Here is a 72089-nt window from a genome sequence, read left to right on the forward strand (position 1 = left end):
ATAATGTAGGGGAGACCTCTAGTAATTAGTAATTGAGGTAGGGATCTTACATTTTGTGTCAAAGCATTGACTTGATTTTTATCAAGGAAATGGATTTTCTCATATATATGGCCTAGAACATAAATGTAGCCACCCTATCTATTAAAGGAACCCTAGATTATCCTTGGATGATAATATGATAGCATTTTCCTTCAATTACCTCACCTCCAAGAAACTCGTGGATTGTGCAAAATTAGCAAGACATTTGGGTGTCATCCGAGTGGTGCCTCACATGGGTGCATTTCTCAAGGTCGTGACCTTCCTCAGAAGGACGTAGGGTGAAGCTCCTAGTATGCCTAGGTGAGGAGCATCAAAGTGGCCCTTGAGTGAACAAGCTTGGTGATAATCTAGCCATTCTAGTCATTCACGATTTGATGCGGTTCAAAGGTGGACATGCTCCCATGTAATTATGTAAACCCAAACACATTTATAAAGGAGATATTTTGATGAGATTCATCGACGATCTCCTTGTTATAAATTCAAAACTGGATAAGACCATCCTCAAGAGGTCTAAAGTAACTGACCATGTGATTTTGGAGCCTAAAGGAACTGGCCATGTGCATACTGTTCTCCATATATAAATATGATAATGATTTTTTATCTTGTGTTCTTTTGGTCATGTGATAAGACTTGTAACCTTTAGGGTTTCACACTTTTTTTTTTGCCCACCCCATATTGCTTTTGTCCATTAACACTTGGTCCATTCACACTCACACCTACCCATTTTTCACTCACACTCTTGATTGTTATGGGCTGTTCACATGTAGCTTAGTTGTTATATGGTATGGGGGATTATTCACACTCTTGATTGTTAGGGGTTGTTCACATGTAGCTTAGTTGTTATATGGTATGGGGGATTATTCACACACATTGGTGAGTTGTGAGCTGTGTTCACACGCTTTGTGTCTTGTGGGGGACTCACATTATTTTGGTCATTCACATGCTATGTTTGAGGTGTTCACATACATTATGATATTGGCGTATGTTGGTTGATTGCTTTGGGATTGTTCACATGCAATGTGAGATCTTAGTACATTATAGGCACATTTGGGGATTTTGTGAGTTCGTGTACACACCTTAGGCCTTATTGTAGTGGTTGTTCACACGAGGCTCACACTTTGAGCATTTGGATGTTTGTATCGCACTGAGGTGCAACATTGTGTATATATGCCATGCAGGTGAGCATATCATGATTATCATATGTTTAGTTCGGATGAGCAAGCAACATTGTCATGCTATTTTGATGAGCACGAGGCTATGTATATGTATGCATCCTCACATCTCTTTGTTTGGGATCAAAAGAGAAGCTATGGTGCCTACTTGGATTTCGTTGATCGATTTGGGACCCTTTGCACATAGCAGCACTTTGAGGAGGAGTGGTGTGCGTGCAAGTATGGTTTTGATCCATATCATTTCACCGAGGATGATGATGATGTTCGTGATGCGGTTATGGATGATTATATGGGTATTGGATCATGATGGTCATTCATGGGGGGAGCATTCATAGAGTCTTGTCGTGTGATAGGTTTTGGATCCTTGGAGGACACATATCGAGCATACTTACACTTTTGCTGCTATTATGATGGTGTTCGTATGGGTCTCGATAGCTTCTACAACTCGCCCATGTCATCGATTAGCCATCGTCTCATTGGTTCTCATTTACCTAGACCGATTCATTCATTGTATTATGATGGGGATGATGATGTTGTATTACACACACATGCACATGATTATATTGATACACATGCACATGATGCTGCCGACACATGCATATGATGATGATGTATGTGATAGTGATGTGTGTGAGTTAGATCATGTGGGCATGATCTCGAGGGTGGAGATGGTAGCGAGCACATCGAGCATCAATACTTCTATGCCTCTTCTTTCCTACGGATCATGGGACACTCTAGTTGATAGTGGTGACATTCTAGAGGATAGCGTGCATTTGATTAGTGATGCATCCATTAGCACACTTGGGATTAGGGATTAGTGCATCCATTAGCACACTTGAGGTTAGTGATACTCCGCATACGAGTGACAAAGACACCTATGAGCATAGACATGAGTCCCTAGTGTTAGATGCATCAGGCTGTTCTTCTAGGATTTCTATTTCTAGAGATATCATTGATACGATCACTACTCCTAGTATTCATAGCAATCTTGGTAGCATTCATATGGATAGAGTTTATATATTTGAGCAATCAGGAAAGCATGAGAGTAGTGATGATTTTATTGAGGTGAGACATTGTAGTAGGATTATGCATATTGATCATATCCATAGTATATTATATGGCATAGATCTTGAGAGATTCCCAATTGATCTAGACATCTCCTTAGATCCTATATCATCGAAGATAGATTTATCATGGGACGTAGGTCACATAGGGGAATCATTGATGGAGATAGGCCATGTTTATGAGGACGACCTTGAAGAATAAACTTGACCTTCAGCTATTCACACGGTGATCTTTGATTATGCTCCTTAAAACAAGGTTACTACACTTAATCGTGCCAACCAACCTTGGGGATGCCATAGATGATGATTTAGGATACCATTTATCTTTCATGTGGGGATACCTCTTCATTTTTCAGTGATGGCTATGATGATGCTGATGATCATATTATTATTTTGGATCATCATACACACATAGAGGGTTTTGCACATGAGGATGATGCATGGTTTGGCTCATGTCTAGATACCTATTGATGTAGTGGATGCCACAGGGGATGAGGGCATTGGTTTGCTCTTACCCTCGCACGATGACAACATTGAGAAATGTTCTTTTGGCTCCCATGGGTGCATTTCTCAAGGTCATGACCTTCCTCTGAAGGACGTAGGGTGAAGCTCTTAGTATGCCTAGGTGAGGAGCATCAAAGTGGCCCTTGAGTGGACAAGCTTGGTTCCCATGGGTGTCGACACGATCCTATCTTCTTTAAAGCTAGGACATTTACTTTTGAATGCAGTATATGTTATTTGGGATGCATGGTATTTGATTATGTGGCGCATTATGTGGATTTACATGCATCACATCTAGATTTTCACATGAGTAGTTATTTGGACCATGGATTTGATGGTATTTCTGGTGGTCATTTCACCTTGGACGAGGATCTTGGATACTTCCTTCTTGATCCAGGTGGTCACACATTTGTTCCATGGCTGGATAGTCTACACTTTAGTTATCTATTTAACCCTAGTGATAGATAGCGAGTTATGGCATCAACATGGGTGAATATCCATTTGAGCCAGGAGGATTGGCTAGCCGGTGTCACCGACACTGGCTCTCTACATTCTAGACGGTTCGAGAGCCATTGCTTTGGAGTCTATATGGCTTGGATTTACATTTCATCTATGTGGTCGTGGTTGTATAGATTACCTCATCTTCGGGACAGCACTCATATCTTTTCCATTTGATCCTAGAGGATACCCAACTAGCCTCATCATCGACATGAGTCCTTCACTTTTCTATTTGACCCTGGGGGTCATGAGATTCATGTATTGGTATTGGTTCTCTACGATGGTGACACTTGGTCATGTATTGGGCTTTTTGTATATAGCCTTTGTATTTGTTTTGTGCATGACCACCCTTTGATTTCGAGGAGACGAAATCATTGTAGGAGGGAATGGTTTATAATGAAGTAGATTTGGCATGCACATGCACATGGGGGATGGGGCTTAAGCACTTGGGCTTAGGGTTATTCACATGTGTACTTTTGGGGGGCTTGGGCTATATTAGGCATAGGGCTCATGGACATTGTACCCTTTTTAATGATATTTTACTCTATAGACATCTTGTGTTCTTGGAGCTTATGCTCGAGCTTTCATGGTGACCTTCACCCATGTCTAGACTTCCATGTAAATGACATCTCGTGTCTTTAGACTCCACAAATGAGTCTCCCTGTTTCTCCCTTCTTTCAGATATAGTTGCTAATTGAGTTTACTTGATAGCTCCTCATGGAGCATTACAAAATCATACGAAAATAGAATTGAGTAGCATCACCAAAAAAATGTATGATGAGAACTTTATCTCGTCTTGAAATAATCAAACAAAAAATACCTAATGACTCCTTTAATACTTATTCTAATTAGACCAAAGCATGGGATCTCATGAGATAGATTGATTCCAAAGAGAAACCTTAGGTCCAATCATTCACTTAATCCACATTCATTCTATTAGAAGTTAGACCAAAGCATGGAATTTCATGGTAGATTAATTCCAAAGAGAAACCTTAGGTCCAATCATTCATCACCTATTAGTAAAACCTACACTCTTGGCATAAATTTGACAGCATGGGGATTTGAACCTTAGTGAAGGCATTATAACTCACAAGCTCTACCACATACACTACACAAACTTGGTATCATAAAGTGTGAAAGTAACACTTATATTTTAAAACTAGTAGATGTCCTATTTTTAGAAGCAACTGTGCACCTATTTGCACGTGCTCTTTTAGAAGCACATGCTATTTTTAGAAGCAAGTGTGCACCTATTTGCATGTGCTTTTTTAGAAGCACCTTATTTTTAGCATTTACACTACCCAACTGAAGCTTTTTACATCGTTTAAGAATATTCTCTCCTTATTAATGGATTAAACCATTAAATTCACTGTTCCATGCATAATCACTTTTTACATCGTTTAAGAATATTTTCTCCTTATTAATGGATTAAACCATTAAATTCACTGTTCCATGCATAATCACTTTTTTTTTTTTGGAGAAACTAAAGTTAAGTTATGATGATGGTTATATTTCTTTAAACTTAAGGTCGCTCCTTTACATAATACAATACATAAGGTCGCTCCTTTACATATTTCTTTAAACTTAAGGTCACTCCTTTACATAATACAATAAATTTTTTAATTTCATACATGGTGGTGAACACCGTCCCCCTCGCAAAGAATTTTGAGCACCATATTTGGAGATAATAAGGCCTCAAACCATTTTTTCAAGCCTTTCCAATTAATTACTAAGATCCTTCTTATAGCAATTTAAAGTACCCAAATACTGTAATTCAACCTCTCTGCATGTTTTGAATGTGTCTTTCTATCCCTTTCTCTCTTTCTCCGTCTCATTTGTGTTCTCTCTCGTGCACAATTTCTTTTGATATATGCAAAGAGCCAAGTTGCAAATTATCCGTATTATGAAACATTTTCTTGGGAAGTCATCCCCACGAGAGAACACATCCAAACTTCTAGTGTAAAAAGTAGCTTCATTAGCACAAATCATATAAGCATAGTGCCATGTTTACTAGGAGTAAACATACTAACAAGTTGGAAAAATAAGAATGAATGTAAAAAATGAAGATGTATTGTGTGTTGTATGCATACTTGTAACGAAGCTGATGCTCTCTCCCTCTCTATCTCTCTATCTCTCTTTTTCTCTTTCTATCATAGTACTAATTTAATACTAATTAAAGTGTCATAAATAATTGATGATATAAATTTAATAACATCTTATTAATTTAGTACTGAACAACAATATCTACTATTAACTGTTTGGTAATAATTGAAAACTAATTTATTACTTCTATACTAAATATAAAAAAAACTGAAGTCTCTTTGACACATGCCATTAAAGAATGCAAAGTGCATCGGGGGAGAGAGAGAGAGAGAGAGAGAGAGAGAGAGAGAGAGAGAGAGAGAGAGAGAGAGAGAGAGAGAGAGAGAGAGGTCAATCCCGTCAGAGATGGATGAGAGCTGACTTCTATACTATATGTAAAGGAGACTGAAGTCTCTTTTGACACGTGTCATCAAAGAATGCAAAGTGCGAAAGGGGTGGGCAGAGAGCGGGGGCAAAAAGAGAGAGAGAGATGCCAACCCGTCAGAGACGGGTGAGAACCGACTTGTATCTATAATACTAACTAATATTAGTCACACAAACACACACACTCTATCTATAATACTAACTAATATTAGTCACACAAACACACACACTCTCTCTATATATAATGCTAGCTACAATAATATTTTATATCTATCTAAATTCATTGATTGTAGATAGTAACTATATGAGAAATAATACTTACTGTCGCCCGGGTTTGATGGATGGGCGGGCTGTGGATGCTGTCGTGTCCATCAATGGCCCGCTCAGCGTGCGTCGGCTCAAAAAAATAGCACCACTTATGTAAGAACGAGGGGAACGTTTCAAAAGCCCCTTGAAAAGTCAAGCGGATTTGAAAAGTAAATACAAAACGGGGAGTTTTAATGCTTGACTGGTTTTACTCTGTTTCTGTCTTACCATCATCGTCTTGTTTTTCCAGCTTCCCTCTCGTTGCAAGCAACCTCCCTGAGAGAGAGAGAGAGAGAGAGAACGGCATTTCACACGGGGGAGACTGATCGGTCCTCGTCGCCATGTTTAGCAGGCTCTTCGGCAAGCCCAAAGATGAACCTTCCGCGCTCTCCTCACTGGACAAACTCCACGAGGTTTGAGTTTCCACCATCATGCCTACTACTTAAATTTGGAATGGTTTTCTGTGTCTGTGCCCTCGTTGCAAACAGAAGATTAGGGTTTTTTAGAGCCCCATTCAGAGCATGGGTCTCGTCTTTGATCCGTTTCTATTGCTCATCTATAATGGTTGATGCGAAACCCCTAGTCTTGAATTTATCTATAATGCTTGATGTGGCAGGGGTTTTACTCTTATGACATCGATGCCATGCTGCAGTGCTCAATTTGACAGGGGTTTTACTCTTTTGACATCGATGCCATGCTGCAGTGCTCAACTTTGAAGGCTGCAGTGGGGCTTCAAAGCCCATTTTAACCTTCAAACGAAACACACCTTTGAAATTTGGGTTTAAGAAGAAGGCCACCCCGAGTAAATTTTGTTGAGTAATGGGTTTCGCTTGAATTCTTTCAAGGTACCTTTTAGGCCTTCAATTTTGAAGTCTAAGTTAGGGTTGCAAATATCAGCCATGCCATGCTGTACATGCCACATAGCACAGCGGCTAGTAGGGGGGGAAGGGTTGTATTGACAAGTAGAGGGAACCTCATGGCATATTTGACAAGAGGTTCACTTTTGGCAGATCTTAGTAACAGGAAATTGCAAAGCCTTGTGGAACGTGTGAGTAGCATGGCTGCCGAACTACTTTTGTCCTCTAAAAGTAGTTATTGACATGCTCTTGTTGCGTTTATTTAACAAATTGTAAGAATTATACTTAGTCTTACTTTTCAAACATACAAAACAAATTTATGGGCGATTGTATGTGAGGCTCATAACTTATATTATACCTCTTGTTTCTAGTTTTGCTTAGCATAGCTGAAGGTACTTTTTTCATCAACGTTTTTCTCTACTAGGAGTGTGGAACTGGTCGGCCTGTATTTTCAGGTCTGCAGTCCCTTGGTTGGCTGCGTTTTCCTCTCCAGTGGACATTACCTATTGCAGAGGGGGTCTTGTGGTGATTCTGGCTTTGGTGGCAACCTTGGTACCTGTGGTGGACATTCCTTCTGAGATTGTGCATTTTTTTGAGATTGAGCCCAAGCTCTTGTGATGGTTGCCCCGACTACACTTCATATGTTCTATGAGTTTGCAAAGTTGGATGGTTCCAACTACACTTTGTGGAAGGTGAAGGTGAAATCAGTCTTGCGTGGCGTGGATCTCTGGAATTGGCTTGTTACACCTGTCAATGCCACTCCTCCCACTCTTGCTTTCGGTGGTGTGACTCAGGCACAGATTGATATTTGGCAAGCAAATGATCGTCGTGTTTTCTCTTTTTTGATGTTGAATTGTTAGGATTCTGTTCTCTCTCATGTGCGTACAGCAGACGGTGTACATGAAGTTTGGAAGGCATTCGCAAATCTTTTACGAGATTAAGTCTTTGGGTCGGATTTTGGCCTTGGAAAAGCAGCTTATGAACTTGTTAGTTTGTGCCTTTTTATCTTTATCTGCTTTCATCTCGAAGATGAAAGATCTTCGGGACGAGCTTGTTGTTTGTGGCAAGGATATCTCTACAGAGGATATGGCTATTCGGCTTCTCTTCAAGCTTCCAGAGAGGTTTTCAGTCTCTTTTGTTTCTTCTCCTCGTCCTGTTTCAGTTACTTGAGAGGAAGTTCTCTCCTCCATTACGCAGATTGAGTCTCGCTTTGAGGAGCGGATTGGCACCTCTAGTGGTTCTGATGGAGCTTTGGCTGCACGAGATAAAGGGAACAATCAACAGAAGAAAGAGAAAGGGGGTTCTGACAAGATCTCCAAGGATAACAACAAGGATAAAGACAAACACAAAAGCAGATCTTCTAAAAACAAGGACCTTGAGTGTCATTATTGTGGCAACAAGGGTCATAAATCGCCTCAACGTCACAAGAAGAAGCGGGATGAAGAAGCAAAGAACTCTTTCGCTACAGCGGTGTCTTAGGTCAAGAAGGATGATGGTATTCTTCTATTAGCAGGTACTTGTCGTGTACTTGCTCTTGTGACTTCTCGATCGTGGATTGTGGATAGCGGTGCTACTGCTCACATGACACTCCATCGAGATTGGTTCAAGGCATTCACTGCTAGGACAGGCGAGATCACTTTGGGTGATTCTTCTTCCGTGCGAGTACATGGACATGGCACCATCCCCATCTTTCGTTCCTCCGAGGACAAGAAGTACTTCTTTGATGTTTTGTACATTCCAGATTTGACATTTAACCTTTTGTCAGTGAGTGCTATTACAGCTTAGGGTGTGGAGGTGATCTTCTCTCGTTATGAGATTACCATTCGTGATAAGGAGACTTGTAGCATCTTGGCTCATGAAGTCCAAGCTAGTGGTTTGTACAAGTTGACCGCTTTGCTTTCTTCTGGTTCTTCTTCTGCTCTTTGGCACGCTCGGTTTGGCCATTTGAGCTATCAGCTTCTACAGCGCGCTTCGAAGGATGGGTTGGTTGAGGGTTTACCGACCATCAAGGCTCTATCTTCTGTTTGTTTTTCTTGTAAACACAAGGGAAGCAACACTGAGCCGCCTTTTCGAAGGAGGCGACACATAGATCCTCGACATCACTTGCTTTTGTTCATGCAGACTTTGTGGTCCTATGAGTATTGTGTCTTTGAGTAAGGCGTTGTACATGCTTGTGATGGTGGATGACTTCTCTAAATATACTTGGGTCTTCTTATTGAAGTCCAAGGATGAGGCTTTTCAGCACTTTTGTGATTGGAGAGTTGAGGTGGAAAAAGAGACCGGTTTCTCGGTCAAGGCTCTCAGGACCGACAGAGGGGGTGAGTTACATCCCAGGAGTTTCAGCAATATTGCAAGGCTCATGACATTCAGAGACAGCATACTACAGCCTATACTTCATCACAGAATGGAGTTGCAGAGAGGAAGAATAGGACCATTATATGCTTGAGCATTCTTCATTACCTTGACGTTTCCGGGTTGAGGTGGCTTCTACTGCTGTCTACATTCAGAACAGGTCTCCTATTGCTGCTCTTCCAAATAAAACTCCATATGAGGCTTTCCATGGTGAGAAGTCCTCTGTTGTTCATTTTCGGGTATTTGGTTGTTTGGCATATGTATGTGCCTAAGGAGCATCGCTCCAAGTTGGACTTGAAGTCTCAGTGCATGTGTCACCATTTGGCCACCCAATTAGGCCACCCGTGCTTTCTTATCATGTATGTACATTGGATTGGACTGGTGTCCATGGCAGTTGTTTATGCCGGGGATTGATGCCGCCCATGTGATACTGTAGACTTGGCTTTCCGTTGGGACTCGTGCCTCCGTGTACATGCCCGGAAATGCTTGGTGGATTGGTGTTCCATTGGGTTTGGTACCTCGTGTACTTGCCTGGAGCACGTCTATTTTGGTATAGTCTCATGAACGGGGCTTGTCCATACCAATGCTGCATTGCATAGCATCTTTATGTGCTTGCCTGCAAATGAAATTGCATGTTGTTTTCATGCTTGCGTGACCTATGTGTAGTTTCGGGCTAGGGGACGCTCGCCCGTGAACCGTGCGTGTGAAACTGTCTGCTGACATGGTTGTGTGGCATGTGAACAGGTGGTAAGTATTACCCAATCTAGGCTCAAATAGCCCTTAGGACTTGGCCAATATTTATAAGTGAGTGCGTTCCCACTAAAGTTTGGGCGTCCAAAAGTCACTTATAAATTATGACCGCTTCCAAGTTCACACTCACTGAAGTCCCGAGGCGGCCAAGACTCAATGTCCAGGACCTGATCCTCCCCTTTTACTCACATAAATGGGCATCTCCCCATGTCCCTTCACCTGATTGGACCCCAATTCGCTTACTTATTAAGAGAAAATTCGTGTTTTCTCTTCATGAAGAGTTTTAGAGGCTGAAAACTCTGTTTTTCCACCATTTCTCTCCATTTCCAAGCTCTCCATAGCCATACCCAACTTGCTAGGGTGTTTTCCAAGCTTCCAAGAGTGTTTCCAAATGCTAATCACTCTCCTACACTCTCCCAATGACTGAAATTCAGCAAAACAGCTCTCTTTATTGTTGTAATTTCTGGTCTTTTTGCTGAAAACCCTAATTTCAGCTCTTCTTTCTCAAGTTGAACCATAGGGGAAGCTTTCCCAAGGTTCCCTTCATCCTCTTGAAGACTTTTGTCGCGAAGAAAGGCGACAAATCAAAGATCTCAACACTCCAAGGACTTCCATCGCGAAGACTTCCGCTGTCATCGACTCTACTTGCTATTGGTAAGCTTTTATGCTTAAATATGGGAGCAAGTAGCAGGAGGGAGGAATCGGATTACAAGATCACATACCCTGTGTAGTGTTCTCTTGTCCTACGTGCTCTCTTGCAGATTGTTGCTACCATGTGTTGGTGGAACAATAGAGAGCAGATGGTAGGGAACATGGGCACTTGAGAGGGTAGTGTGGGTTGCAAGTCTACATCGACAACCACTTGTTTGCAATACTGTATTCATATGCATTGGTATGGAAATTTGGTCAGAAATGCCCATGACACTATGTACTTGATTCTCCCAAGATCAATATACTTTATTTGAGGGAGGGGTCGGCCGTTCCGGCTCATTGTGTGTCTCTTGTCAATTCAGCAATTTACTTCTTGTATTTGAGCAAGTGTCCATAAAATCTTAGTGTATTTAAGTGTATTGATTAGCATTGTGTTCAACCAAGTTACAGCATGACTTTTCTCGGATCCATCACTGTGTCGTCCAAGCCATATCGTCTATATGATCAGCAGGCCAGCAAAGTTGTTGTGAGCCGTGAGGTGTTTGACGAGATTCCTACATCTTCAGAGGGGGGTGGTGAGCTTTTTCTTCTTCCTCCTCCTCCCTTTGCTTCTATTACACCTCTAGATGTGGATTCTCAGTTAGATGATGATGATTCTGCTCTTCCTCTAGCGAGCTCGAGCAGATTTATGCCTGGATGGTATTTTCAGACAGTTCTCGATTTTGAGTTATGTGAGCTTCCTTCTGCTCCTCGCCTGGTTCTCTCAGGCGATCTTCCATAGTTTCAAGGAAACAAATTCATGAGGGCAACATGTTTGTTAACTATGCTCTTATGTTCTCTATCATTCATGGTCCTTCTGATCCCACTTCAGTGGACGAGGCTCTTTCACATGAGCCTTGGCGTCATGCTATGCAGGCAGAGCTGGATGCTATTGAATGGAATGGCACTTGGATTTTGCTGCCTAGGCCACTGCAGCGTAAGGTGATTGGTGTGCGTTGGATCTTCAAATCGAAGTTTCGAGCTAATGGCAGCTTGGACAAGCACAAGGCGAGGTTGGTTGCCAAGGGTTATGCTCAGCGCGCTGGAGTCGACTTCGAGGAGACCTTCGCTCCGACAGCCCGGATGACTACCATTCGCACCGTTCTTGCTCTTGGAGGACATCATAGATGGCCCGTATTCTAGATGGATGTCAAGTCGGCTTTTTTGAATGGAGAGCTTACACAGGAGGTTTATGTTGATCAACCGTCGGGATTTGTTGTTCTAGGCAAACAGGATCAGGTGTACTAGTTGAAGAAAGCTTTATATGGTCTGAAGCAGGCTCCGCGGGCTTGGTATCAGCAGATTGATGAGATCTTTCAGAAGCTTGGCTTGTGCCGTTCTCATGCAGATTCAAACCTTTATATCCTCCTTGAGAGGGGGTTGATTGTTATCATTGTGGTCGATGTTGATGGCCTCATCTTTACAGGTTCTTATTCTGTGCCAATCCGTTCAGTCATGGATGCTTTGGAGACAGAGTTTGAGATGACAGATCTTGGCCTTCTGCATTATTTTCTTGGCTTTGAGATTTGGCAGACCCCGAAGGGTATTTTCTTCTCTCGGCAAAAGTACACACGGGAGATACTTGACAGATTTCAGATGATTGGATGCAAACCAATATCTTCTTTTATGGATACTAGTGAGAAGCTTTCTCTTCTTGATGCTTCTCTAGGGATTGATCAGGGACAGTATCGGATTCTTGTCGGTTGTTTGGTTTGGTTGACCTACTCCCGATTGGACGTGTGTTTTGCAGTCAGCTTATTGAATTCTTTCTCATCCAAACCCCTTTAGTAGCATTGGCGGTGTGCTCTCAGAGTTCTTCGGTAGTTGCGTGGCAGTGTGGACTTTGTCATCTTCTATGGCCAAGGATGCACTCTTCTTGGATGGTTTGATTCAGATTGGGCTGGAGATCCAGATACTCGATGTTCGACCATCGGTTGTGTTTTTTCACTTGGGTCTGAAGCCAGTTCATGGAGTAGTGAAAAGCAGCCTACTGTGGTGCTTTCCTCTACAAAGGCGGAGTATCGTGCGGTTTGTTATGCTGCATGTGAGGTGATTTGGTTGCAGAGATTATTGGAGGAGCTTGGCTGTCCTCCTACCGGATCTACTCTTCTTTGGTGTGACAATCAGAGTTGCATCGCCATCGCCATCGCCATCGCCATCGCCATCGCCATCGCCATCGCCATCGCCATCGCCAAGAACCCTGTGTTTCATGCTCGTACGAAACACATTGAGATACAGTATCACTATGTTCGTGAACGGGTTCTTGCTGGAGATTTGCGTTTGGAGTATTGTCCTTCAGTGGAGAATGCAGCAGATTTGTTTACCAAGCCGGTTTCTCAGGCTTCCTTGGCTCCTCCTCTTCGGCTTCTCGGAGTATGTTCAGCATTTGGTACTGAGAGGGGGTGTTAGCACATTCATCCCCAGTTTCAGCTCATATTTGGTGTCCCTTTTGGTCCCTTTTCATGGCCCTTGATTGTGGGCTGGCCACCCTATTTTTGTACATTTTTCTGGGATTTTTCCCATGTTGAGTGCCTTTTTTCCTAGTCGGCCAGCATCACCATGTCCAGTCGGCCAGCCCCTCTTACCTATAAATAGGTGGGCTGGCCTCTCACTTTTCTCATAGTCTAGTCTTTCCTTTTGCTCCCTCACTTGTGAGACTCTTCTTGTCTCTTGCTTGGGATTGTTCATTTCAGTATATTCAGCATAGTTGCTCCATATCTCTCTCTCTTGCACTCTCTGCTCAGCACACTCTAGTGCTTGTTTGCTTCCGCTCTGGGCACTCATTCAATGAAAGCAAGTGGCTGTGCAATGATGAAGCAATTGGAGCACTTTCACATGTGTACACAGGTTGGTTCAGGTCGCAGCTAGTTCGCAGGCATATTACATGCTTTCATTCAGGGTGGGCAGATTAAGTGGGTTGTGAACAGGCTGGGGGAGGGTGTGGGTAGCATGACAGGCATTCAAATGTGGACAAGATCTAGATTCTTAAATGATGGCTGTTATGCTACTACTGCTTGATTCTGACAGTACTTGCTGCCTTAAAGCTGTACAGGGTTGAAACATGTTGGACTGGGCTGCTAACTACTAATTGAAGGCTGAGGCTTGCATATCCAACCATGAATGAGACCCAAGCCCTCCTTTTACAGGCACATAACTGCTCCAATTGGGAAGTCTTTTGCAAACCCAAAAATTATGTCATAGTCACTTAACGTGTTCATACAGGGCTAAGAATGGCGAGGCTGGTTTACACATGCTCAGATTGCCCAAAACTGGTCCAAACATGTCCCTAAGCTGTAGGATCATGTCTGTGTCACCAATTTAATTGGTGCACATGACATATGGGCACCCATTTGAACGTTGGGCTGGTTGTGAGCAGGTGGATGTCTAACTATGCAAATTTGGGGCTTGTTCCCGACTTGACTCCATGATCTTTCACTTCAACCTCTTATCTTGCAAGCTGTCTAGCCCTTCCGACCTCACTGCATCATCTTTCACGTCCAGCCCTCTCCTCAGCTTGTATTGACGTTTTATCAGCAGCATACCAGTCCCCAACCACTTGTCAAGCAGGTGTAAAAATCTTTCCTATTTCACAATGTTCACCTTTTTTGGAGAGCATCTGGGAAAAAATGCTATATTGGAGCTTCGGTCAGACTTGATTTGGCATCCAAGATGGTGGTAGGAGTGCTCCTTGCTATAGCTTAGTTTATTGCGTCTTGCTGGTGCTTCTCACAAGCATATGTATGGCATCTTTAGACAGTGATCCGAAACTACCTACGACTAGGGCTTGGTGGCTCGTGATCCCAAAGCTCGTGCTACTAGGAGACCACCATGCTACCAATCTGAAGAGAGTATTTGCTTTGATTGCTGCAAGAGAATGAATATGATGAAATGATGACTTGCTGTCCCAACAGAGACTGACCTGAATTTGGGGTTTCCCACATGGAATTCCCCTTCTTCTTGACACTCAGGGTTGCCTGGGCTGGGGAGTACCATTCCTACTGATTGGGCTTGTTTACTGATGACGACCAGCGTTCTCCTCTCCACACAGTGGGGTGAAAATCGCCCATGCGTGTAGGTCCTCCAAGTGCTTGCATTTTGCTTCAAGTGCTTGCCCGGGTGCTAAAGTTGCTGCATATGCTTGTGAGGATACAGTTGGGAATGATGGGTAGCAAGGTGCCTCTTTGTAGGGCTTGTGTGTGCTGGTCGGCCAGTTTCTACAGGCTGACTCTGGGAGAATTGGACAAAAATATTCAATATTTTGCCATTTTCCCCTTATACATGGGCGTCCCTTTCCAGATTGGGCATTGCCCGTTGGAATTGGTACTTGGGCACCCAATGGGCTGCCCATAGCCCATAGCAGCAAAGACACGGGTTTCATTTTCGAAAAGAAACGTATGGGACGTTTCTTACAATAAGAAACGTTTCTTTCATAAAAAACGTGAGGTAAGGGTTTTTTTGAAATTGACTTTAGCCTTAGCAAAGGTTTTAACGTTTTGATGTTTTCAATCCCCTGCTCGCTCTCTCCATAGTGTACCTTCCAGTTCCAGTTTCATTTTCTAGGTGCCAGTAGTATCATCTTTATTTTTCATTTTCTGGGTTTTTTTATCCAGACATTGTATCAGATCCACCATGATGTAACTTTTGGTCTCATAGGTCATTATGGCCTTTTGAAGACGTTAATATAACATTTCATTTCATTTCATTTCTCCCTCTCTACTCTCTGTGGCGTTCTCTCTCCCTCCCTCCCTCCCTCCCTCTCTCTCTCTCTCTCTCTCTCTCTCGCTTCTTCTTCTTCTTCTTCTTCATCTTCTTCTTCCTTCTTCTTCTTCTTCTTCCCTCCCTCTTCTTCCTTCCTTCTTCTTCTTCTTCTTCCCTTGTCTTCTTCCTCTTCTTCTTCTTTCCTCTTCTTCTTCTTCTTCTTCTTCTTCTTCTCCTTTCTTTCTTCATCTTCTTCTCCTTCTCTTCTATTCTTCCTCTTCATCCCCATATCATTCTCAGCTGAAAATTGAAATCTCCAATTTCTCCCAATTTGCAAACCCTAATTTCCCCCAATATGGAATTAGTCCCAATTTTTAGCCGTTTCTCAAAATTGCCCCAATTTTGAGCAACTCAATCTGCCAAGTGACAATGACAAATTTTAGCTTCTTACTACTTTAGTGTTGCTATAATGTTTAGGTTTGAAGCTAAAATTCTATATGAAAATATTAAAAACTAAAAAAAAAACGACGTTTCTTATTTTGACCCGAATTTTAGAAACGTTTCTCACGTGTTTCATACATTTCCTTTTCTAACATATGAATTCCTTTTCTAACGTTTCATATGTTTCTGGCTGTTATGCCATAGCCTCACCCATGATCCCATAAATGCATGATAAGCCATCTTGTTACCTTGCTAGTGACCTTGGATGGAAAAGTCACATAGGGAGACTTCCCAAATAACCTGACCAATGTTTCAGTCACTCCATCATGGGTCTAATAAATGCCTAGGACACCTGCACATCATTACAACTTGCAAGTGGGTTACATATGACTTGTTGGGTGTTACATGATGAAGGTTGATTGTAGTAATCACAACCTTAATTAACTTAATTAATGTAGAGATGAATTTAGATGAATGCAAATGCAACTATATTAATGATGCAAATGATTACGATTGATGTATCTATGATGCTGATGCTAATGTTGACTTCGTGTTGATGCAACTTCGACTGTTGAACTTGATTCCCTTTTGGAAAATGATTCCTATCACTTATATATGTGTGGAGGAAGCTGGTAAGCTAGCACAAGTGCTGTCGACCAGGTTTGGACAAGTAATATTGCAATAATATCCCTTAAATGCTACGCTTTGTCTTGATGCTGCCCAAACAAATGATGACCATTGACTTTGACTTGGCCGCTTGTTGTTAGCGTTCTTGAGGTGGCTACCGACTGCCATCCAAGGGCCTGTATGACTGCTGGGCTGGTCCCCTACACTCTCCAATGATGATGGTAATGCTGTTGATGATGATGATGATGCCAGCTTGTCACCGTGCAACCCGAAGGGTGTGCACGTGACATTCCCTTCTTCTAAACTTGTTGCAACACTTTGATCTGGCGATTGATTCCAACTCCACTGACGCCACTGGCTCCATACTTCTTCTCCGAGGATTGAGGCTTATGCAGGAGCAATTGAGGAATACCTAAACCAAGAGCCTTGAATTGTGGGAACTTGTCTAGCGATGCACCCTAAAATTACTTGGAAAACTATTGATTGGCCATTGAAAGCTTTCACACACCATCTCTGGAAAGCATGAAACTCTGTACCTCATGAGGCGAATGTTGAAGCCCCTTCCCGCTGCCATACGCAGTCGGGACATGCGTTAATTGATGGCGATGTCGAAGAGAACTTCGTGCTGCCAACAAGCGATGCACAAAACTCCACTTTCCCCTTTGATGATGGATGTTAGACTTCTTCAAGACAACCAAGGATGGTCTTGTTTGCCTTGCGAATGCAAAGGATGAATGCATGACTGAATGAGACGTGGGTCTAAAATGACCTATATGCTGAGACAACCCTATATGCTATGCAAATGCAAATGAAGGGTTACTAATGCAAATATGGGCTAAAGCCTATAATGATGACTTGTAAAATCTTTAATACTGGATTTATTGAGTGGAAGCAACTATTGAATGAATGGAATACATCTGGCCAAAGCGAAAGCTAAGGTGGAAAGTAGCATGGGTGAAGACGGGAGTTGATCCGATGCGTGATGAAGGTTGGGTGGGAGTGGCTTACTAGAATGACCAAGCGTTCTACCTAGTCTGGGCTACGAAAACACAATATTCTCCTGATCTAAAGATACTATATGCTTTGGACTCCATTGAGGCTGGTTACCCTAGATGCTCTGATACCAATGTTACATGATGAGGGTTGATCGTAGTCCGGGTGGGGAAACACAATATTCTCATGATCTGAAGATACTATATGCTCTGGACTGCATTGAGGTTGGTTACCCTAGATGCTCTGATACCAATGTTACATGATGAGGGTTGATCGTAGTAATCACAGCCTTAATTAACTTAATTACTGTAGAGATGAATTTAGATGAATGCAAATGCAACTATATTAATGATGCAAATGATTGCAATTGAGATGAGATCTGTTAACAGATCTATGATGTTGATGCCGGAAAGCCGGTAATACTGTGGCATGTAGTTCTATTGCTGTTACGAGGGCTAGAAACCCAAAGGTTCGCACAAGTATCAATCCCATTTTGCGTGGTGGCAGACACATCCGCTAGGGGATCCGTGGAGATTGGCTCCGCGCGCAAATGGCGTGGAGTAAGATCTGTGAGGGTCATGCAGATACATAGGCCCCTTCCCTTCCGTCGAATCGTTCGGCGCTTTCCGTTCGCACGGTCCTTTAGTGGGAGTTGGGCAGGTACTATGGGCTTCTGACTTCTAGCTACGCGCCGCGCGCCCCTCGCAAAGCGAATGGAGGCTGATAGTATTTTGAACGCGTTCAAAATACTGAAAATCTTTCCTCCTGGCAAGGGGAAAGTATATACATATACATCGAAATAAAAATAGACATTTATGTGTGGATTCTATCCATATCTTCGCGTTCCTCCAAAACCTCTCTCAGCATGTTGACTTCATGCTGATGTAATGACTACTTTAACTTTTGAACTCGATTCCTATCACTTATATATGTGTGGAGGAAGCTGGTTGGCCAGCACAAGTGTTGTCGGCCAAGTTTGGACAAGTACTATTTGCAATAATATCCCTTAAATGCCGTTCTTTGTTGTGATGCTGCCCAAACAAATGATGACCATTGACTATGACTTGGCCGCGTGCTGTTAGGGTTCCTGAGGTGGCTGCCGACTGCTGCCCAAAGGGCTTGTATGGCTGCCAACTGCTGCCCAAGGACCTGTATGGGTGCCAACTAGTGCCCTACACCCTCCAATGATGATGGTAATGCTGATGATGATGCCAGCTTGTCTTCGATCAACCTGAAGGGTGTGCACATGATATTGGGGACTTTTTTTTCCCCAAGAATAGATTCTTTTATAAGAAATCCCGCCAAGAGGCATGATACGGCACTGTCTACAATAAGTAACAGAACAAAAAAAAAATGAAGGTGGGGATTCCTCATGGCTGGTTTCTCTAGGAGGGAGGCTACATCGGGCTTTTTTTTTGGGGGGGGGGGAGGGGGAAAGCCAAACCGGTGGCCTATAATGTCAAATGACTGTTTTCTCCTTTTTGGCAAAGAAGGGTTTGGTGCTCTAGGTGTGGAAGAATGCAGCCTGTTGTATTTGCATGCACTATGAGTTCCTTCAAAACATAGGAGAGAAGCAGAAAGAGGGAGACATTAGACAATGAACATCTTATGAGGCTTTTACAATGGCAATATCAGCCCGTAGATGGTGTAGAACAATGTGCCTGTGAATGAATGAACTGAGTTGAATGTGATGAGGGAAAGTGGCTTTTAAATAGGGAAGAGTGAAGCTGGCCAATTGTCCCTATGGAGTTGGCCGACAGCAACAAATAGCCCCCACGACTTTAATAAATGTGAAACTACATATATGCCCAATAAAAAGGTCCAATCCCACACAATAGTGAGATGCACAAATTCTAACAGGCACACCAAGCCCGGAAGAGGTTGGCTGTAAATCTATCGGCAAAGGAGGTCTTGAACCCTCTCAAGGGGGCCACGGGAAAGAACCCATAGTTCAAGGGCCACCCTTGAACTATGGAAGCCGAGAGGAGATGTGGTCCAACTTTCAAGTGAAAATTCTTGGAGGGCTTTGTCCCGTGTTGGAGATTGTGAAGCCTTGTGTGGGACCTGCACATGACTTCTGACATTGGGCCGGACACCAGACCTAGATGGTGCTTGGTGACATGTCCTTGGACAAGGGCTCTGTCACCAATTGGCCGAACATTTGGTCCATCTCCAGTTTTTGCGTCTCGTTCACTTGAGGCCAGGCCGGTGTCTCATGTGAAGAGGCCAGTATTTTGCTGACATGGACGGGAGCCAGACTGGTGCCACCCGTGTGTTAGCAGGATGGTGTCGTATGGACGGGAGCCAGACTGGTGCCACCCGTGTATGACCTGGACTGTGTTCGACCCATGGGATTGTCACGCCATGGAAGAGCCAGTATTCGTGCCGTGTTTTGCCTATGGGACTGTCACACCATAGGGAGACTCGTGCCTGGAACTGTGTCTTACCTATGGGACTGTCACTCCATAGGAAGACCAGGTTTTTATGTTTTATGTCGTGCCAGTTTTGTGCCGACAGATATTTTGTACTTGTTCCATGAACGGGAGATATATCCATGTTACTATTTGCACATGCACACATGTTTTGCATGTTTGAAACTGTTTTCGCATGACATGTATTTTTGTGTTTGCCTGCTTGACGTGTTACTTACGGAGTGGGGACGCCTGCCAGTGAGTCGTGAAGTCTGCTCTGTATTTTGACGAGCTTTGGTGCATGTGAACAGGTGGTAAGTATATTGCACATGTTGTTTTAATGTTTCATATTCTAACCCTTTGTTTTATAAGGTTTAACGTTCACACACTTAAAAGTGGGCACCCCCTTTGGGCACCCATTTAGGGGCCAAGGTGGGGAGCCCCACTTAAGTGAGTGTGTGGGGGTGGGTGCATGGTCACCTACCCACACTCCCAAAGAGCTGGCTGCCCACATGCAAGAGTGGGGAGCCAGCCAGCACATCTTGTTTAACTCTTCCTCCAACCTTAATAAAAGAAGCGGGCGACCACCTTTGAAGATGTAATTTTTTGTGCGCCTCCATCACCTTGCGCTCCATCGATTGCTGACGGTTGAGCCGGTTGCGCATGCTTCCTTCTCCATCGTTGCTGGCGACTCCACAGGCTAGAGTGGCTGCGTTAGTCCTTCAACGGGCTGTACCCACTGCACTGAAGGCTGTACGACTGTATGCTGCGCCTACACATTGGGTGCGCCTCCTCCTCCTCCACTTCAAGAACTGCTGCGCATGCACTTCTACAGGGGCTGGCTGGCAGACTGCAGGCGGTTTCTAGAAGACGGCTGCATTTCTCCCAAGCGACTGCATTCCCACCATCTACAGGCGCCTGTCACCTTCTATAGTTCATAGGCTGCGCCTGTTTTACCTGCAGGGCTGCCCCCCATTCTCATAGGCGGCTGCCACAGTTCGGGCTACGTCTGGGCTCCTCCACGCTGCAGCCAGGCCTCTCCTCCCTTGCAAGTGAGTACTCCTTCTCTCACAGCAGGCGGCTGTGGTCTTTGCGGTGGTACTTGTCCTGGTGGCTACACTAAGTTTATCTACAAGGCGGCTGTGCCATCTCAACAAGGTTGCACATCTTCTCCACTGGCGACTACAAGAGGACTTCACATCTACTGGGTGGCTACATCTTCTACACAAATACCACGGGTATTGGTCTTCTATCTGCCATCCACAAGTAAGTGAATTTCAGATTTAAGTAAAGTATTTTGTGTGAAATCTGATAAGGGATTCCCGACTCCCTATACGGCCAACACCCGTTCGGTGCCGGGTAATCCAAGCTCTATTGGAGAACCTCGGTCCAAAGGTGCTGAGATCAGGAGAGCCAGGCGTTAGTACGAGAGCGCCTGTTTGTGCGTGGTCTCGGAACACCAGTGAGGCGCTCTCCGCGGAGTCCAGTGAAAGCACAGGACCGTAGAGATTGGACCACGCTAGTGGTCGTTCTGCTTCGAGTATCTACTTCGAACGCCAACTTCGAACATATTTGTTTGGTACTGTTTTCATATGTACATGGACATCATCTGGTTCTTGGAACCCATGGAGCATTGTATTTGTTAAATACTCCCAATAAATATATCATATATTGAGGGGGGGGTCGGCTCGTTCCGGCCCCAGTGCTGGTGTCCATCTTTCCATTTCATTTCATTTCAATTTCAAGTTGTATTAAGTTGTCCATTTCAAATTTGTGGTTTTAAAGTTGTGCTATTAAGCGTGTGGGTGTCCAACGGAGTCTTCCCACTTGACGGGATCGGTTTCATTGGTATCAGAGCACGGTTGTTTCCCTCTTCCCAGTGGGGAAACGAACCTGTGTACTGGACATCCCGCTTTTAGCACACTTTAAACACAATGGACAGCCAAGGCAACCCTTTGGAAGTGCCAAATTCGAGGGGTCCATCTAGTGCCTCTCGTGGGTCTGATACCCTGCGAGGAAGACACAAGCCCCTTGAAAGGGTTAATGATAGTGAATCAAAGAGTCAACTGTCTCCAGGAAAGACAGTTATGCTTGAACAAGAGCCTGATGCTATGAGGGCTGAAATGGAACATATGAGAAAACTTTTGCAGGCTCAAGAGCAAGAGTTAAAGTTTTTGCATGAAGATCCCCATGTGCAAAGTGCTATTGAAGCTAGAAAGGTTGATGCAATGGTAGATGTAACTTTTGAATCAATGGCACGGGAAGTGGGCAAGAAACCAAGGGAGTTGGCACTTGCCTACCTCCTCCGCAAAGGTGATATTAAAGAGGGGGATGACGGAGAGCTGAAATTCAGAAATCCACCTCGTCTAAAGCATGGAGATCCCACATCTCAAAGGTTGAAATCTTTTATGCAAAAGGAAGAGGTGACAGTCACCTCTCGACATGCATCTTCTCCACAAGGCACAAAGCCTGATAGATATATGTATGCCAGTGCTCATGGAGGGCATGAAAGTCACATGCATGCAAGACATGAATTCCATGGTAAGGGTGAGAGGTCTGCTTCCAGAAAAATTTTGCCTTCTGAGTTGTCTCATGGAGAGACATTGCCATATGCAGGTAAGTCACATGCATCTGAGTTTCAAGTTCGTGGAGCACATGCCACCGTGCCTCATGAAACTTCTATGACGGTCCATGGAGCCCATGCAGAAAGGGCTGCCCCATTGGATAAGGGGAAAAGAAAAAGAGGAGACCATGAGCCTCATGCCAGAAAGCTCAAGGAATTCAAAGTAGGTGACAAATCTGTTAAGTTTGATGTCTTTCATGGTGAACATGATGCTTCTAAAGTGTTAGCATTTGTGGCAAAGTTCGACATTGCTTTTAGCGATGAGGACTTCACCGAAAAGTCAAAAGTACGCCATGCTAGCATGTTTTTGAAAGGGACTGTTGCTCATTGGTGGATCACTGAAAAGATCACCAAGGATCCCATTAGCACTTGGAAGGAATTCAAGGACAGATTTTATGCTCAGTTCTTGCCACCAAATGCAGAGCAAACTCTCACTCAAAAGTGGGACAGGTTGGAGTCTTATGCCTTGAGATCTCTCGTAAAGTTATATTCTTCTCCATACTAGACTTTGTTTGATGACAATGCTCAAGATTTTGTATGTATATAGGGGGTACCTCTTTCATACCCCTAAAGTATCAACATCATCGATGAGGTCTCGATGTTAATAGGGCCCAGGCATGTCACATGTGCATTGATCTCTCATAAAATTGGACTTCTCCATGTGCCATCTGTTGAAAATTCCGGACACGGAATCACCTACCTCTATAGCTGTCCATCCAACAGCCTTGGAAATACTAACACCAATGGGGGCACCACCAGCCATTGAGACTAGAACACTTCTCTCACAGTTCACCACACCACCCACACCAGAAAGACAGCACAAAGCAAGGGCACCAACAACCAACACGAAACACCACACAGAGATACCTCAAAACTCTGTACTCCACCAGATAATCAAAGACCGCATACTTATTCACAATAATACAAAAATTCCTCCACAAATCAGCCAGCTTCACTCGGCTTCCTTCACTCCAAAAAAACTTCCTTCCAAAAGCTTCCTCTCTCAGCTTCAGCACCTTGTGCTTTCTCTCTCCACTGCTTGCTCCAAAACAGCCCGCTCAAACAAGCTTTTTCCACACCAAAAAAAGCTTCTTCAAAGAGATAATGAAAGCGTGCAACAGTATGTTAATAAGTTCTGGAAAGTGTTGCTGGAAGTAACTCCCTTTATGCAAATCACTGAGGATGAAAGAAAGAGGAAGTTTCGTTCTGGACTGCAACCAGCATATCGATCGGGCATTGAATTGCACCCGAAACATACTTTGCAACAGCTCACAGCTTCTGCTCTTGCTACGGAGCAATTGGTACTCAAGATTAAGCAGGATCAAGGAGGTTCCAAGGGGAAGACAAGGCTGTCCCAAATCTGCAAAAGGGTGGACAGCCACCTAAAAAGAACTTCCGGGAGACCTACAAGGGTGGTAAAGCTGAAAATAACACATCTAAAGACCAGGGCCCAAGGAAGAACAAATTCGGCTTAACCCCGGAGCGAAGAGAGCAATATGCCAAGGATGAAAAATGCTTTTCTTGTGGTAGCAATGACCACTTGTTTCGACAATGCCTAGATCGCAAACCAAAGCACGAGGACAAGCAGACCAAGGCTAATGTACATGCAGTTCCTGATGTGCAAGGAAATACAGGTCATTATGCAAAAGAGCGAATGGTTTGCAAGGCTTGGGGGCAAATCAAGGATCAGCCCGTCTTATTCATGTTTGATGACTGTGCAACTGACAACTTCATCTCTATGCAAACGGCAGCTGCATTGGGTATTGAGGTTGAGAACATGGGACCTCAGATTGAAGCCGAAGCTGCATTTATTGGTAAAGAGGTGCAGGTTACCCCATTGATAGGGAAGTTGCGCATCCATATCCAGGGCTACCTTGATAATGAGCATTTCCTAGTTGCTCCACTGAATGGATGTGATGTATTGTTGGGCAAGCCGTGGCACCATAGGCTTGAGCCCCGCAAAGACTACAAGTCCAATATGATTTCTTTTATGCATAAAGGCCGCATGCATTTTATTGATGTTGGCAAAGAAGGGGATTTCATCCACAACTTGTATCACACATCCAAATTAATAAAGCAATGAAAAAGAGTCTTTCTGCTTACTTGGTTTTTGTTCGTGATAGCCTTGTGCCAAATCATCAAAATGTGGATGCTATGTCTAATGATAGGCTGAATTTTCTTCATGCATTCAACGACTGTTTTGCTGATTCATTGCCAGGTGAATTACCTCCCCAAAGGCCCGAAGATCATCGTATAGATCTTGTGCCAGGTAGTTCTCCACCCAACAAACCCGCATACCGAGTGAGTGCTGCACAACAAGAAGAAATCATGAAGTAGGTAAATGAGCTTTTAGAGAAAGGTTTGGTTCAGCCCAGTTCCTCACCTTACTGCTCTCCTGTGCTTCTTGTTCAAAAGAAGGACGGATCATTCCGTATGTGTGTGGACTATAGAGCTTTAAACAAGCTTACCATCAAGAACAGATTCCCAATTCCGCGAATTGATGATATTTTGGATAAGCTTGATTGCTCGGCTTGTTTCAGCCGACTTGATCTGAAGAGTGGTTATCACCAGATACGAGTGGTGCCACAAGATGTTCATAAAACTGCATTCAGGACAGCCTTTGGATTATATGAATTTTTGGTAATGCCTTTTGGTCTCACCAATGCTCCTGCTACTTTTAATCGTATGATGGATAGGATATTTCGACCCCATCTCAAATTCACAGGAGTATTCTTTGATGATATCTTGGTTTTCTCCAAGAATGAGCAGGAACACAGAACTCATTTGGTCACAGTGTTCGAAGAGTTGCGGAAGCATAAACTTTTCATTAATGCCAAGAAAAGTGAGTTCTTCCTTTCAGAGATTCATTATCTGGGTCATATTGTATCCAAGGATGGAGTTACAATGGATCCTGCAAAGATAGAGACCATTCGCAATTGGCCCGAATTGCAAAACGTACATCAAGTACGTAGTTTTCTGGGATTATGTTCGTATTATAGGCGTTTCATAAGGCATTTTGCTATGATTGCCACTCCTCTACATGATCTCACGAAGAAGAAAATTGCTTTCAAATGGACTTCAAAGGAACATGATGCTTTCTTGCAGCTCAAGCATGCTATCATATGTGGACCTGTTTTGATTGTTCTTGACTTGCACAAGTCATTCGTGGTTGAATGTGATGCTTGTGGTGATTGCATAGGAGCTGTCCTAAATCAAGAAGGGCATGCAGTTGCATACGAGAGCCGTCGTTTGCATGATGCTGAGTTTCATATGGATATCTATGAGAAAGAGCTCTTGGCTGTAATTCACGCCTTAAAGATATGGAAACATTACCTTCTTGGGACTGAATTTGTAGTCAAGACAGATCATCAAAGCTTGAGATACTTTCTATCTCAAACAAAGCTTTCAGAGAAGCAGATGAGAATGGCAAACTTTCTTTCCATGTTTCATTTTCAGATTGTGCATACTCTAGGAAAGAAAAATGTGGTGGTCGATGCACTATCCAGGAGGCCTTATGTTGCTGCAATCTCAGTGGCCTCTCATGGAGACTTATCTGCTATGAGAGATTTGTATCATTTGGATGCTGATTTTTGCCATATATGGACTGATTTGTTGGCTGGTCATTCACATACCTCTTATGTTATCAACGAGGGTTATCTTATGAAGGATAATTGCTTATGTGTGGTGAAGGATTTGCGTCCAAAGGTTATGGACGAATGTCATGCTCCACCATATGCTGGTCATAGAGGTATTATGCCTACTACACGCATGATTCAGGTGACAGTGAGGATGAGGTCCTATTTACTTCTTCACTTGATGCCCATTCACTTCTTACAGGTGGTCATGGTATGCACTCATGGATCATTGATTCAGGTGCCTCCTTTCATGTCACAGGTTGCAGAGACTTGTTTGTCAGGTATACTGCTGGCAATGAAGGAGTGGTTTATTTGGGTGATAACCATGCATGCAAGATTCTTGGCAGAGGTGATGTGAGGCTTGTGTTTGCAGATGGCTCACAGCTTATGCTCCATGATGTCAGGCATGTGCCTGAGATCAAGAAAAACCTGCTTTCTACTGGACAGCTTGATGATGCTGATTATGTTACCACATTTAGTCGTGGAAAGTGGAAAATTAGTAAGGGCTCACTGGTTGTTGCCAGAGGCTCTAAGGTGGACACTCTTTACTTTATGCATGCAGGTGTTTGTCACCATGCTAATGTAAATGCAACCGAGTTGCCGGAAATTTCTATGTGGCATAGCCGGTTGGGACACATGAGTGTCAAGGGAATGGAGCAATTGTCTCGTTTGGGTTACTTGCCTTCTCTAAAGTTTTCAAGTTTTCAGTTTTGTGAGCATTGTATATATGGTAGGCAACTACAGTGCCCCCGCAAGAAAGCTCTTGGACAGAAAGATGATCAGTTAGAGCTTGTGCATACAGATGTATGTGAGATGCCTCAGTTTTCTTTGGGAGGGGCAAAATACTTTGTGTCTTTTATTGATGATGCCACACGCAAGGTGTGGGTCTATCCTCTTCGTTTGAAGAGTGATACATTCTCAGTGTTTTAGAAGTTTGTTGCTCATGTTGAGAATCAAACTGGCAAAACACTGAAGGCTTTGCGTTCCGACAATGGTGGAGAGTATATGTCCAAACAGTTTCAGGACTTTTGTGATGCTAAAGGCATCAAGAGGGAGCTCTCTACTCCTTATGATCCTCCACAAAACGGGACAGCAGAGAGGATGAACAGGACCATTCAGGAGAAGGTCCGTTCTATGTTGTCACATGCTGCATTACCTCATGGTTTTTGGGCTGAAGCTGTTATGACAGCCGTACACCTTATAAACAGGTCACCTAACACGAGGCTTGGTGGGAAAGTGCCAGAAGAAGTATGGACAGGGAAGCCTCCGTCATACAAGCACTTGAAAGTGTTTGGTTGCGTTGCGTACGTGCACATACGCAGGGAAATGCGCACCAAACTTGATCCTAAGTCTCACAAATGCATATTCCTAGGATATGGTGACAGAGGTGAAATGGGGTATAGACTTTGGGATCCCGTGAATAGAAAGATCATACGCAGCAATGATGTCATTTTTGATGAAACATGCATGTATAAGGAGCCTGCAAGGCAACAGGAGCCTAGCAGAGTCATCTTTGATGATGATGGACATCATGGACAACAACCAAGGGCTGTAAATCAGCCATTACAGCAGGAAAACCAGCCCTTAAATGGTGCTGAAAATGGTCCAAATGGACAGCCAGAGATGGCAGAAGATATCCCTATGGATATACCATAGTTAGAGGAGATACCGGGCATGATATTTCAGCCTTATGGCATGGAACAGGAGCCACCAATGGGTGATATGTAGGTTGGACAGCAACCTGCAAATGATGGTCATTGGGTACGGAGGTCCACAAGATCCTCCAGAGCCCCTGACAGGTTTGTTCCAGGGGTTGACTACTTGATGCTTACTGACTGTGGGGAGCCCTCATGTTATAAGGAGGCTTTACAGAGGGCAGACAAGGCTCTTTGGGAGCGTGCCATGAAGTCAGAGATGGATTCTCTGCACAAAAATGGAACATGGAAGTTGGTGCATTTGCCTGCAGGCAAGAAGGTTTTGCCATGCAAGTGGGTATACAGGCTCAAAGTTGCACCTGATGCAAAGCCAAGATACAAAGCCAGGTTAGTGGCTAAGGGCTTCAAGCAAGAATATGGTGTGGACTTTGATGAGATCTTCTCTCCAGTGGTCAAAATGACCACACTTAGAGCTGTATTAGCTTTGGTTGCACATGATGATCTGGACTTGATTCAGATGGATGTGAAGACTGCTTTTCTTCACGGTGATCTCCATGAGGAGATATATATGCAACAGCCAGAGGGTTATGCAGTGAGTGGAAAGGAGAAGCTTGTATGCAAGCTGAAAAAGAGTCTTTATGGGCTCAAACAGGCACCAAGAGAATGGTATCATAAATTTGATACATTCATGAAATCCCAGAAATTCAGGAGAAGTGACATAGATCACTGCTTGTACACCAAGAAAGCTTTGGATGGCAGTCTATTGATCCTCATCTTGTATGTTGATGATATGTTGATTGCCGGGAAATCTCGTAAGGAGATGGATACCTTGAAGCAGAGGCTGCATCAAACCTTTGATATGAAGGATTTGGGTGATGCAAATCACATTTTGGGTATGCGGATACTTCGGGATAGAAATCAGCATGTGTTGTATTTGTCTCAGAAGGAATACATTGGCAAAGTCTTGCAGAGGTTCAATATGGACGGGGGGAAGAAGACTAGTACTCCTTTGCCTCCATATGTGAAACTCAGTGCTATGGACAGCCCACAGTCGGATAGTGACAGGGCTGATATGGCCAAGATTCCGTATGCTTCAGCTTGTGGCAGTCTCATGTATGCCATGGTTGCTACTAGGCCGGACATTGCATTTGCAGTGGGAGTGGTTTCTAGATACATGGCCAACCCTGGCAAGAAGCATTGGGAAGTAGTGAAAGGTGTCATGAGATACCTGAAGGGCACACAGGATATGTGCATTTGTTTTGGCAAACAGGATGCATTAGTGCATGGTTACACGGATTCGGATTATGCCGGTCATCCAGATAACCGGAAGTCTACTACCGGTTATGTGTTTACATTCACAGGAGGTGCTGTGTCATGGATATCCAGGATGCAGAAGTGCACTGCCTTATCTACTACAGAGGCCGAGTATATTGCAGCCACAGAGGCTTGCAAGGAGGCATTATGGCTATCTCGGTTAGTGGTTGATTTGGGTTATACAGGGGATATTCCATTGTTGCATTGTGACAGTCAGAGTGCCATCCAGTTGGCAAAGAACCCTGTCTTTCATGCAAAGACGAAGCATGTGGATGTGAAGTATCACTTCATCAGAGAGGTGATAGAGAACAAGCAAATTCAGCTTGTTAAGATTCACACGGATGACAACCCGGCTGATTTGTTGACAAAGAATTTGCCTCCTGAGCGGTTTGCTCATTGCAGACACTTGATGGGCATTGGATGAGGCCAGTTTCAGCCTTGATATGGCCTTGTATATTATCATGTACATGCTGATTTTTCTTTTCCTTTACTTAAGGGCACTTTGCCTTTAAGTGGGAGGTTGTTGGGGTAAAGGCATTATGCCCACCCTTATAGTGTGTACAAGCCCATAAGTTATAGTACATAGTACACTTAGTACTTTTAATGTACTAAGTGCACTATGTGTACTAGTGCAATATACATGTGTGATAGGGGAGTCACACACTCATCTTGATGAGTTGACTTATCCCCACAACTCTCTCTCTCTCTCTCTCTCTCCCTTGCTTCTCTCTGTGTATGTCTCCCACACATGAATAACTCTAACCCTAATTCTATCTCTCCCATTCACCCACCTTGGCCCCTAAATGGGTGCCCAAAGGGGGTGCCCACTTTTAAGTGTGTGAACATTAAACCTTATAAAATAAAAGGTTAGAATATGAAACATTAAAACAACATGTGCGACATACTTACCACTTGTTCACATGCAGCAAAACTCGTCAGAATACAGAGCAGTCATGACTCACTGGCAGGCGTCCCCGCTCAGTAAGTAACACGTCAAACAGGCAAACACACAAATACATGTCATGCGAAAACAGTTTCAAACATGCAAAATATGTGTGCATGTGCAAATAGTAACATGGACATATCTCCCGTTCATGGAACAAGTACAAAATATCTGTCGGCACAAAACTGGCACGACATAAAAACATAAAAACCTGGTCTTCCTATGGAGTGACAGTCCCATAGGTAAGACATAATTCCAGGCACGAGTCTCCCTATGGTGTGACAGTCCCATAGGCAAAACACGGCATGAAAACTGGCTCTTCCATGGCGTGACAATCCCATGGGTCGAACACAGTCCAGGTCATACACGGGTGGCACTGGTCTGGCTCCCGTCCATACAACACCATCCTGCTAACACACTGGTGGCACCAGTCTGGCTCCCATCCATGTCAGCAAAATACTGGCCTCTTCACATGAGACACCGGCCTGGCCTCAAGTGAACGAGACGCAAAAACTAGAGATGGACCAAATGGTCGGCCAATTGGTGACAACGGCCAACACCCGTTCGGTGCCGGGTAATCCAAGCTCTATTGGAGAACCTTGGTCCAAAGGTGCTGAGATCGGGAGAGCCAGGCGTTAGTACGAGAGCGCCTGTTTGTGCGTGGTCTCGGAACACCAGTGAGGCGCTCTCCGCGGAGTCCAATGAAGGCACAGGACCGTAGAGACTAGACCACGCTAGTGGTCGTTCTGCTTCGAGTATCTACTTCGAACGTCAACTTCGAACATATTTGTTTGGTACTGTTTTCATATGTACATGGACATCATCTGGTTCTTGGAACCCATGGAGCATTGTATTTGTTAAATACTCCCAATAAATATATCATATATTGAGGGGGGGGGTCGGCCCGTTCCGGCCCCAGTGCTGGTGTCCATCTTTCCATTTCATTTCATTTCAATTTCAAGTTGTATTAAGTTGTCCATTTCAAATTGTGGTTTTAAAGTTGTGCTATTAAGCGTGTGGGTGTCCAACGGAGTCTTCCCACTTGATGGGATCGGTTTCAGGCTCACAACATGCACAAGTGTATTGGCTAAGTAGAAGCTAAGTATAATGGCCACGTGGCACCGTAGTACAATAGGTGTGCATGTGACACACTTATAGGGCACTCAGTCCCTTGGGCTATTCTATGCTAAGGGAGGTGATATTCAGTTGCATGTTTTCAATGATTTTAATTGGGATAGATGTTATGACACAAGAGTGTCCACTTGCAGCTTTTTCTTTTATCTTGGTGATTCATGAAAAAAGAATAAGATGTATGATGAGAATTTGCACGTCCTACTAGGAAAAGGAGTAGCTAATTTGCTATCTCATAATGTTTTCACCAACCATTTTGACATACTCTTGGATGCATGTATGGTAGCCCTTTCCTCATCCACAATTGCCTCATCAATAGACTAATCTGTGGGCTGAAATTTGAGATTGTAACATTCATGGATCACGATTCAAAGTTCAACCTATTATTTGCAAATTTCAAAACTAAACGGGTCACTGGATTGCTCAAAAAGAGCTAAAATAGCAAATATCTGGCTCCTAAGTACATAAATGAGTAGGAAAAAATGCCTGTCAATTTGAGATTTTTTACATGACAAACATTTCGTGCCTGAGGGGAGGTATGAAATGCATTTCACGGCAACTATGGCTCAGATCCTGACTCCTAAAATGCTAGGGTTGAGCTTTATGGATGAATGAAAGGCTACTGCTGTTCCAATACTTGTGCATGGTTGTGATCTACATATTGGGGCTGCCTTCTTGCTGATCCAGGCACTTCCATTGCTGCATATGACTTTGACTCTGCAGATCTGGCATTGAATATTCTCATTCGCCCCTCAGTTGCCTATTCATATGCATATGCAGGAGTCCAGGACTGGTCTAGGATTGGTTTTGGCTGGTCGGCCAGCACAGTGCACACAATGCCATAGCTGGCACTTCCAACTGGCTAACTGCCAACTGACTCCACACTTGGGCATCTGGCTTTGGGGTGTTCATAGCTCTGGGTGTTCTAATGGTGCCTATCTGGCCTCCAATGCTTGCTTACCATATTCATATGGCACTCACGTAAGTAATGCATGTTGTGGAGTTTTGGCACGAGCCTGAAGGTTACACTTTTCTGTGGATTGATTCCACATGGATTGCCTGTTAGTTTACTGAGGTGAGCCACAGGTGCACCTTCTGTTTGTTAGAGATGCACTGAACATCAAAGAGCATGCATGCATTTTGACTTGGCATGTTCAATTGCAGTAGATTTTTGGGAAGTTACATCATGATGTTTTGGAAGCTTCATATCTTGGTCCCTTTTTCAGCAGTCATTCTGGCATAGTTATCATGTGTTGTGTTCGTGTTTGTGTTGCTCTTATATGCAGTCTCTAGAGATGCTGGAGAAAAAAGAGAGGGTGTTGCAAAAAAAAATATCCCAAGAGGTTGAGAAGGCCAAAGAGTATACTCGTCTCAAAAATAAAAGAGGTACCGTGTTTTTTTACAAAACAACTTGGTGTGCGTTGGTTCTTTTTTTGCTGTTGATTTCTTACCATGGTATTACATGCTTTGCTTGTCATGCCACCATGACACACGCATGCAGCGGCAATTCAGTGCCTGAAAAAGAAGAAACTGTATGAGTCACAAGTTGAACAACTCGGCAACTTCCAGCTACGCATACATGACCAGGTTAGATTGTCATTATTTGTGTGCATGCACAGATGAGCAGGCATGCGTGCATTTTTACGGTGGAGCCATAGAATAGGGGCTTGATACTTTGCAAAATTCGATAGGAAAGTGTTTGTAGAATCTGTGTCCCGCTATTTTTTTAAACAACTAATTCTCCATTAAATGAATAGTTCTATGTTTTGTCTATCTTTGCTCTTTTGTCCCAGATGATCTTGTTAGAAGGAGCGAAGGCAACTACGGAAACAGTGGATGCTCTCCGCAATGGTGCAACGGCTATGAAATCTATGCAAAAGGCAATGTAAGTTCACACTTGTTCCAATACCCATTTCTGCGTTGAAGAAACCATCTCAGGCGCCTTTGCTTCTAGGTGCTTTTTAAAAAAACCTAATCCCCCATTCCCAAAGCTTGTACTTTCCAATATTTAGACATTCTGGTGGACCTTTCATACCGGGAAATGTCTGGGTTCGTGACATCTCGAGCCATTGTGAAGCCACTTTTCAGTCTTAAATTGGGCAATGCTATCCACATGGCATGTGACATTTGTCAATTGAGATACTTGGGTTCCTCAATTAATCCATTGTCGAAAACTCTAAGGAAGTGCTCCTTGTAGAAGTGAAGTTTTGTGGGAAGGTCTGCGGGAGTAGCCAGGTCCTACTAATGTGTAGCTAACCAAGACCTTTGTGAATGATGCGATTAGGTGAGGTCTAGAAGGAGGGTGTCCAAGCTGTATTGAAAAGGGGGCATATAGTCTATTTGGAGGTTCCGTGAGTATACCAATGCAAAACACAGGAGTAACGAGCCCAACTTTGCCATTGCTTTGCAAATTGTCTGGAGAACGCTTTTTGTGGAAGATGGATGGTCTGTATCCAAAGTGTGTAGATGATGTATGTAGGTAACCATTTGGAAGAGAGCTTGTCACATGCACAGCATGTGGACATGCTCAATCCCCAACTTTAGGCTGTGGTTAGGAATCTTTGGGGCAGTAAACATCCCAGGTATTTTACCAAGGCAATCAAAAGGAGTCAAAAGGAGGCATTTCTAGGCAGTTTGGCATTATATTGCGTTTTATGCTTGTTCTACGTTGGTTGACTGTATATAGGGGTATTTAGGGAGCCTATAAATAGTTCATTCCCTTTTGTAATCATCTGCTCCCAATTTTTTGGGATAGGTCATAGGCATAAGTGATTCCTGTTGGTAGGCCACAAGGCCAGGATCTATGTATATATTGATGAATTTACATAGAAAATGCTTTTCAGCAACATCTCTCTTTTCTTTGTCCAGCTTTGCGTTCTGCACAGTTCTTAATACATGTAGTTCTTCCACATGTGACATTGGTATTAGACTTGGATGATCCCATGGTAACGTTGCCGCTTGTGACGTTGGTATTAGAGCCTAGATGATCCCAGGGTATCACAGCCCATGTCGCCAATTCAGCACCTGTGGGATCATCCATGCCACCACAAAGTCAAGGGTATCATCCCTGTACGATGAAGTAAGGGTGGGTGGGAAACGCACAATACAAAGGTAGCTATTTTTGGTCTAGACAAGAAAACACAGCCAAGTGGTTCTCCAACATCAAGTATCCCGGTGGAGCCCGAATGAGGGTGGCCATGGGGTATAGAGTCCCTAGGTGGGGATCATGGGGTATGAAGCGGCAAGCCCCCAGCTGCTCAGCCTGGATACCACGATACAAGGATGAGTGGAGGAACAAGGGGGGGTGTGCGCTCTTGCCGCACGTGTCGGAGCTAGGGACTTGCCAAGCACCGTGTGTGAGCCACGAATGGCTGCAAGCACACAACCAGGAAACCAACAAGCTCAAATCAGGGAGCAATGGTGTGTCACTCACCGCTCAGACCGCCGTCGTGAAGGATTCTCGCGCCGTGATGAAGGAGGAGCCGCCGTCGCCGTCGCTCTACCGCCTCGCCGCTGCCGTGCCGCCACGCAATGCTCGATCGCTACACACACTCTCTCTCTCTCTCTCTCACACACACACACGCCCACACACACGCTAGAGAAGGAGATAGAGAAGATGAAGCAAGAGCACTTCTTGTATTCAACACTCAGAGAATGAGAGGTTTTAGGTTACATTTGACTTTTATATGTGACCTGGCCGTTCACACATGGGCGCCCTCACATGGCCGGCCGATCCTAACCCTTATCCTGATGAAATTCGAGGTGCGTCTCACCTTAGGCAAGGCTACCCTCTACCAACCCAGGGCATCGGTCTGGAGTGGAATACTCCTCTCCTACCAAGTGTCAATAGGGCGATAGGTCGACATGAAAGCACATAACAGACATACATTGCCATTTTTTGTAGGCCTTTCTTTTTATTTTTTATTTCTCTTTGGATTTTTGCTCCCAAATTATCATGCGTTCTTACATCCTTTCGACAAAGGAGTAGAAGCTACGTCTTAGAGGTCAACACACACGGCCAGGTTGTTCAAGCATTAAGATGGTTTTAATTCTAGACCTAAGACAACCATATTCCAAGGTTAACTAAAGACATCATGCATTCTCAATAATTTCTAAAATAAGGTTAAACTCAATTAATGATTTACACTAACACCTTAGGCAACTTCAAAAACTAAGTAGTGCTTGACAAATTCCATGTGGTCATGCATTATAGTTCATGCAATTAATTAAACAGTAAAAATGAAAGAGAGTGGGCATGAAAGAATTACACCTGTATTTTGGAGATCTCCTTGATTCGATGAGAAATACCCGCAATTTGATGTAGATATCCATGTATGAACATTGCGGTAGTCCCAGGACTATGAAAGCAAACCCACCTCAAACTTTTCAACCTGTATAATTAACTAACAAGCACTATACCTCGAGAGGCACATCAGTGGGAAAAAATAAGGACTCGTTTAAGGACACAAAACTAGAAACAACTTGAAAACACTAACCTACCTACCAGTCACCACACTAATACTGAGGATCAAGGTAAGAGGATGTTGTAGAGTTCTGGCTGTAGCCCTAAGGCTAAGCCTCTATCCGCATCATCCAAATAAATAAAATCAGTCTCGGTAGTGCCATGAGTCTTATCCGTTCATTCATCGTCAGATATATCTTCTTCGTCCTCCCATCCACATAGACTCGTCAAGAATGTAACTATGCGAGGATAGTCATCCTGTGGAAAAGTAAAGACTTGGGCTATCGGGGATACGTCCTCTACGGAGTAGGGGTCAGTCGTGGTCAATAGACGAATTAGCCATTCTAATTCCTCAACATTTCCGTCGCTGGCTAGTACATCTATATGACCCAATTCGGTTTTAATTACAAGATAGCACATGTGAAATATCTGAGAAAGGTACAGATGATACCTCTCACCAAAGGTGGGAGTGGATGAAGTGTGATGATCGTGCATCTGCCATATCTGCAAACACAGATATAGCATCAGTAGGTTCATGAAGACAGGTCAATCTTGTTTCTAATTGTGTGCGGATAACTCTCCTCTTAATGTGCTCTTGCTCTTTTTACTATTTTTTTTTCTTTTCTTTTCTTTTTCGTGTATGAAGCTATATATATACATTCTCTCGAATTTGGGAGTTACATGGTCAGGGGAGAAGGTTAGGGAGGAAGCAATAGAATGTCGAACGTGAGTACATGCTCCCTCCTTCCTTGGGTAGATCATTTTTTTTGCAATGATGTTGTAGCCCCTTGGAACCAATTTGTCCAGTGGGTTATAGGTGGTGATGTGGGCAGATAGCTTTTTATGACTCTTGTGGCCACATCAAGTTGCAGAGATGGTAGTGTACACTCCCATGAACGAACGGAGGATATGGCTTCCGACGATACATTTACAAGGGGAGACGTAGACTCATTGGTTTCTTCGTGGGTATTGACAAGGGTAGGTGTAGAGCGTGCAGAAACTTCTATATCAACGTGTGAATGGCATGAGGAGCTAGAAGCTTCCTGTGACTCCCCCCTTCCTGACTAGGTGGTATCGATCGATATCGTTTGGGAATCCAAACTAGCTCTGGAAGAAGTGGTGTGGAGTACTTCGTTACCTTTCCCTTACCATGGTCTTGAATTGTCGTTGGGGTTTTGGCTTACAAGATTTTACAGGCGATGCAGAGGAATTCAGCTTATGTTTAGGGAGATCCAAATCTGGTCATTCCCTTCGTAGTATCCTTGGGCTGCTAATAATATTTTAGGAATCCAATGTGATGTTACCTTGTCTTTTCTAGGGTGGGTAGCTGCTTTCCTACTACGAGGCTTCTTGTCTGAATGAGATTGAGCAGTAGAGGTAGCCGTTAACGAAGCTTTTGGGACCCATTTGTATGTACTCTTCCTTGGGGACCACATTGCCTGTCTCCACTCTTGGCGTTGAAGCGTTAGAGGGGTGGCAAACAATCAAAGATGGTGTAGCCACTTGACTTTGTGATTTTTTCTTATCTAGCGTTTTGTCTAGAGTTGATGGCTTAGGTGCAGATACCTGAGTGGTCAGGTTGAGAGCTGGTTCTTGCGTTGTAACTCGCCTGGTTGCCCAATCAATATTGCACTTGGTGGCTAACATCCATTTGCGTCCTAAGTTTACAGTTCCCTCCATGGTACCAGCAGGCATAACCAAAAAGCTTTGAACCACAGTCCCCTTGTCATAGGCAACAGGAGTGTGCAGAATTCCCGAGACAGTGGTTTTCTTCTTATTGATACCCTTAACTTGGATGGTACTCTTGGATAAGGGTGGTTTTCCAAGTTGACACCACACTCCATATGACAACAAATTGTGTTGAGCTCTCGTATCCAATAATGCATTATATAGCACCTTCCCGTAAGGACTCTGTAGCTCAATTGGGTATTGTAGAGGCGGGTCAGATTCTAGTGAATCCTTCTCTGCTTCCTCGAAAAATGCTTGCGCAATCCCCAAGTTGGCCTCTCGTTGGCGCCTAACACGTTGCTGACGTTCTTTAGCTTCAACTCTCGCTTGTATCTTCTTAAGCTCAGCTTGTTCTTTAGCTGCCTTCTTCTGATGGATTGCATGTAATTCCTCTTGGCTTAGGGGGTCATAGTATCTTTTGAATTTACTCCCATTGAGCAATCCAACGGTTTCAACTCCGTCGAGAGTCTCCACTCGGATGGTACCTTGCGGGGTAATTTCACATACTCTGTACGGTCCCTTACCAGCATATTTTAGCTTCTTCTTTTCGTTACGCACTCCATACATCAGGACTTTATCCCCAACTTTGATGTTCTTGTTTTTCAAGTGGCGATCAAACCATTTCTTCCTTCTATCCTTCTCTACAAGGGCATTGTACACCGCCAATTGTCTTTCTTCGTCAAACCGCTCAAGGATATATAAACGCTCTACTAAGGGATTACCATCCCAGCCCTCTTGAGTAGCAACACGAAGACTAGGAATGACAAATTCCCACGGCATGACTGCTTCTTGGCCATATACCATCTTGAATGGTGTGCAATTAATAGCCACTTTGTACGTAGTACGATAGGCCCATAAAGCTGACGTAAGCTTTAGATCCCAATCCGTGCGATGAGCCTCAACTGTCTTTGTCAGAATAGAGATTAAGGTCTTGTTGGTACTCTCGGCTTGGCCATTCGCTTGCGGATAATAAGGAGTAGATTTATAATGGGATATCATGAAATTTGTTGTGAGCTCCTTAATCACTTCATTTATAAAATGCGTATCATTGTCGCTCACAAGTTCAAAAAGACAACCGAAGCGTGTGATTATATTTTCAAAGAGGAACTTGGCTGTTGTCCTCCCATCTGCCTTACGTGTCGCTTTCGCTTTAGTCCATTTGGTCACATAGTCAGTGGCCACAATAATATAGCGAGATTGTGTGTTACGGGCCGCTGGGCTAATTGGACCTACAAAGTCTAAACCCCACTTTTCAAACGGTTGGTTTACTTTAATTGGATGTAGGGGCATTTGATCTTTCCGCTGGGGTTTCTTGTAGCGTTGGCATTCATCACAACCCTTCACAAAAAGTGATGCATCTTGGAACATAGTGGGCCACCAATACCCTGATTGCAACATCTTTCGTGCAGTTAAGTCTCCTGAAAAGTGACCACCGGCTACGTCCATATGTGTCTCTTGCAAAATATATAGATACTCATCCTATCGAACACAACGCCTAAGAACGTCATCCTTTCCTCTTTTATAAAGAGTCCCGGCCATTAGGCAATAGGGTTCGCATTCCTTGATCAGCTTTTGAGCTAGATCTTTAGGAAGCTCTTTGGGTGGAAAACCATTAACCAGGAAGTTAACAATCTTCTTACTCCATTCAGGCATTGTCTCCACCATGAACAAGGAAGTGTCAGTTAAGTCATCATCAACTCCCGTAGGAGCTTCACCATTAGATATGCTAGACAAATGATCAGCCATGACATGTTTTTTGCTAGGTCTCACAACAACAGTGAAATCAAACTCAAGAAGAATCAACAACCATTGTGTGATTCTCCCTGTGGAGCATGGTTTGTTCACCAGATACTTGATGATCCACATAGAAAACAAACTTGGTGGTAAGAAGGTAATAACGAAATTTCTTTACTGCATATATCATTGCCAACCCTTCTCGCTTCGTAGTGGTGTAGTTCATTTCAGCATCGTTCAACTGGCGACTGGCAAAGCTAATGGGGTAGTCTAGTTTATGTTCTCCAGGTTGAGTTAGTACACACCCAATAGCAAAGTTTGATGCATCAATATGCACATGGAAGATTAAATCCCAGTTAGGCATTCGCAAGATTGGAGCACTCGCCAGGGCCTTCTTTAATAACTCATATGCACGGTCGCAATCTTCGGTCCAAATAAACTCGATGAGAAGCTTGTACAATGGTCGAGCTATCTCAGCGAAGAATAAAATAAACCTTCGATAATAACCAACATGGCCCATAAAGCACTGGACTCCCTTATAGTTGGTGGGTGGGGGCAATTTCAGAATGACCTTGATTTTACTTTCGTCGGTGGAAATCCCATTTTTGGACACTATATGTCCTAGAATAACTACGTGTTTAACCCAAAATTGGCATTTGAAAGGATTCAATGAGATGCGATATAATCTACACCTTTCAAATACGTAAACACATCAAGTGCTCGTCCCAAGAGGAATGAACACAAAGATCATCTAAGAAGGCTTCACAAAAGTCCCTTAGATATTCCTTAAAGGCTGTGTTTATCAATCGTTGGAATGTTGCAGGTGCATTGGTTAAGCCAAAGGCCATGACGCGAAAGGCAAACACTCCAAACTCCGTTATAAAAGCTGTTTTAGCTTGGTCCTCTACTGCAATTGTGATCTGATTATAACCAAAGTACGGGTCTAAAAAGCTATAAGCCTCCTTGCCTGCAACTCTTTCAAGCACATGTTCCGAATTCGGCAAGGGGTAATGATCTCTTCTGGTGGCTGCATTAACCTTTTTGAGATCAACGCACACTCTGAGTTTCCCATTCTTCTTTGGTACAATGACTATCGGAGAAACTCATTCTGTGTGCTCAATAGGGTATATGAATCCACATTTTATAAGCTTTTCAATTTCCTCTTGTATAATCTTTGCATACTTAGGATTCATTGGGTAGGGACGTTGCTGGACTGGTTTAGCAGTGCTAATCATTGAAATTGTGTGTTGCACCACATTGGGTGGAACACCCTTCATATCATGGTATATATGTCCTTGAATTCTTTAAGAAGCATCTTAAGTGTAGCTTCTTCCGTTTTGGTGAGGTCTTGAGCAATAAAAATAGGTTTAGACTCCTCACCTGGATCTGCTAGTTCTATTTTCTTAACTACCACTGGGCCATCGTAGACACCGCTACTCCCATTGGTAGGCGTTCGTTGGGCTTTTGTGTAGACGACTTTACGTTCCCCCGTGGTAAAAGATTTGAAATGCTCGGGTGTGGGGTGTAAGTCTACCGGTTCTTGTTGTGCCATGCTTTTTTCTTTAAATTCCGCTTCCTTTTGTTTTGCTGAGCTAACTCTCGGTTTTGACGCCTTCTCGCAGTACGACTTAGATTCGGCTTCTCTTCGATTTCTAATTGGGCGATGTCATGAGGTTGCGGACTACACCACATGACACTTTGGAGGTATTCTCCCCAATTATCCACTAACTTCCGATGAGCGTCATATGCTCCTACATAACTAAGCCATTCTACAGTGGATCTCTCTTTGTTTATTCTAGCTCGTACATTAGCTCGATAGCGTTGTCGCTTATGTCTCGTCATCTTCTTACCTAGTTTCTGATTTTTGTTTATACGAGATTCAGACTCACTTGATCGATCTTCACTTGTGTCCCCCTCACTCTCGGATGAACTGCAAGAGGTTACTGTCCTAGGCCTTGAGCACGTGGCTTCCACACTTGGGTGAATATTCAATTCATACCTCCTATCAGGCTCAGAGTCAGTTTCTTCTTGAGATTCAGACTTGGAGTCGCATTGGTCAGAGTCTTCGCTACTTTCAGTGTCAAGGGAGTTTGCCACTTTCTTGCCATCAGAAGTCAAGTGCATAACACCTATCATGTTTACTGGCACTAATGGTGGCATATCTTGCCCCTCAGGTGTTACCCAACTTGTGCCTCTATTTCCCCATGTGTCTATGGTTGTCGCTAGGTGTACCCAATCTACGTTATCTGACTCAGTCATGCTCGGTAGGACATCCATATAAGGAGAATCTTCCCCATCATCGGTCTCTTTAATGGGGCTGAGTGAATAGTGGTATTCGATCGATGATCAATGATAACCTTGCTTCCTAAAGGATGTTCGCGACCATTCTCAAGATCAACTCGAATGACAGTGTCCTGGAATTGTAAGTAGACATGGTTTTTTGACCAGTCATGCACCATTTGTGCTTCCCTCATGAAAGGACGTCCTAAGATCATTTGATATGACATAGGATGCTTAGAGAAATCCATTACAATGAAGGTATGCCTTACCTTGTATCCGAGAATCTTGATCTTAAGGTCCCTTAGCATTCCAATAGGTTTAGCTATAGTTCCATTTGCCATCTTAACCACTATGTTTGTGACTTCTAGGTGAGGTCTTTCCATAGATTCCCAGTAGTTTTTAGTCACAATGCTCACTCCAGCACCACCATCAAGGATTCCCTTTAGAGTTAATCCCTTGGTAGTAATGGGGAGGGTTGCATTAGATTCGTCACCTTCAAAGTACTGTCCCAACTTGTTAACAGGTATTTCAACGACCGAGTCTTCATCTAGGTTGGGCTGTAGATCCAAATGTTCCTCCACATCTTGAAGCGTGTCGGGTCTACTCATATTTGCAAATTGTGGTAACCCCACCTTCAATTCTTCATCGAGAAATGCCCGAAGAGCTAAGAATAGCTCAGGATCTCCGTATAACTTGGATATGATCGTGGTTTTGATTATAGAGGACATGAAATCCATTAGTTTGGACACATTCAACAGTACTTTTTGAGATATCGGCCCTTGACTGGGGATTGGTTGAAGATGGAATCACTTCCTCTTCGATGGGGTCAGGCATTCCCTCACTAAACATTCTTTCAAGCAAGAAGGGTGTCTACCCACTTCTTGATGTCCTATCCTCACTTTCTTCCCGAATGATACTAGGTATAGCTAACGGTTTATGGCTCCTGTGAGGCTGAACTTATGTAGGAAACATTGTGTCTGGGTTCTTGATTTTTCTAGGTTCGCTTAAGTACTAGGCAATCCTTAGATTGATGGCCATACTTACCATATGTATTGCAAGTCCCATTGAATTTAACTCTGAATGTGGGACATTCACTCATGCTATGTGGTCCTAAGCAAACCGAACACCATTGTTGCTCTCTTCTTGGGTACATATGGCTATTTTGAGGAGCTCGATTACCCCTAAAGTATTCTTGGAGAGCCTTAGTAAGGTCAGCTATAGACATTTCGGATATCTTGGGCTCCTTGGCAATAGGATTTACAGTCATTGGCTCGTGCCCAGATACTTGCGAACTAATAGACTTTGTCTCCGAAGACACCTTTTTATCTGCAATCATCAAGTTGTCATCTAACTGGATTGCATTGGCAGTGACTGCTTCCCACGTCGTAAGACCTCTAATGACTAGGCCATTATATATGTCCTCGTGGCGCAATCCTCGGATGAATCTATCAAGAAGTTGGTTGTTATTGAAGCGCTCATCGGGAGTACAACGAGAATTTAGATGCTTTAGTCGACTAATAAAGTCTCTCATTGACTCTCCTTCCTCGCGTTCAGCTTTTTGGAGTTGAGATGGTACACCCCAAAGCACACCCTCACGTATGTATTCTTTCAAGAACAATCTCTTGAGAGTGGGATAGTGAGTACGCTCTTCAACCCTTAAAGTTCGATACCAATCTCCGGCTTTTTCACTCAAGGTTAAGCCTAAGGCTTTACACTTATGTAGCTCATTGTGCTCTTCCAAGGAATCACACACGTGTTCAAAAGCTTCAATGTGCTTCCTAAACATCTTCGTTACCACTGAAGTTCTGAGTGAGCTTGGTAACTTGTATCGCCTTGCTTCTAGGCTCTCTCTCAGGTATGCCACGCATGTTTTCCGCAATAGATCGTCCGATCGTTTGAGCAAACGTTGCTAGATCACCTAAGTGAGCAGGCATAGCTGGTGGAGGCACTTCTGGGATGGCTTGGTTGACAGGAGTTGGCATTGGTCTTCCCACGTCGTAAGACCTCTAATGACTAGGTCATTATATATGTCCTCGTGGCGCAATCCTCGGATGAATCTATCAAGAAGTTGGTTGTTATTGAAGCGCTCATCGGGAGTACAACGAGAATTTAGATGCTTTAGTCGACTAATAAAGTCTCTCACTGACTCTCCTTCCTCGCGTTCAGCTTTTTGGAGTTGAGATGGTACACCCCAAAGCACACCCTCACGTATGTATTCTTTCAAGAACAATCTCTTGAGAGTGGGATAGTGAGTACGCTCTTCAACCCTTAAAGTTCGATACCAATCTCCGGCTTTTCCACTCAAGGTTAAGCCTAAGGCTTTACACTTATGTAGCTCATTGTGCTCTTCCAAGGAATCACACACGTGTTCAAAAGCTTCAATGTGCTTCCTAAACATCTTCGTTACCACTGAAGTTCTGAGTGAGCTTGGTAACTTGTATCGCCTTGCTTCTAGGTTCTCTCTCAGGTATGCCACGCATGTTTTCCGCAATAGATCGTCCGATCGTTTGAGCAAACGTTGCTAGATCACCTAAGTGAGCAGCATAGCTGGTGGAGGCACTTCTGGGATGGCTTGGTTGACAGGAGTTGGCATTGGTCTTGGTATGTATGCAGCTGACGCAGTGCATATCGATCATATGTACCTATCGCTACTCATGCTCATGTAGCTCCTACGTCTCTTGTTATGCCAATGGCGTATATCGGAGTAGGCATTGTGGATTCCCTAATGGAAAGTTGAGCCAAAGTTGGAAAGCTAAAGTTACTGCTCGTGGGCTCAACCTGCATTGAGACTCCAGGTGAAACAACATACGAAGGATCTACGGGACTCACCGAGGGAGTCTCTAATTGCGACAGGGTTGGTTGTTTAGCCTTTTGCCCGTATCCAAAAATCTCATAGGGCTAGTTGAAACTAGGTTCACTCCCCTATTCTGCCTCTTGAATTGGATACTTCTATTGATAACTTCACATATCATGTGGTTGTTCATCTAGATTGGTGGCACTAGATGTAGATCGTATGACTTTTAACCAACTTACATGGTATGTGTAACCCGTGTATAGGTCAGTCAGAGTCTCCGTGTGTAGGTCATATTCCCAATTTTCATTGAGAAATATTCCATCTAAAGTTGGGTGCCAAAAGGTTCTCTCGAAGTGGACGCAATGTCACTTCTTGTGGTTTGACTTCTAGGGGCCTCTACTTTGGGAAGAGCGTCAGAAGGTGGTAGCTCAGTAGGGTCTTCATTAAATGAAGTGGGTAGAATATCCACATGGACACTCTTTGGGAGGGCAGGGTCTACATGAGATGTGAATGGCGAATCTACTTCCCCACCTCCTTCGTTTACTTCACTTGTCGCAAGTTCAGAGCGCGTAGCTCTATGAAAAGTCTCTATTAGATAACTAAACATGCTAGATTCGGATTGTGGGGCCCAAACTGGCACGTTTTGGCTTGCTTCCTCAGAGTTTTGGGTAGGATGCCCTTCCATGACTTTAGAGTCAGAGGACGAGTCACTAGCCGCTATTCGTGGATCTTGGGTTGCACTTCGTTGGGTTCCAACTGAAGACCAAGATGCTAACGTGGAGGGATGGTGTGAGCCTGCGTAAACTGAAACGCTTTCTAGTTGCTCAGACTCTAGCACCCGACCAGAGCGTAGATGCATGTGACGTGGGTATCCTACGGGCATTGGTTACTACCCTTGAAGCCCACACAAGTGGTTTCTCAGGTGTTTCGCACTCCATTTTTACTTGTTTTTGTCTTGTTTTCAACCCGTTTTTATCCCTTTACTTATGGCCGAAACTGGACTAAGGTGTGTGATAGCTCAAGACGAGCGTATTGTTCAAGGGATCCTAGCGTGCTTTACAGCACAGTGTTCGCCTATCCGGAGCTCTCGTGGCCCTCAGAACACTCTATTTGTGCCTAGGTGTGAGGCTTAAATTAGAAAGTCCAAGGGTGCCTGTGGGAGGAAAGGTGAAGGCTTTGTCCCACATGCCCACTCCGCGCGCGCGCGCGCGCGCGGGGGGGGGGGGGGGGGGGGGGGAGGGAGGGGGGGAGGAGACTATATATAGAGCTTCACTTCCCTTAAGCTTTCACTTGAGAGAAAGCTATGGAGACTCACTCTCCTATATATATATATATATCAAAAGATCGAGACCGAGGCCAGGGTCGGGGTCGATTGGGGGTTTTCTCTTTTTCAATTTTTTTTTCAATAAAAAATTTCTTTCCACGTAGGTTGGGTTGATTTAATTTTTTTAAACTTAAAAAATATTTTTAGAGAAAAATAGCTCATGTACACCTAGGACTAGCTGCTTGCCGCTGCGGCGCCCTCTGCAACTGCCAACACAGTAGCACAGCGCGCAGCAGCTCTTCTATCCTCTGTCTACACGCGCGCACGCACACACTAACACTAACTAACTTACTGCTCTAACAGCTAACACACATAACTGAAATGTGCAGAAAATGAAGAAAACAGAACTGAAAAATGATTGAAGAACAGCAGCAAACACACAAACACGCCTCTCTTTGCCTTTCTTGCAGGATAAAATAGACTTCAAACAGCAGCCCGAGTTGCATCTGGAGCTTAGTGCAGGGCAATTTCCCGGCAGCGGCGCCAAAAATGTGCGCTCTTGCCGCATGTGTCGGAGCTAGGGACTTGCCAAGCACCGTGTGCGAGCCACGAATGGCTGCAAGCACACAACCAGGAAACCAGCAAGCTCAAAACAGGGAGCAATGGTGTGTCACTCACTGCTCAGACCACCGTCGTGAAGGATTCTCGCGTCGTGATGAAGAAGGAGCCGCCGCCGCCGCTCTACCGCCTCGCTGCCGCCGTGCCGCCACGCAATGCTCGATCACTACACACTCTCTCTCTCACACCCACACACACACGCTGGAGAAGGAGATGGAGAAGATGAAGCAAGAGCACTCCTTGTATTCAACACTCAGAGAATGAGAGGTTTTAGGTTACATTTGACTTTTATATGTAACCTGGCCGTTCACACATGGGCGGCCTCACATGGATGGTCGATCCTAACCCTTATCCTGATGAAATTCAAGGTGCGTCTCTCATCGGCGATCACCCAATCTCCTTACCCTTTACATGTGGTGCCGACAAGCCCGGCCCATGACTCAGAATACGTAAAATAATTATATGACATAAAAAGTAATACGTCTCAATGTCCGCCATAGGTTAATAGGGGGAGTGAGCTGCTGGTCGCATGATGAAGATGAGTCTAGTAAAAGTGACACGTAAGTAAATAGTAAAAGTGACAATATCAACTAGCTCACCTTGTATGTGAATATTTGTCAAGCCGCTTACCTGGTGTGAAGTGTTAAAGATTATCACCATAGTTGTCAGGTACGAAAAGTTTGATTTGGTACGGTACGTTCAAATACGGTCTCGGAATGCATCGCTAAATTTTGAAAATCAAAATATGGTGGAGGTATGGTCTATTAAAAAATACTTAAAAATATAAATATAGATGCAAAACTTAGAGAAGTTGCAACTTACAACTTACTCAAAACATAAAAATTTAGAGGGAGAGCCTTGAAAGTTGAGGAAGAGGGAGAGAACCTAGAGGGGACTCAAGGGAGAGGGGAGGGTTGAGCAATGAGCACTTGTGAGGATGGGGTTAGGGCATAGTTGCACCCGGTTCGCGCACCGTTGAGTGAGGCGGTTCGATACATTACGGTTTGAGGCAGTTCGGTACAGTACGGTGCGGTGCGATTCAGACCTGAACTGACCTTTCGCGGTTTTTCGTCCGTTTTTGTGGCCGTTTATGACCGTTTGGAGAGCCGTTTGATGGGCGTTTTTTGGGGCTCTTGCTTGCTTGCCTTGAGGCTTGAGGCTTGGCTTGAGTTGGTCCTTTGGTTGCCAACTTGCCTTTGCTTGAGGCTTGACTATTGAGCCTTGAGCCTCTAGGCTCTCCCTATTATCTATATAATAGGCCCTCCCCCAACCCCATCCTCACAAGTTCTCATTGCTCAACCCTCCCCTCACAAGTGCTCAAGTCTATCCTCTCCCTTGAGTCCCCTCTAGGCTCTCTCCCTCTTCCTCAAGGGCCAAGGCTCAAGCCTCCCCTTCAAGGCTCAAGCCTCTCCCTCTTCCTCAACTTTCAAGCCTCTAGGCTCTCCCTCTTGAGTCTTGAGTCTTTCTCAAGCCTCTCCCTCTTTCTCAAGCCTCTCCCTCCCTCTTCCTCTCTCTCCCTCTTCCTCAAGCCTTTCCCTACCTTGAGTATTTTTTAATGGACCGTACCTCCACCGTATTTTTATTTTTAAAATTTAACGGTGCGTTCCGAGACCATATTTGAACGTACTGTACCAAATCGAACTTTTTGTACCTGATAACTATGGGTTACGGGAGGGCCTATTATATAGATAATAGGGAGAGGCTCAAGGCTCAAGCAAAGGCAAGTTGGCCAATGGCAACCAAAGGCCTAAGGCAAGCAAGCAAAAGCTAAGCAATGAACAGCCCCAAAAAACACCCAACGAACGGCTCTCCAAATGGTCAAAAAAACGGCGAACAAAACAGGCAGAAAAAAACGGCCGCCTGAGATCCGGACCAAACCGCCAACGCATGTACCGAACCGAACTGTATTGAACCGACCGTATCGAACTTGGGAGATGGTGCGCGAACCTGGTGCAACTATGATCATTACCTCGGTTTACAGCGAAGTCCCTTTGGCCAAAAATGGTTTGGATTGCTTGGAGACGTCTCTCTAATTCCTATGCTGGATTGGAGATGAGGACTATGTCATCTGCATACAAGAGAATGGGTGCTATTTTTTGTGCTATTTGCAAGCTTGTGCCTTCATCCTTTTAATAAATTCTGTGATCTCATCAATGGGGAGAGAGAGAGAGAGAGAGAGAGAGAGAGAGAGAGAGTTCTATTAGTGTACGAGGCCTGCCAGACTTGTCCAACCAAGATCTCCTAAACAGAGTCTAAAACAAGATTAGAGAAAAGGGGTGCAGGCAAGCTCACCTCCCAACCGTGGGATTAGTAGTTCGATCCACCCCCGAGTGAGGGGCTAAGGTTCCACTCCACAGATACATGCCAGCATTGGTGTTCCATACCACCAATGCTTGCCCACGAGGGCCCTCGGCAAGACTATCTGTGATCTGCCATGTCCCCGGCAAAAGTAGAAACTCTGGTCCAAGCACAGACCCATGAGAAGCGCCACACAATGGACTCACAGATAATAACCCAAGGCATCACTTATATAGTGATAACTGCCGCTATAAATAGCTAACCTGCTATAGGTAACCAGTAGCCTAGTTTATTACTTTTGAACCTTAGTCCACTGGTCGGTATTTCGATCCACCTCGGAGCCAAGGGCTAAGGTTCCACTCCATAGACACATGCGTTGCAACATTGGTGTTCCATACCACCAATGCTTGCCCACAAGGGCCCTTGACAAGACTATCTGTGATCTGCCATGTCCATGGCAAAAGTAGAAACTCTGGTCTAGGCATAGACCCATTAGAAGTGCGCTGCACAATGGACTCATACATAATAACCCAAGGCATCACTTATATAGTGATAACTGCCGCTATAAAAAGCTAACCTGTAGCCTAGATTATTAATTTTGAACCTTAGTCCACTGTAACTGGCTTCGATCTCCTTATCTGAGGGCCACCTAACCTTGTTAGATTAGGCTTGCTAATCTGAGGACTAGCTCTAGGTACATAACAATTAATGTCTATGAAAGGACAAAATGACCTATGAGACGAATACATACATGAGTACATAAATAAAGACCATGAAGGTCTTATTCCATAAAAAGGAACATTAAACCAAGCAAAGAGAGAGAGAGAGAGAGAGAGAGAGAGAGAGGTTTGAATCTGACATATGGTTTGTGCATGTGCAGGAATATCAATGATGTTGATAAAACAATGGATGATATAAATGAGCAGACTGAAAATATGAAGCAGATACAGGATGCCTTATCTACTCCAATCGGTAGTGCAGCGGACTTTGACGAGGTAAGGATCTCCCACCCAAACCCTCTCCCACCCCTTTACTAGAGTGTTAATAAGGCACACATATATACCTTCTTGCGAATGACTCATTGAATTTTTGGAAGCAGGATGAGTTGGAGGCTGAGTTGGAGGACCTTGAAGAGGCAGAGCTTGAAGAGCAGCTTTTGCAACCTGCAACTTCATTGCCGCCCACAAAATTGCCACCTGTACCTGCTGCAAATGGGCGCTCAAGCCAGACTCCCTCCCGAGTGCAACCTCAGAGTACCGCAGAAGAGGATGAGCTTGCTGCATTGCAAGCAGAGATGGCTTTATAAGTGAAGCAAGCTGTTGCTCAATTTTTCAACTTTGCTACGCTGAAATCATATAATTGCTGTGTAAAATGTGATCGTGAAGCAGGGGGCCCATATGATGGTCTCTAAATGTGGGTAGTGAAAAGCATTTTAAGTTTTATTATCCATATGTGGCTAGTTGGCAGCTTGATTATGAATAGCTAGGTTGTCTCTGACCTTTTTCGGTCTTACTGTAGGGTTACATATTAGGAAAGCTAGTTCTCTCCCTCCCTGTAAATGACCACTGATGGAGGGAGGTCCTTGCTGCTATGGTTATCATACTTGTCAAACCAAGCGTGGAACATGTAACCATCTAAAACAAAATTGGATATGTTATTTGTTTTATCTCTTTGTGACTACATGACATATGTGAAGTGAGAGTTTCAAAGCTCATTATTCCTTTCTCATTTCTTTTTGGATCTTGTGTTTTAGTTGTGCAACTTTTGTAAAGTATGTTTAGCACATGCAGTTCGTGTCTCTTAGATATGTGTGGTGTAAGGCTTTCTACTGGAGCTTTTAAAGATGGTAGGTTCATTTGATGTAGTTTGGTAAATAGGGGCTTTATTTTGATCCATTGCTTACAATAGCCATTTCTGAATTTGAAAAAGTTTAAAGTGAAGTAAATTTGTTGCGATGTACGCAATTTTGTTGTGGGGCATTGCCTGGCATGTTAGACAAAGTTTGCTTGTATTATGGTTTGAGGCCTTGTGTTGGCAGATTCAAAGTCTTATCCATTTGTAGCTAGCTTGTAAATCATTATATCAGGACACTGTTTTTGAGACGTGTCTTCAATGTAAAACGACCTCATACATTTTCAAATGAACATGGTACCACACAATAGTAGTGTATTGACATGCAATAGCTTCCAGCAAATGGAGGACCAAAATGAGAGGATGGGGAGTAGCCATCTAAAAACCATATATATTTTGTTATTATAGGCAATTGTAACTACCTTTTGGTGGCATTTTCCAAGAGACAAAAGTAATTTTAGTGATAGACATGGTGAAGAATGCATAAGAAGCTAACTTATTTAAGTTTAGTATTTGCATATTTTTATGGAATATTTAACTTTACAATTTTTAGGTAAAATTATAAAGTTAAAACAGAAATGGAAAAAAATGGGCAAGCATGGTGTAGATCATAAGTTGCTAGGAAATTAACACTCATATTGGGATATTTGCAAGGAATTATTGAGATGAGACTCGAAAACTAAAAAATCAATATGGAAATGGCGGCTTTTTTGCATTATTGGCTAGGAAATGGTTGTTTCTTGTTGAAGCCACCCAAGAACCCATGGAAGGATTTGCTATATCAGAGGCAAATGAAAATGCCAAATGCTTGGATTATAGAAAAAAAATCGTATGCATTGGCCTTCTTCAATGACCGCAATAAGATAATTGATTTAGAAAAATACATTTTTAGTAAAATTTGGAGATAAGGCTATATTAAGGTTTTCACTCTCTTAAACTCTCATTATTGATAACTCACAAAAAGCCTTTAAAAAGAAAAGTAGCGGAATAATTCTCACAATTTTTAAGGGTTATTGTGACCTTTTATTATTATTATTATTATAAGCATGTGGGGAGAGTCCACCCTTACATGCATGCAAAGTTTGGTCATAATCGGAGCATGTTTGGATTGGTAATTAGCATCCAGTGCGGATTTTTCAAGTCTCTTGATGCTTAAGAGGCCATGGAAAATCCGGGCTTTCCCCATACCATTGTACCTAAACATGCTCCGATGAGAATCAAACTTTGCAAGCATGTGGGAGGGGTCCACCCTCACATGTTTGCAAAGTTTGGTCACAATTGGAACATGTTTGGATTGGTAATTAGCGGGGCTAGTGTGGATTTTTCAAGTCTCTTGGTACTTAAGGGGCCATGGAAAATCCGGGCTTTCTCCATTCCATCGTACCCAAACATGCTCCGATGGGGACCAAACTTTGCAAGCATGTGGGGGGGACCCTTCAAAGTTTGGTCACAATCGGAGCATGTTTGAATTGGTAATTAGCGCCTAGTGCGGATTTTTCAAGTCTCTTGGTGCTTAAGAGGCCATGAAAAATTCGGGCCTTCCCCATACCATCACACCCAAACATGCTCTGATGGGGACCAAACTTTGCAAGCATGTGGGGGGCCCACCCCCACATGCTTGGAAAGTTTGGTCACAATCGGAGCATGTTTGAATTAGTAATTAGTGTCCAGTGCGGATTTTTCAAGTCTCTTGGTGCTTAAGAGGCCATGGAAAATCTGAGCCTTTCCCATACCATCATACCCAAACATGCTTGTATATAATGTCAAGATGCATGGTCGAAATTTTTGTAGCTAATTACTGCTTCTTATGACACAGAAAATGAGATTAAGCCATGTTGGACATAAAATAGATGCACTTCCTATCACACACAACAATAACAAAAAGTTATGTCAAGACACATTCCTTGAAATAAAATGTACATGGACAGTTAGAAACTCAAGAATCATGCCCATACATGTCCATACCTCTTCATATCCACTATAACACCATGTCTTATTCAACTTCAATTTGAACATGATCCTTTGGACAAAAACCCTAGACAAAGTTTGATGTTAAGCAATTTTTTCCACAAGGAGTATGCTATATCATTTGATCTCCCATCTACAACATAAAAAGAGGACATTAAAAAAAGGATTTAAAAAATTGTAACAATCAAATCATAATAAAGTATAAAAATAATGCATAGGCTATTACACATAGCTCTATGTATGCATAACATCTTAACATCACTGTGCAGTATATAATGTCAAGATGCATGGTCGAATTTTTTTTCAAAAATTGTCACACCATGAAAAACTCAGTTTTTCACCATGAAAAACTCAGTTTTTCACATGTGAAAACCCAAGGGGTAGAAAAGAAAGAAAGAGTATAAAAAGTGATCCTATTTGCAAGCTTGTATCTCCCCGATCGTGAGGTCGATACGTGTTCTAGTGCTCATCTTCAAGATCTTTAAATCTTTCATTGTGTTGACCAAGTCGATTTTCATTGTTTTGGCCTTCTTCGATCAACTGTCGAAAAAGTTGGCCCAAAAATTGAGGCAAAAGAACGCGATAAAATCAGCAAAAAAAAATCTCGTGGAGGACCACTCTTTTGAGCTATCAAACGCAAGAAGTTTAATAAGGTTAAGGAAGCAAAGTTGTAGTACTTCAAAAATATTACAGCTCTCTGGTAGAACTTATTTCCATTTTTTTTTTGTAGAATATTTAAAAAGAGCTACAAAAACTGAGTCATTTTAACATTTTCGAGAAAAAAACGCATGACTTGATAGTGACGGAAAATAGGTTTTGGAACCTCAACTATCTGAGAAACTACCGTCGTACGCACTTTTCAGAAAAATTATTTCTTAAGAGGGCATTTACATGCCCTAGCACCTAAAAGGGAACTTATGCAAAATAAGTATACAAAGGTTGTTTCAATCTATAAGGAAACCAAAAAAAACAAAAATAAAAAAAGAGTACAACCAAGGGGAGTTATAAACGCGCCAATATCAAAATTTAATCCAAGCGTTGAAACCTATCAGTCTGTGAGGCCCATGCCTCAAGTACAATCCCTAAATCACATCTACCATGTATTGGACAAATCTTATACCTCCAATTATGCTATCGAGTTTCAGGCCTTGGTGGGACACCAGTTCCCACGGTGACTGGTCCTATGCTGAATGTAACGATTGTTCTGACTTTCTTGCAATTGATCGGAGATGATACCCCACAAACCTCACAACCCCTAGACGCCCAAACTCTAGCAATATTGAACAATCTAGAAAGGGGAGTTGCATAAGGATTGCATGGTGCTTTAACCAAAGAGGGATCTATACATGACGCAAAGAAGTTATCTAGAGTCATGTCCATAGAAATTTCCAATCTCATGGAAAATATGATGAAACTACTGATCCTGTTCAATTTATGCAAATGTTTAAGCAATGACGTAAAGCATTTGGAAATCTAGATTGCCCTACCAAAGTATATGCACTGAATTTATGCTTGGTGGGCAAGGCTAATAGATGGTTCATCACGTTGATGTCTTCGGTTAAGGTAAATTTTAAAACTCTAAAGATTTTCTTTATATACGGATTCTCGAGATAAGACCCTAGGTGGAGTCCTGCAACAAAGCTCTACATGATAAAACAGAGACATGAGGAAACCATACGAGATTACATTTTACGCATGAAAACTGGGAGAAACTCAATGATGCACAAATGAAGCAATGTTTCCTCATAGGATTAAAGAAAAATACTTCGCACAATTTGATCATAGTCTCAAATCCAGGTATAAAACTGCTAAGGAAGCAATTAGACAAACATTGCAATGCTTCTATTGTTGTGGACATCACAAGGTTATAGATTGCTCAGTGTGGAGTTCCTGACACCACACAATCCATGTGTGAATGATGTGCCATTGATTATATGTTCATAGATTACTCGAGGAGAGAGGCCTTATACCCAACTCTCAATATCTTAAGTATGCATGGTTCAGCTAAATGTCAATGGACAGTTGTCCATGGTTCCACTAAATGAGCTCACACATTTGTAAGCCAAGGTGTGAGTTAAAGCCAACAAGCCTACAAAAGAACATTCTACACAAGAGGTAGAAGCGAATGTCCTAAAACTCAACCTCCTAAACATAAGAAATCTAAAGATACACAAACTGAAGATGTTTATTGTGCACCACCTGTGCCAAGCTTTTTCCTCAATCAGCTTAAAACTCGTTTATTGCTTAGTCATCCCCCTAACTCCTAACTGGGATAAGAATATATCTTTGCCTTTTATAGCATCAAGGTGATACAAAATACAAAATATCCGAAATATCATTTTTGAGAGACTATTCAGGTAGAGAACCCAACCCAAAAAAAGATAAACTAGAAAAAGAAGGGCTTAGAAAGCTCAATTGTTATCAACCTCCTCTTGAAGAGTGAGGTCTCTGATTTGGAACTATCTCGCAGCATGAATGTTAATCCAATTCTAGGATTAACAAGAGCTACCGCCATTATCTTACATCAAGGAGTCACGGTAGATACACCAAAGGGTCATACATTCAAGATATCAATGTGTGGACATGCTCCAGAAGCTCTTCACCTGTGTTGAGCTCCTCTCTTTGGGTTTTTTGAATGCCAAGTGTGTGACGGAGTATTTATGGCGATTCCCGCTTTAAGAGCGTGTGGTAGCAAGTTAGGATGAAGTCGTAAGTGATGTACTTCATGGATATATTATGAGAGTAGTCATTGTAATAGCATTAGGCCTCTTATGAGCCTAAAGTGCCCGACCGGCCACAGTTTAAGTAAGTGTGAACACTTATGGCCATGTATATAAGTGAATTTCTCTCATATTACAACATACTCTCCCATTGTGCAATTGAGTCTTGCTCTTGTTAATCCTCTTGCTAATCTCTCTCCCTAATGCATGCTAGTGAGTGTGTGTGAGTGAAGTGAGGTGACAGGAGGGACGAGGACCCGTAGTACAATGCGGCGGTGTGACAACGCTCTCACGGGAGACACGGTGGAATTGCTTCTCAAGGAGTTATAGAGCTTGGAGACCTCAAGGGTTACGAGCTCGGCCATTAGAAAGATCCTCACGACAGTTGCGGTTCACCAGGTAATCTCTTTTTGGATGTGTTTCAAGGAGGGTTAGGGTGAGCCTTAACATTTTTGGCGCTGCTGCCGACGAGGAACCATCCCTTGGCTTTTTCCATCATTTTGTCTCTAATCTACGCATAATCCATTAGTGGTTTCCCATGAAAAAGATGTAGATTTGATGGTGATTTGTGTGAGATTTGGTGTGGAATAACTCTCTGTTTTGTTTTTGAAAAGAATGCTTTTTGCTTAATTTTTAGATTAATTTGTTGTTTTTGTGGTTTTTCATGTTCTTAGGGCTTGCACATAGTTTGTATTAGGCTTAGTTTGCATTCATTGCATCAAACAATGCAAGAGAATGCATTTTTTAGTGAATGTTAGCTCTCTTTAGTTTAAACATAGATCTAAGATCATTAATTTTAGTTTAATTGTGTGTTTTTTGTTGAAATTATTTGGATTAAAGTATTAGCAGGTATTAGGAGTAGCTTAATCTTTCAAAAAATTTCTTAAAATCATCAAAAAATCTTTGAATTTGACTAATTTCTCTTAATGGACTGATCTTGTTATTACGGGTGATTAATCTTGATCAAGAGGCTAAAAAATTAAAAAATATGTTAAATTGGGATCTAAATTGATCATTTGAGTAGTCGAAATTGAGATTTTTGAGTGTTTTGAGAGCATCTAGATGCATTAAAATACCTAATTACATCAATTTTTTGATCAATTGAAAAAATTTGACTCTATTTGCTTAATTTCACCTTAAAAAGGAGACTATAATTAAGAGTCTAATTAATCCTCTAATTTAGATTAATTTATACAATTATTGATACACATAGATTAGTTTTTCCTTGCTCTATCCAATGGTATGCTCAATTGTGTGAATTAATTAGAGATTAGTGGTTAATTAGAGTCCTTGATTAGTGTAAAAGAGGGAAGTGAAAGGATTAATCTTGGGTTAATCTTTAATCACATTTTTACATAACTCATTAAGGCTAATGAGCATTCAATGAGAAGATGCTCATGAGTTGTCAATTTGTCCATTTTGGGGGTCATTTATGAAGGGTGTAAGGTGTGTCATTAAAGGGTTGACTTTTTTGATTCCACTTACCTTATTTGGAAAAATGTCCGTATCCCTTTTATTCTAAATTTTAAAAAATATTTTTCCCAAAAAAGAAAAATTCATATTTTCAACTACACTCCAAAAAATAAAAATAAAATAAATCTTACGTGAACGAAAAAATGATGTGAACAAAAATCTTATGTAAAAAAAATAAAATAAAAAAATTAAAATTTAATTTCCATGTGAAGTCCGGTTCATGCGTGACGGCGTGAAACAGCAATTCACATGGGAAAAAAAATAAATCAAAATTTAATTTTCACGTGAAGTCCGGTTTACGCGTGAAAAGTGTTTCACGGCGTGGAACACCAGTTCACGCAAAAAAAAAATTCGAAATTGAATTTCCACGTGAAGTTTGGTTCACGAGTGAAAAGTTTTTCACAGCGTGAAACCAGTGCACGTGAGAATTTTTTTTTAAAAAAATCGAATTGAATTTTTCGTGAAGTCTGGCGTGAACCGTTTCACACCGTGAAACACCACTTATGTAGAGAAAAAAAAACACCCATGTTTGGAGGCCCGTATCTCCTAAACCGTATATCCGATGAAGGCGCTCTAGGGCTCATTGGAAAGCTGACATCGAGCTCTTCGACTTTGGACGTGGTCGTTCGAAGTCAAAATCGATCATTTTGGCCTCCGACCAATAGCCTCAAAATTTGACTCGAAAATCGAGGCAAAAAACAACCCAAAAACCACGAAAAATCGTAAAAAATAGTGCGAAAATGACCGGAGTCATATTCGGGCTTCTTTTTGAGGTCTAGACGACAAAATCACAGACGACTCAGGGAAACAAAGTTGTAGTACTCCAAAAACCCCTCATACAGAGTTTTCCAAAATTCCTTTTGGAACACCCTAAAAACGTGTTGCGAAACAGGAAAAAAAATCTCAAATTTTTTTTCGTCTTGAGACAGTGATGGAAAATAGGTTTTAGGACCTCCTCTTCCATCTGGGAAGTTCCTAGCATACGCTTTTTCTGGAAAAATATTTCTAAGACCCACGTGCGTAGTGTCAGCTAATTAAGATAAACGGACACCCATTTGATCCAACGAAGAGTACGCCAAGCCTCTTGAGGCTGTAAACGGGCTGCTGTGGGAAGGTATAAAAAGAAAACAAAACTGTAATTGCTCATTGAGCATTTAGGCACTCCGACATGGCCACAATAGGAGTACCAGGGATCACACAAGGACTAAACCTAATGGTTGACATCTTCGAGCCATTGAGATCCATGCCACAAATTCACCTCCCACCAATACAATTGGCCATGCCTATAACAAGCGTGTCATCAGGTTTTACACCCCCTATGACCGATCCCACCAGGCTTTGGTCCTTTGCCTAACATTCCCACAAATCGTATAAGTACCAACCCTTTCCTGGATGCCCACACCTTGGACATACTGACTAGTCTAGGAAGGGGGGTGGCCCAAGGACTCAGTGAGTCTTGTCCAGCAAGAGCACTCACATATGGCTTCAATGACATACAAAAATACAACCATACAAATTTCCAAAATTATGGGCAAATACGATGGAACAACAGACCCTGTTCAATTCATTCAAATGTTTGAACAGAGATGCGAAGCCTTTGAAAATCCCAACTGCCCCACTAAGGTACATGCGTTGAACTTATGCTTAGAAGGAAAAGCTAGCATCGCATTAATGACGACAATCAAGACCAACTTCAAAACCTTGAAATCAGTCTTTATACATGGCTTTTCCAAACAAGGTGATCGGTGGAGTGTAGCAACAGAACTCTATTCAATTGAACGTCAACCCAATGAATCCATTAGAGATTTTATCCTTCGGATAAAACTCTTGGACTCACGTTGTGAGTCATGGGAGAAATTAAACGATGTTCAATTGAGGAGATGTTTTATGATGGACTTGAAGAATAACAGCTTACACAACTTGATCATTGTATCCAATTCGGAAACATTCGATCAATGTTGCAAAGAAGCAATACGTTTAGATGACAACATGCTAGAAGATGATCATGCTATGAGATGTTCCTCATCTAAAACAAATGAAGCAATGACAAAAGAAAGATCGATCTCGGAATTGACATTTCTAGAACTTTATGCAGCCTTGCTTAAAACCTTATAGCCAACATCTGTAAGAGGATGAAAACCTTCAAAACCAGACATCCTTAATTCCTATAAAAGTGACGAGCAAAATGCCTTGTGTTGAATGCAATCACTACGACCATCCCAATCCTCATTGTGCATACAAGGCACCTATTTTTCTATATTGCATGTATTGTAAAACCTTTGATCATGATACTAAAAAGTGTCCCGCTTCATCTACAATGGACTCAAAACCTCCATCTCCCCCGTGCACAAAACAGAAACAGTCCAAAGGATAGAAACTGCTCAGGAAGCAGTTAATCATCGGACACTTCAGTGTTTCTATTGTCGTGGACCTCACAAGGTGGCAGACTGCATAGTTTGGAATACTTCCATGCCCATAGTCACTGACACCTTGCGACCAATGTGTGAACGATGTGGCATTGATCACATGCTCCAAGATTGCCCAAGAGACGAGTTGCTTCAATGCAACTTGTCTCACAAAATACAACTCTTAACATCTTAAGTGTACAAAACGGCAGGGCAATTGTCCAAGTGCCATTGAATGTGCTTACACGTTTACACGCCAAGGCACGACAAACAGTCCAAAAGAATATAAAAGACAACACCTCAACATGGGTAGAAGAACATGCTTTAAAACAGAACCCAAAAGAAAAAACAAAACCTTCTAAACCCAAGAAAGACAAGGGACAAAAAACTATCGAAGCCAAGGTCGAAGTAAAAGATAGGGAAAAGGAGTACGTAGAGGACATAAACCCAAAAGGGGACATAAACACAAAGGAGCCAAAAGCTATATAGGATGCAGAAGCATCCACATCAAAGACCACCACACAAACGTCAACACCCATATGTACGACACATGATACAAAAACCCAAAAGAAAATTCGATCTCGTCGCATGGGTAAACATAATGAAAAACTGACAAACCAAAGAAAGTCAGAGAACGAAACAAGTTCTAGTACATCACTAAGTGAGGATGAGACAAGTTCTTACTCTTCGCTCAGTGCACCACATAGACCAATCAAGAAACTAGAACCCACCCAACCACCCCAAATGGATAATAATGATCACATGCCATACGCAGAACGTAAAAAGCGAGCTCAAGAGTGCATGCTTAGCATGGTTAAATGTCTTACAGGGTCACCGGTTGTGATTGAACCTCATAATGCCAAACCTAAAACAGTAACCAAAATACAAAGCCTAGAAGAGTACCTCTTTCCCTTTCAAGAGGAAGACATACTCTAATTTAAGGTAGATTGTACGAACGGCTTCAGAAAGCACGTGAGGAATTCAATAATTCCCTTACAAGATTAAAACAATCTCTCCAAATCTCATTCGGAGGAATGCCCTTCTCTCATGATAAAGCCAGCATCATATCAACACTTGCACCTTTAATGGCTCAACTTGAGTTATACAAGGACATGATGAACTACATAAACCAGGACTGTGAGGATTCGCAAGTTTCCAAACAACCCTCATTAAGACTGGTTAGAGGGCCAAGTGTGCCATTGTACGCATTGGGTGTTCTTGAAAAAGCTGAGACCCAAACAGAGGAAAGTGAATGGGAATATGAAACTTACACAGGATCTAAAGATGAAACAATAACCGAAACACCCATGGTTCCTTTGGAAGACTCTATCATCGTATGGTTGGATTTTCCTATAGGCAATGATGTTTAGCGCAAGCATGCATTGATTAGCCCTCGAGCAAGTCATAACATCATGAGACATTAGCCCTCGAGCAAGTCATAACATCATGAGACAATAGACACTTGGGTGTCATTGGGAAAACCTAACCTCACCCTGACAAGCAATAGTCTTGCAAAAGGAACCAATGAACAAAACATTGAAGTTCCAGGTTACTTTAGATACACTACTCAAACAATCGCGGTGATATGAAATTTACATTTCATGTCACCCTAGATTCCCTTGAGTATGATGTCATCATTGGCGGACCTTGGATAAGTGAATCGTTGTATTCACTAGATGAATCCATGCGAACACTCACCTTGAAAACTCCTGCCATCATGCAATATACAATTGCTATTACCGGAGGAAGAAACCTTGCACGATCTGGAACTTCCAACATATCTTATTGAAAAGATCCCTATACGATTTTGGTTGGATTGGAAATTGCAAATGAAATCACCACAGCTCAAGCACAGCTTTATCCAACACAAGAACACAATCTCATGACCCTAGAGCTATGGGATTTGTTAGGTCAACCAACACTCACGGCCCATCCTGAAAGGATTACCTTTACACAAGACTTGAACATGCCATGTCTGGGGGTACTTTGAACATACAATGTATATTGAAACTAACCCCCTCACTTGCAAGTTTTTTATGGTTGAGTATGTGTTGGAAGAAGCAGATTTAATCTTGGGGCATAAATGGACGGTTGCTGCCCAAGCACCACTGTGCTTTGCTCTAGCAATAGAGTCATCATAATGGTCGATGACAAAAAGTTGACAATACCATACTACGAGGGGGAGGATCCAACTTTAATGGATATCTATGATGCTGAACGCAAAAGGATACAAGCCTCTTCCACAAAAGCCCCTCTACACAAGGACCTATCATTTGCATCAACAACCAACTCCGATAAAGCCTCTACTCCTTCAACCCCATCCTCACCTACGAAGTTCGATGCCAAAGCCTCGCAATCAGGAGCTATTCCTGAAGAATTTCCTTGAGCCCCCCAATCATATATCTCTAACAGGGAACTCAAAGGAAAAACCTCGGAGCCTATGCATATTCATCAACAAACTTTACCAAAGGAGACAACCACATGCTCAAAGGCCTCGTCTCATCGACAGTCACTATACAAGAGACTCTAACCTCATCATCTCAATAATGCCAATGAGTCTCAAACCTACAGCCTCAGTGCCAACCAAAGTTAAGGAGGGCCCCAAACCTTCCACATCAACCCTAAAGAAAACTCCACCAAGACTACCACAATCACGATATCTTAATAGTATCAAAATGTGGGTGAAGAAGCAGCTACTTGTAGCTCAAGGCTACTATGAAGGTGCCAATCAAATTTGGGTGCCTCGACAGTCAAAACCTATTCCTCAACGAAGCACTCTAAAGCCAAGGAAGAAGAAGAGTACTCCACAACACCGTCCACAACAAAAGCCTATGCAAGTTCCTCAAAGAACTCCACTAATGCAACAAGTGTGGGTACCAAAAACACTCCTGTAAGCACAAGGGTACTAGGTTAACCATCCTAGATCCTTCTAAACTTCCACCTAGACCTTATTTGGAACCTCAAGATCCCCTCTAATCCTTAGACATCTTCTCCCAAAGCTTAGAAGCCTAAATCAACCACAATCCTAACCCTAGAATTAACCATTAGAGCCCTCCGAGCCCATAGATGTAGCCCTAAACAAACTCTCACCCCCTCCTAGGGATGGGTCACACAATTAATTGTGTAGAACCTAAACCCCAAACTAGGCCTTGACCCTGCTAGACCCTTTAGACCCTTGGATAAGACCCTTTGGCTACTAACATTCTAAACCCTAATACCCAAGACCCATCTAGCGTAGAGTCTAACTAACTTAGCTAAATTTTTACTTTCTAATACTCCCTTAATTTTCACCTTCTAATACTCCCATATACACAATTTCTTCACAACTGTGCTAAACATTTTGCTTATGCACGCTAAAGTGTATCATGGACGCGTTGAGATTGCGAATTCACAATGAAGGACTTCCATAGGAAGCAAAGATCTTGTTGAAAGCTACTTCACCATCGATAATAACCTCTTTTGCTTTCAACACCTAGGCTAGTGCAAGAGTACCTCACTCATGCACCGAGCACATAGAATAGAGACTGATAACCCATGGACCCTCATTGAGTTTCTTGCACAACATGACATATTCACATTATGCATAAGTAGGGAACTACATTACAAGGTGCATACATTAGACACAATGAAATATTACGACCCATGCACAAAATTCTTGCATAAAAAACAAGGCGACTCAATGATCCATCTCTCAATTTCCAATCACCAATGAAGGCCCAGTTTCAACTCCTCAATTGCATGATCATTCTTAAAAATTTCTAATCACTACTCTTTGCCTCAGTGACAATACATTTTGTGATTCATTTTTCTCAATAATTATACAACCTAGCTTCTTCAACTCATATCATACAATTCCACTTCTTAACTTTGATCATGCTGCCATATTGCTATCTCAAGCAAGCAAGGGAAAGGTATAACATACATATAGGAAGCTGACCCTTAAGAAAGAGGAAGCAAAGGATAAAGCAATTGAAGGTGGAAAATATAGATTGATCAAGCTCAAGACGCATTTACTTGAAACAAAATTAGAAGGTGAGACCAAAGGTCCTTAAAAGTTGACTACATAAAAGTTCCAAGCAACAATAAAGCTCACAGAAGAAGCCCATCTACTGTAGCAAAAGGAACCAACAATTGGTGCTCAATCCAGAAGGATACAAGGTAGCCTGATAAGTCAGCCTCATAAGAGTCAAACAATCATTATTGACTAAAAAAAACAAGATAAACTTAGGAACAAGATCAAGTGGAACAAAAGTCTTATCGTCCAAAAAAAAAACGTGACATCGTGAAAATAATTTCATAGAATTAATGATTGACAAATACCTTAAAGTTTCAAATTTGGTGAAGAGGTAAACAAATTGTCCTATTGTGCCACGAGATGCCATTTATCTTTCTCTTTAATTCTTTCATGTATACATTATTGTCTGAGATGGAGATACACACATAAGAGTCTTAAGTCAAGTTGCTTGTGTTAGATGGGCAAGCATAAGAATCAAGACATTACTTTTTTGGAGGAGGATGGAGAATTTCATTCCATATTGGCACCAATATTATGTACCTCTGCCATTGAAAACCTCAAGTACCAATCCCTCTCAATACTTATTCAAACTAACCATTTAAGAATCCATTGCCTAGGCTTGAGGATGGACCTGGAATTGAGAGGGAATGTTAACCCAAGGTTAACAAGGACCACCTACATGTATCAACAAATAATGGGTCTATACCAACACAATGGACATGTGCCATTGGCCATGAGTGAAGATGAGGTGTCGACAATGAGCTAAGAACAACCAGAAACACTTGAGAGTTACCAAAGGACCTACATACACAATGCATCACCTAAAAGATCTTCGTCTATTGTCAAGGATGTGATATCTGCCTAAGTGGGAATTATTTTCTCTTTCCAATCATTGTAATTTTCATGCGATCATACTTAATGATGAACTCAAAGGATGACCAAACCAAGTAAAAGAGCCGACATCCGTTGATGTGTGCTTAGACTAGCCTAGATATGGTTAGGTAATAAATTGGATGCCTAACTAGTTATTAGGTGTGGACACCCAAACTTATAACTCTTTTGTATATAAGTCAATTTCTATAATGAGTAACGAAGAATCCCTTGAGTGTAAAATGAGAGTGTGCTCTTGCTTCCTTGTGCCCAAGCTCTCTTGCTCTCTTCTCTCTTTGTGTGCATGCTATTGCTTGTGTGTGAGTGTGCATGTGTGATCCACTTGCGTTCTTGCCCTCCTTTGGCTTATCTACGAGTGGACATGTGAGAGATTGTGAGAGAGAATTGGCATCTTGAGAGGATAGCATGTCTTTTCTCTCTTAAAACTCCCAAGCTCTACATAGACAATGACAACAGGAGGCGAGTCTTCGCAAGTGCTAGCTAGCAACAACGCACTTGCCTCTTCTCCAAGATGGTAGGTGAGCATCCAAGTTCCCAATGACAAACGAAAGGTGAATACTCTCGACTTAGTTAGTCTTATGCTAGTGAGTGTAGCATATTTGGGCTTTCTAGTCCCCAAAGTCTTGTTGACTTAATATTTATAGATCTCTTTGACTTCTAAAGTCTTCTAGACTTAAGATAGGTCTTCTTGACCACCAAACTCTTGTTGATTTAACAAAGAGGGTATTATTGTCTAACACATGGACAAACATGGCTCTCTTTAGATTGTAAGATAACTCTTTTGAGCGTAATAAACACACGTCTCCATTACTTGTATGACAAATCAAAGCGAAGCTGAGTCCTCACCCATTTAATAAAACATGCTATGTTAAGTTCATCCAGTAAACTCAAAAGAGTTTTCTTATGTTTTCCTTGGACACCTTGCTCTAGATCTCGTGATCTTTTGTATAATCACAAACTTCAATGAAATGAACCAATAATTACAAAACCAAAGGTGTGAGCAAAATGTAAAACCACCATCTAGGTATTTACACATTTTGATGATCAATTTACAGTCACTTTGGCCAACGATTGGCTCGAATCAAGTTTCTATACACAAGTCTCAATCTATTCAAAGATCTCTCGACGTCCACCAAAATGTCAACACATACTTTCTCATGTTCTATGAAAGAATCTTTTGTAGGCACGAATCCAGTCGTTTATGTTGACATTTGTTAGCTAGCATATCAAAGGTATATAATCTTGACAAACTTTGTTTAAAATCAGAGTGAGATTTTTTGAGGTATAACTTGGTCTTCGTCAAATACCGTTTGCTAATCTGTGGAGATAACAGGTCCACTGACCGTTGTATTGTGACGTACAAAATGTTAGATGGAGTTGATTCAAACGTCGTGATTTACGACAAAATCAATACGTCATTTAGGTATCAAAGGCCAACAGTATATTTAATAGCGTCCTTAACTTCAAATATTAAAGCATATACATAAATAACCATCAACAAATTAAGTTCACAAGATGATGTAATTGGTGCTTCGAAATATAACGTTGTCTTGTGTTTCGATCCTGTTTTTTAATTTCAAGTTTCGATTTCTGTGAGGGTGACCTCCTCCCCTCCAGTCAATGCATGTCGTGCCCGAAAGCTGCCCGCTCGTCCTCCACAACATCCTACTTATTCTGGTACACGCGCGAGAGAGAATTGTTTGAACTTTAGTTCCCTCTTGTTCCAACAAACTCCCCATCGGGCAAAAGGGAGAGTCCGTGGGCAGAGAGGAAGAGGGGGAAGCGCATGACATAGATAGAGAGGAGAGAGAGAGAGAGAGAGAGACTGTGTAGAGCAAAGAGAGGGAGGGACAAAGAAGAAAAGGGAGAGAGACGAGGAGAGTTGTGTGCCAGCAAAGAGACGCAGGAAGAGGCGAAATACAAGTCCTCGTGCATGTTTTCGAGAGGAACGGGTTGAAGAAACTTTCGAAAAGACACTAAATGTTTGCTGAAAAGCACTAATTAATTATTAACTCTTAACTCTTGTGAGACTTTAAATAAAAATAGAAAGGATATGGTCATCATTTCATTTGACTTTTTACCATTAATAATTAGATACTAAAATGAAACCTCAGAAAAACATTCTTTTTCTTGAAAAACTCACAGAATTTATTTAACATTTTGGGAGCTTATAACTAGTTTTAAACTTAAAAACCAAAAAAGTGAGCAGCACTGAGAATGTGAAGACTTCCCTGATCATCGCTCTTAGTCAGGGAAGGTTGATGTCGTGCAGCCCGCAAAACCACAAAAAGCACTGTTGTTAATACGCCTAGTCCGTAGCTTCAAATTCAGTGAAGGTTAATGCAGTGGAAAGTCCTTTAAATTCCTCATTGAGTCTGCTCGAGCCTGTTAATCATTCCTCTTACTTGCATGTCCACATCGCTCTCATGGTAGCTTCATTGTCAGCATGTGTATTCTCATCCTGCACATTTTTGTCCTTGAAAGTGTTCACTGATTGAAATGGCAAGAAAACAAGACCTACAGCATGATGTGCCTTGGAATTTCGACCTCCCATATAGAGGTAGTTTCCATCATTAGAAAATTGCACCTTTGTGACACCGCCTTCCTCTATGGAATGTAGCTGAAAATCTCAACCCACACAAGGCGTATCAAAGATTTGTAATGCCTTGTTGTATCCACACAACAATTTTGCTTCATGGAGATTAAATACAACATAGGCTGTAGTGATCTCATCCATTGTATCATATGCCTGGTAGGAGCAGCGCAGCATCCCAATGATGAGCAGCCAGATGGTGATAGCGAACCTTCTGGTGTGGCCTCCAGGCTTCTCAATCCAGTTGTCAATGCATCAAAAGAGAGTCTTTTTAAACCAGGCAATAAAAAGCCTGCACCTGCAATTATTGTAGATACTTAAGACCGTGCTAGTTCGAAGCCCAAATAAACCAGCCCCTGTCGAATTCCCTGCCTTCTTTTAGATGCTGTGCTAAACAAGCAAGCATGTGAGCTTGGAAAGGGTTTCAGTCTCATCTTCCTGTCAAGCTCAAAAAAGTTGGAATTTTGGAATTTGGACGTTGCGACTCGTTTATTTTTTAACAAAACCACCACCAAGTAACACCTGAAGGTTACATTGGGGTCCACTCAAAACTCCTGAAAGACAGCGATGATTGCAAAGAAGCAAACCATACATGCATCTTCTAAGCAACCCTTAACCAGTTTCAATGTGAAAGGTGAGAAAGAACAACAAATGGAAAAGAAGGTTATGCGATTGGTAGCACCTTGCGGACTTACGAGTCTCGATTTTGGTTCAATTACAACAAGATATTAAAACCTCATTCAAAGATTGCAAGTGGATTTAATCTGAAACTCATTTAAAGATTAATTCAGCCTTCTGTACATAAATGGAATCAATTTAAGACAAGGGCTTCATTTCATTAGCGCTAAATCTCAAAAGTTTAAACACTTACATTCAACCCATTGCATGCTTGCAGCTCATCCTAGAAAGTAAACAAAACCACGGGACACTCCCGAAGTAACTTGCTAATAGAGCCCACAGTAAAGAGTGCTGATGTTGAACTCTTAATTTAAATGACAGTAAGCTTTTAACGTAATACTAAGCAAACCTAACATTAGACAGCATTTCAGCTTCGCAAAAATTAGCCAAAAAAGTCTCTCACTGCGTAAGTTAAAAGCCATTTTTTGGGTAGTTAAAAGGGTTACCTGTTTCAAATTACAGATTTATGCGGTCCTGAAAGCAAGTCTTGTCTCATACTGAATGGCTGATGCTTTCCACAAGTATTCTGTGATAGTTGCTGCTAAGTTTCTTTAGAGCCACATATTTGCACTTACAATCACTTTCAAAAACACAAGGCACCACCCTATGAAAACATGTAGCCATATTTCTAAAAAAGATTTGACTCAAAATTAAGTTCAAAAAAACTAGTATCCCCTGTCATTGACATATGTTGGTTGTAATGACAATTGCCAGCTCACATAGATGCAGCAGCAGTATGTCATAAGAATGAACAACAATCTGGAGGAGTTTATGCTACATTACAGATGGCTACAAAATCTCCACATGCATTTTCAGAACTAGTTCATGTGTTCAAGCCGGGTTTGGAACTACTTACAAAATCCAGGACAAGAACAGTAGTGTTGTCCTTTGTTCGTAAGGTGCGCGCCTTCTTGATAAGCATCTCAGCTATGTGTTTTGCTGAGAGTGGCCCTAATATGGTTCCTTCGGCTTGGTACTGACCGTCTCTAGCCTGCACACATTATGCTTCACTGAGCTACAAACCATTTCTTAAATTAAAAGACTTACTGCTCTACAAGAATCGGTGAACTTCCCTGAGTGTTTAGAAATGGAATGCTCTTTTAAATTATAAAAACAAAATATTGCTCACACTACACCTTTTGCAAGGTATTTCGACCCTTTTCTGAAGTTCCATTTCTGCCTTGTGTTCAACTATCATTATTATTATCCCATGGTAATAGTACTTTTTGTACTATCGAGGTGGGGGCATAAGAAGATGGCTGAGGATCTACCCTTGACATTACCATTTTCATTATCCCATTGGTCACATTGTTCCACATCCGTCCACATTACTTAATCCATATCCAATTCATATGTATACCCATTCTCATCCAATCACATACTACAATGGTGAGGTATATGATGGCTAGGGATCAGCATCCCACTAATTGTGGGATGTGATGAGGTGCTAGGACAAGCATGATTCCCACAAGACCCCTCCAATATTGATCACAATGTATGCTTTTGGACATAATTGAGGTGGCCATATACTGAAGCCAAAAAGTTTCTTGCTGTTACAAGGACTTCATGAAACGTTTGAAATGACACTAGTTTGACTTTTTTAATTTCCCTGACTGGCCATAAGCCCAAGATCCTCCCGTCGTCATCATTTTCACCGCCCATAGGTGCTTTTTCATTCACCCATAGGCGATACCATCGAGGAAGCACCTTGTGGGGTTTTGAACCCAAGACCTCTTGGTCTTAGACAAGCACCTTTACCACTTGGCGACACTTGCTTGACTTATCCCAGGGCTCAGGCAGAAACGTTTTGGGTATAAGATGGTGACAGCAATAGAAGGGTCCAAGGTGGCCCCAATGTCCAACTGAGGAGCTCACCAGCACCATATGAACCTTGGGAAAACCATGGAGAGAAACTTCAACACCTTACATGTCCTGTGGCAAGAATCTCACTTATGGTAGATTTTTTAGTCCAGGTAGTAACACCACTACTTAGATGCAGTGTTCACGAGGGTCCAGGCCCAACTTAAGCTTAAAGCCAACAAAACATAAAAGGATTGATCCAGATTATTCAACCTGCTGTCCAGCACTCCCATAGATCACCCTGCCTCCTCAAGAGTGTCATTTTAGTTTTCCGAATAAGTAACCTTCCTAGATACTATTGTGAAAATAAGCAACCTTCACAAATCTAGTGAATTCCAACATTTGCCTAATTCAGAGCCTGCAGTGCTCATCAGAACTGAAACTTGTTCAAGAAAATTTACCTCCAGGGCCAGCTGAAAAACCCGCCGTTGGCTCAGCACATCCCAAAGCCCGTCGCTGCAAAATAGTGCCCACTTGTTCAAGAATATTGACATGAAGTATAGTCAATGATCAAATAAAAATGACTTGTGATTTTCAAGGACCTTGCTATCACTGCTAAAGCCTTGCTATCTTGTGTTATTCGTAATACTTCGCTGACAAATGGTTTGGAGGAAAATCGAACATCTTGTTCTTTCAGGAATTTGTCACCCAGGACACGTGCAATATTCATGCCTGCCATCTCAAATTGAAGATTTATGGCAAGGGATATTCATTATTAACTTTTGAACAAACCAAAAAGGATACAAGGAGTGCAATGATCACACAAAGAAAACTTAACATACTCCATACCACAAAGACGCGTCTCTCCTTCACAAAGTTGTTTACCCATCTCCAACATTCGAGACCTTTCAGAAAAGCTTGTCAGCCTGTGATCTTCAGTCATGGTAACACACTTGCCTTCAACACTGCATGGACAAAAATATAAAATTTTTGAAGAAAAATCCAATCAAATCATGACCTATGAATGTAGCTAAACCATAAAGCTAGCAACATGCGAAAGCTTATGGAACCTTTTACTTGATAAGTAAAGAACTTCAAAACTAAAATTATGCAAGAGAAAGCAAGAAAGTAATATTAAACGTCTACAAAGGGCTAAATTGGCCTAGGGGGTTGGGAATTAGTGCTAGGGGCACACACATTTATAGTGTTAGCAATAAAAGGGTTAATAACCTTAGTAACACTTATAGCTTTGTTGACACTTGGCATAAGTTAGGTGGCTTATACATGCACCTACCTCCAAAGGTTGTATTACGTAAAAGTTTATTGGTTAATGCAACGTGAAGCTTCTCCGATCGACCTTCTCTGCAAGCTCTCCCTCTGTCTCTCTCTCGTCTAGGCAACAAACAATTGGTATCAGAGCAACTGGTCTAGGGTTAGGGAGCAGCTTAGCTCTGCTGTGCGTATCCCTCAGAACCCACCATTCAGCCAGCTACACCTCCTGCCAGAAAAGCTACTCAAAGAATCGCTGGGACAGATGTTGTACCTCAAAGAGTAGCTGGGACAGAGATTGGGATTCTTGGGATGCACAGGACAATGTCTTCGATAGCCTTGTCAGTAAAAAGGTCTATCATTCTACATAGTCGCTCATATAGGACAGATCAGCACTACGGATGTACGATAACGGGAGGTACTGCTAATCCAATGATTCTGTCTCCACCTACCATGTCATGTGCACAGTGTGTATCTATCGTGTGCTACACGCACGCAAGACTAGCTTCGAGGTTTGGGGAAGCTTCGAGCTAGGCAGGCTGATTGGCGAGCTGAGTTAGAGATAGACTAACGGGTGGGCGCCCAAGTGTGGGCGCCCGATGACCGGCCAAGAGCCTATAAAAGGGTGGCCAAGGTTAGTCATTAGTCATATAGAGAGTCTTGCGAGATTTGTGAGAGCTCTATGGTCTTGGAGCTTGGATCTAGTGCAGATGCGCACTTGCTTTACGCAGCCGAGGCCGGCAGCAATCTCGAGGCCCGCGAGGGTAGCTTCGTGGCGGTATGGGACGTCGCGAGGAAGAGATTGGTCAGTACGTCAACCTAGTTAGCTCAGCTCGTGGCTCGGTGGGGACAGCCAAGACTGTGGGCTTGCCCACGGCTGTCATGGTTGGGAGGTGAGTCAAGCCTGCACCCCCTTGTTGTTTGTTTGTTTGCAGGTTTCGAGTCTCATACGAGGAACGATCACGAGGAGATCCGGTGGGGATTTGACAGTGGTATCAGAGCATGCCTCGTGAAGAACGAGAAAGTCGGTAGGTAGAGAAGATGAGGTCGAAGAAAGGTATGTGTTCAAAAAAGCTTGCTGTTTTTTTGTGCATACTGCTGTTTTCAGATTCAGTATGTTGTTTTTTTTCATCATATGAACCCGTCATGATAGCGATTGTGGTCTAGAAAGGGTTGTTTGCCTTGCAAAGAAGAGGAAAGATGGTTTTGAACTGTATAAACAGTTTCAGCAGAGAGAAAACAAAGAAAAAAAAAAGCATGGTTGCTTTTGGGTCGAAAGAGAGAGAGAGAGCGAGAGACGTGATGGATTAGCTATTGAAAGTTCGCAAGCGCAGGCTGGTCGTGTGCTTGTTGGAGGCGCATGCATGCAGTAGGCTAGGCCTACGTAGGCAGTCGGCCAAGCCTACGTAGGCAGGCGCTTAGGCCAGGCGGGCAGGCACCCAGGCCAAGCCTACGTAGGCGCCCAGCCCAGGCCTACGTAGGCGCCCAGCCCAGGCCTACGCAGGCTCCCAGGCCAGGCCTACGCAGGCGCCCAGGCCCACGCCGCCTTGTGGCCAAGCCTACGCGAGGCTGGCACAGGCATAGGCTGAAGTGAAAGCACCGGCAGTACAGTCGACGATGGCAGCAGCGTGGGTGACGTCTGCAGACAGGCAGCCGGCGGCGCTAATCCGGGAGGGATGGAGAAAAAAAAACACAAAAGCATTCGATGCTTTTGATATTTTTTAGATTAAATTTAAAAAAAAAAGTTTAAAAGCCCCTCCATGTTTAAAGATGTTGTTTTTTTTAAAGAAAACAGAATATACATACCCATACATACATATATATATATATATATATATATATATATATATATATAAAACAAAAGCAAAAGCTCAAGTAGCTTTTGGGGCTAGTTATATAAACCCCTTAAGTGGGCTTCTTGTCACACATCTCTCAAGTTTTCAAGCTCTCAAGCTCTCAAGTTCCCTTGCACTTTTATTGTGCAAAGATCGAATTTTCTCTCCACTTGTCCTCTTCACGATGTCAACCCAAGAATCGGAGTTGGAGCCCCTTGTTGAACGCGAAGGCTTGCCGGCTGCTGAA

At 42.7% G+C, this 72089-nt stretch overlaps 2 protein-coding genes across 2 annotated transcripts in view; one reads left to right on the forward strand and one right to left on the reverse strand.

The window, feature by feature from the left end:
* The first annotated feature begins 6186 nt into the window (after positions 1-6186).
* Positions 6187-50072, forward strand: LOC147625990 (vacuolar protein sorting-associated protein 32 homolog 2-like). Its single transcript, XM_086817555.1, has 6 exons — positions 6187-6459; positions 32453-32552; positions 32668-32753; positions 32960-33051; positions 49225-49339; positions 49444-50072. The coding sequence occupies exons 1-6, from the start codon at positions 6388-6390 to the stop codon at positions 49648-49650; spliced, it is 672 nt and encodes a 223-aa protein (XP_086673681.1). The 5' UTR covers positions 6187-6387; the 3' UTR covers positions 49651-50072.
* A 17491-nt stretch (positions 50073-67563) lies between these two features.
* The window catches only part of KAPP (kinase associated protein phosphatase), a 102677-nt gene continuing 98151 nt past the window's right edge, over positions 67564-72089 (reverse strand). The window contains exons 9-12 of the mRNA XM_086817556.1: positions 69588-69703; positions 69341-69470; positions 69200-69254; positions 67564-67929 (exon numbers count right to left, since the gene is read on the reverse strand). Of these exons, the coding sequence (XP_086673682.1) occupies positions 67762-67929; positions 69200-69254; positions 69341-69470; positions 69588-69703 (469 nt within the window). The 3' untranslated portion in view covers positions 67564-67761. The remainder of the gene's footprint in view (positions 67930-69199; positions 69255-69340; positions 69471-69587; positions 69704-72089) is intronic.

This window comes from Cibotium barometz, chromosome 23, assembly GCF_041138505.1.
Source record: "Cibotium barometz isolate CiBa-2024 chromosome 23, ASM4113850v1, whole genome shotgun sequence".
Taxonomy (NCBI): domain Eukaryota; kingdom Viridiplantae; phylum Streptophyta; class Polypodiopsida; order Cyatheales; family Cibotiaceae; genus Cibotium; species Cibotium barometz.

What these genes read in the sequence shown, in the direction of transcription:
- LOC147625990 (XM_086817555.1), top strand. Translation starts at nt 6,388, where the DNA reads ATGTTTAGCAGGCTCTTCGGCAAGCCCAAAGATGAACCTTCCGCGCTC. An exon ending in CACTGGACAAACTCCACGAG is followed by an intron (nt 6,460 to 32,452) that starts GTTTGAGTTTCC and finishes TCTTATATGCAG; the next exon opens with TCTCTAGAGATGCTGGAGAA. An exon ending in GTGCAGCGGACTTTGACGAG is followed by an intron (nt 49,340 to 49,443) that starts GTAAGGATCTCC and finishes TTTTGGAAGCAG; the next exon opens with GATGAGTTGGAGGCTGAGTT.